The 72,089-nt window shown below is 44.5% G+C and overlaps 1 protein-coding gene across 2 annotated transcripts; it reads left to right on the top strand.

Annotated features, from left to right (window-relative positions):
* The first annotated feature begins 21,774 nt into the window (after nucleotides 1-21,774).
* LOC110486086 (EGF-containing fibulin-like extracellular matrix protein 1) lies at nucleotides 21,775-61,832 on the top strand. 2 transcript variants are annotated; one of them, XM_021557430.2, is made up of 9 exons: nucleotides 21,775-21,979; nucleotides 23,973-24,063; nucleotides 40,510-40,555; nucleotides 40,978-41,253; nucleotides 50,357-50,476; nucleotides 50,662-50,781; nucleotides 51,118-51,241; nucleotides 58,526-58,718; nucleotides 59,820-61,832. In XM_021557430.2, exons 2-9 carry the CDS (start codon nucleotides 23,983-23,985, stop codon nucleotides 59,979-59,981), a joined length of 1,122 nt encoding a protein of 373 aa, XP_021413105.1. In that variant the 5' UTR covers nucleotides 21,775-21,979; nucleotides 23,973-23,982; the 3' UTR covers nucleotides 59,982-61,832. The 2 variants fall into 2 exon arrangements, with proteins under 2 accessions (XP_021413105.1, XP_021413104.1); XM_021557429.2 differs by having other exon boundaries at nucleotides 21,777-21,991.
* The last annotated feature ends 10,257 nt before the right edge of the window (nucleotides 61,833-72,089 follow it).

Below are 72,089 nucleotides of genomic sequence, written 5' to 3'. Positions count from 1 at the left end.
TAAACGTAGCTGTTTGCCGCTCCTGCACCACAGTAAAGTCCAGTACAGTAGGTCCCTCGCTGGAACAAGCTTTTGGAGAGGCGCCCAGTCTCCAAGGCGTCAATAGAGATGACCTGCCGCCCCAGTGTCCTGCCTTCAAAATTGTCACTGGTGTTAGCACTTAACATGGGATAGTCCCCTACTGATGGTTTACAGATCTTGAACAAACTATCAACAAATTGTTTAACTATCCACTAACCATATCCATAACTCCAATTTTTTGTTTATTTTTTATTACAGATTTCAAATTTGCATTTGCAACATTGATACATATATACACTGCTCAAAAAAATAAAGGGAACACTAAAATAACACAACCTAGATCTGAAAGAAGGAAATATTCTTATTAAATACTTTTTTCTTTACCTAGTTGAATGTGCTGACAACAAACCGACTTGCCAAAACAATAGTCGCTGAAAAATAGTTTTAATGACTCCAACCTAAGTGTATGTGAACTTCCGACTTCAACTGTATCTGTCTTATCCTAACTAAGATTTATGTACAGTATACCTCTGCAATAATTTTGGTGAAAACTAGACATGTCAATCATGGGGTGGATGAACACCACTTACACATCATGTGTACCTCACACAAATATCATTAACTCGAGCCAGGCAGAAATGGCTGGTAAGTGCAACCGCTGTTTCTGTCTCAGGAGCCCATGTTGGAGCCTATGGGAGATTCTCTATTGTTTTTTTCAACTCCTCAGTCCTCTCCTCGCCTCCTTTTGAAAAAAGTAAAAGGTAACCGATGAGTGAAGGGGAGGAAAGGAAATGTGGAAACAAATGCACTTGTATGAAATGAGACCATCCTTCCTTGCAATAGTTGAATGTGCTGACAACAAAATCACACAAAAACTATCAATGGAAATCAAATTTGGAGGTCTGGATTTGGAGTCACACTCAAAATTAAAGTGGAAAACCACACTACAGGCTGATCCAACTTTGATTTAATGTCCTTAAAACAAGTCAAAATGAGGCTCAGTAAGTGTGTGGCCTCCACATGCCTCTATGACCTCCCTACAACACCTGGGAATGCTCCTGATGAGGTGGCGGATGGTCTCCTGAGGGATCTCCTCCCAGACCTCACAAGGGGTCTGAGGATCTCATCTCGGTACCTAATGGCAGTCAGGCTACCTCTGGCGAGCACATGGAGGGCTGTGCGGCCCCCCAAAGAAATGCCACTCTACACCATGACTGACCCACCGCCAAACCGGTCATGCTGGAGGATGTTGCAGGCAGCAGAACGTTCTCCACGGCGTCTCCAGACTCCGTCACGTGCTCAGTGTGAACCTGCTTTCATCTGTGAAGAGCACAGGGCGCCAGTGGCGAATTTGCCAATCTTGGTGTTCTCTGGCAAATGCCAAACGTCCTGCACGGTGTTGGGCTGTAAGCACAACCCCACCTGTGGACGTCGGGCCCTCATACCACCCTCATGGAGTCTGTTTCTGACCATTTGAGCAGACACATGCACATTTGTGGCCTGCTCGAGGTCATTTTGCAGGGCTTTGGCAGTGCTCCTCCTTGCACAAAGGTGGAGGTAGCGGTCCTGCTGCTAGGTTGTTGCCCTCCTACGGCCTCCTCCACGTCTCCTGATGTACTGGCCTGTCTCCTGGTAGCGCCTCCATGCTCTGGACACTACGCTGACAGACACAGCAAACCTTCTTGCCACAGCTCGCATTGATGTTCCATCCTGGATGATGGAACTACCTGAGCCACTTGTGTGGGTTGTGGACTCCGTCTCATGCTACCACTACAGTGAAAGCACCACCAGCATTCAAAAGTGACCAAAACATCAGCCAGGAAGCATAGGAACTGAGAAGTGGTCTGTGGTCTCCACCTGCAGAACCACTCCTTTATTGGGGGTGTCTTGCTAATTGCCTATAATTTCCACCTGTTGTCTATTCCATTTGCACAACAGCATGTGAACTTTATTGTCAATCAGTGTTGCTTCTTAAGTGGACAGTTTGATTTCACAGAAGTGTGATTGACTTGGAGTTACATTGTGTTGTTTAAGTGTTCCCTTTATTTTTTTCGCCCCTGCCTACCCCAGTCCCAACCTCCCTTTCCATCCCAGGGAAATAAATAAATAAATATATATAAAATACTATTAATATAAGGCCTCATAACTCCAATTCTATACCTAACTCTAACCGTAATGCTAAATCTAACCCTAAACGTAACGCTAAATCTAACCCTAAACGTAACGCTAAATCTAACCCTAACTGTAACGCTAAATCTAACCCTAACTGTAACGCTAAATCTAACCCTAACCGTAACGCTAAAGTTAACCCTAACCGTAACGCTAAATCTAACCCTAACCGTAACGCTAAATCTAACCCTAACCGTAATGCTAAATCTAACCCTAACCGTAATGCTAAATCTAACCCTAACTGTAACACTAAATCTAACCCTAACACTGGCAGGTGGTGGCATATCAATAAAGCTGCAGTTGATAGTTTGAGACATTATAGAGCAACTATGGGGGCTATCCAATTAAGTGGGGTGTCTCTTTTTCTCTATAATGGGTGTCCATTTCCTCTCATAATCTTGTTTTAAACATGTACTAACTCCCTCATTTGCCCACTTGCAGTTGGTTCTTTTTGAGCCAGAGTGGAACCCCGGTTTCCATGACTGAATGCAGAGCTTTCTGATGTTGATGATACTGCATCAGGAACTGATTGGATGATGTCGATGGGCCATCAGTTCTTGATGCATTGCCTTCAGCATTGAAAGAAACACCACACCGTGTGTTGCTCTTTTAAACTATGATTTTCTAGTTTTTTCCATGTGTGTTGTACAGTAATTACTTTTTAAAAAATGTAATCATTTAAAATACTGTAATTGAGCATCATGAACCTTTATGAAGGCTTATTCACATTTATAAATGTTTACAAATAAATGTGTAATTGTTTTTAAATCGATTATTAATGCTTATTCATGATCATTATTATAAAGTGTTACCAATGTTTTGTTAAGGCAAATATTAGGACAGCAGGTACTTTGAGATATTTAAGGAATAGAATAAATCTGTCGTTGTACCTTTGGTTAGAATTTGTGTTAGAGAATGCTTGTTATGAATGGTTTGACATATATAAGCGATTGTATTTTTTAAATAAATCCATAATTGATTTTCTGGTAAATGTGTGGTGTGCAATGCAGAATGATTACGCTATTAAAGGATGTTTTAGAAGTGTAGTACGCTGTACCTCAAGTAAATTTCCTCATGGCTATTCAGACCACAGGAGGCTGCTGAGGGGAGGACGGCTCATGATAATGGCCGGAACAGAGCAAATGGAATGGCATCAAACACATGGAAATCATGTGTGTTTGTGTAACATTTATTTAACTAGGCAAGTCAGTTTCTTATTTACAAAGGCGGCCTATACCAGCCAAACCCAGACAATGCTTGGCCAATTATGCGCCACCCTATGGGACTACCAATCACCGCTGGTTGTGATACAGCTTGAATTCAAACCAGGGTGTCTGTAGTGACGCCTCTAGCATTGAGATGCTGTGCCTTAGACCGCTGTGCCACTCAGGAACCCAAGTTGTATTTCATACCATTCCACTAATTCTGCTCCAGGCATTGCCACAAGCTGTCCTTCCCAATTAAGGTGCCACCAATCTCCTGTGATTCAGATGTGTTAGTTCAGATGAAAATTGCTGCAAACATGACAATCGACTTCAAGACAGAATTGAGAACTGTAAATACCATAATCAATGACAAGGGCGCCACCTGCCAGTCACAATATGAAAGTATCTATATTTTCATATGGTGAGATTTTTAAACAAAGACAGGAATCGACACACTCCATCAATACCATCTATGGAGTAAGTGCATTACATTTTCACAGGCAAATACTGTCTGCTTTCTGTATATCGAACATTCCATGAGAGCAACTACTTTTTAAAACATTATGTGAAGCTATCCATAAATTATTCACAATAATAGGTCCTTCATTTTGGATTAGGGTAAAGGTAAAACAGTTGATCTCTTATAGTCACAAGGCCTCCAAGTAAAGCTCACAATGCATTGACACCAGATTGTCACGAACCTCGCCGAGGATGGTGCCTCTTCCTGTTCGGCCGGTGCTCGGCGGTCGTCGTCGCCGGCCTATTAGCTGCCATCGATTCCCTTTCCGTTTGTTTTGGGTTATTGGTTAATTGGGTACACCTGTTTTGTATTAGGATTTGTTTGTAGGGTATTTAGGGGCACTAGGCCCGCTGGGTATTTGTGCGGGCTTGTTTTTGTTACTCTGTGTTTTGATGGTGTGATTTTTTCTTGTATTTATTCTCCGGACTGTTTAGTCCTGTTGTTTTGGACTGGCAACTTATTTTACGCCCTGTGTGTTGGCGTGACTGTTTTTGTTGCGCTGGGGAATAAATCTGAAAAAATGACTGAACCCTGCTCTCTGCGCCTGATTCCAACCACCACACCTAGTAGATCGTAACAGAAGCCCGCAACTATGAAATGGAGTCAGCAGGAGCAGCGACCACTCCTCTCCCCACTATGGAGGAGCGCGTTCATCACCACACAGCTGTCCTCCATCGGATTGGTACCGCGATGGACCAGATGATGGAGAGGATGGAACGATGGGAGACGAGTGGTCTCCCGACGTCTACCCCAGCTCCCCCACTGCCGATACCACCTACTCCACCTACGTCGTCCTCTGGGTCCGGCGCACTACGTCTCTCCCCCCCGAGGGAGTACGATGGAGCGGCTGCTGGGTGCCAGGGATTTTTGCTCCAGCTGGAGCTCTACCTGGCTACCGTGCGTCCGGCTCCCTCGGGTGAGGAGAGTGTGAGCCTCCTCGTCTCCTGTTTAACGGGCAGGGCCCTGGATTGGGCTAACACAGTCTGGAACAGTCCAGACTCGGCTCGGGACAACTACCTGGAGTTCACCCGCCATTTCCGAGCAGTGTTCTATCATCCACCAGAGGGTAAAGCGGCGGGTGAGCGACTGTTCCACCTCAGACAGGAGACGAGGAGCGCGCAGGACTTCGCGTTGGAGTTTAGGACCCTAGCTGCTGGTGCTGGGTGGAATGACAGGGCCCTGATGGACCATTACCGGTGTAGTCTCCAGGAGGACGTCCGCCGGGAGCTGGCTTGCAGGGACACAACTCTCTCCCTGGATGAACTAATAGACATGTCTATTCGATTGGACAACCTGCTAGCTGCCCGCGGGCGTTCAGAAGGGGTCCTGTTAATTCCACCTTCCAGCTCTCCCACTCCCACTCCGATGGAGTTGGGAGGAGCTGCATCTAGGGGGATCAGAGGGGGCTCCTCCTGCTCCTATTGTGGACGGAGAGGACACACTTCGGACCGGTGTTGGAGGAGTCCCTCTGGGAGTCGAGATGGTCGGCAGAACGCTCCTCGGCCACCCCAGGTGAGTAAGCACCAAACTCACCCAGAGCTCCCTGTTGGTCACATGTTTTTGTTAATTTTTTTCCCTGCATTTTTCCCCTCTCTTCAGCATAAGGCGCTAGTCGATTCAGGCGCAGCTGTGAGTTTTATGGATCGTGGACTCGCCCGTAAATTGGGTATTCCGTTAGTGCAGATAGACCCACCTGTCCCCGTGCACTCCTTAGATAGCCGACCGCTAGGGTCAGGGCTGGTCAGGGAGGCCACGATTCCGCTGGACATGGTAACGCAGGGGAATCATAGGGAGAGGATCAGTTTCTACCTTATTGATTCACCTGGGTTTCCGGTGGTGTTGGGGGTTCCCTGGCTGGCTATTCACAATCCCCTTATTTCCTGGAAACAGGGGGCTCTTAATATAAGGGGTGGTCAGACGAGTGTTCAGAGAGGTGTATAGGAGTTTCCATCGGTGCCACGACGGTGGAGAGTCCAGACCAGGTTTCCACCGTGCGCATTCCCCCAGAATATGCCGATTTGGCTATCGCTTTTAGTAAGAAGAAGGCGACCAAATTACCACCCCATCGACGGTGGGATTGCGTGATAAACCTCCTGGAGAACGCTGCACTTCCCCGGAGTCATGTGTACCCACTGTCACAGGAGGAGACGCTGGCTATGGAAACATATGTCACGGAAGCTCTGAGACAGGGGTACATTCGGCCCTCCATGTCACCCGTCTCCTCAAGTTTTTTTTTTGTGAGGAAAAAGGAGGGAGGTCTGCGTCCGTGCATTGATTATCGAGGTCTCAATTCGATCAGTGGGTTTTAGTTATCCGCTACCTCTCATCGCTACGGCGGTGGAATCATTCCACGGAGCGCGTTTCTTCACAAAACTGGACCTCAGGAGTGCGTATAATCTGGTGCGTATTCGGGGAGGAGACGAGTGGAAAACAGCGTTTAGTACCACATCAGGCCACTATGAGTACGGGCGTGAGTAGCGGGCGTTGAGGGTTGAACCTGCGCCTGCACAGTGTCCGACTGGTAGAAGTTACGTACCGCTTGGTGTCCGTGATAAGTTGATTCGGTGGGCTCACACACTACCGTCTGCGGGTCATCCGGGGATCGATATGACAGTGCGGGGTCTTAGAGGGAAATACTGGTGGCCCACCTTAGCTAGGGATGTGAGGCTCTATGTATCTTCCTGTTCGGTATGCGCCCAGAGTAAGGCTCCTAGGCACCTTCCTAGAGGGAAGTTACAGCCCCTCCCGGTTCCACAACGGCCATGGTCCCATCTCTCGGTAGATTTCCTTACTGATCTTCCCCCATCTCAGGGGAACACTACCGTTTTGGTCGTTGTGGATCGGTTCTCTAAGTCCTGCCGTCTCCTCCCATTGCCTGGTCTCCCTACGGCCCTACAGACTGCAGAGGCTCTTTTTACCCACGTCTTCCGGCACTATGGGGTCCCAGAGGATATCGTCTCCGATCAGGGTCCCCAGTTCACATCTCGGGTTTGGAAGGCATTTATGGAGCGTCTGGGGATCTCGGTCAGCCTTACCTCTGGTTATCAACCCGAAAGTAATGGGCAGGTGGAGAGAGTAAACCAGGAAGTGGGCAGGTTTCTGAGGTCGTATTGCCAGGACCGGCCAGGAGAATGGGCGAGGTACGTCCCGTGGGCAGAGTTAGCCCAGAATTCTCTTCGGCATTCGTCCACGAATATGTCGCCATTCGAATGTGTACTGGGCTACCAGCCGGTCCTGGCTCCATGGCATCAGAGTCAGACCGAGGCTCCTGCGGTGGAGGAGTGGGTACAGCGCTCTAGAGAGACCTGGCGGGCAGTCCAGGATTCTCTCAGGCAGGCCAGTGAACGGCAGAAGATAGACGCTGACCGCCACCGCAGTGAGGCCCCGGTGTTTGCACCAGGGGACAGGGTCTGGCTCTCGACCCGAAACCTGCCCCTCCGCCTGCCCTGCCGGAAGCTGGGGCCGCAGTGTGTGGGGCCATTTAAAGTCCTGAGGAGGATAAACGAGGTGTGTTATAGATTGCAACTTCCCTCTTATTATCGTATTAACCCCTCGTTTCATGTGTCTCTCCTCAGGCCGGTGGTAGCTGGTCCCCTACAAGACGGTGAGGTACCGGAGGTCCCTCCACCCCCTCTGGACATCGAGGGGTCCCCGGCGTACACAGTACGAGCTATTCTGGACTCGAGACACCGGGTGAGGGGCCTGCAGTACCTCGTGGACTGGGAGGGGTACGGTCCGGAGGAGAGGTGCTGGGTACCGGGGAGGGACATTTTAGATCCTTCCCTCTTGAGGGATTTCCATCGCCTCCACCCGGATCGCCCTGCGCCTCGTCCTCCGGGTCGTCCTCGAGGCCGGGGTCGGCGCGCTGCAGGGGCCGCGCGTCAGGGGGGGGGGTACTGTCACGAACCTCGCCGAGGATGGTGCCTCTTCCTGTTCGGGCGGTGCTCGGCGGTCGTCGTCGCCGGCCTATTAGCTGCCATCGATTCCCTTTCCGTTTGTTTTGGGTTATTGGTTAATTGGGTACACCTGTTTTGTATTAGGATTTGTTTGTAGGGTATTTAGGGGCACTAGGCCCGCTGGGTATTTGTGCGGGCTTGTTTTTGTTACTCTGTGTTTTGATGGTGTGATTTTTTCTTGTATTTATTCTCCGGACTGTTTAGTCCTGTTGTTTTGGACTGGCAACTTATTTTACGCCCTGTGTGTTGGCGTGACTGTTTTTGTTGCGCTGGGGAATAAATCTGAAGAAACGACTGAACCCTGCTCTCTGCGCCTGATTCCAACCACCACACCTAGTAGATCGTAACACAGATACTAGCTTTATCACTGAATGGGTGTTACTATCCTCACAAACGATGCTGAATCAAACCATAACCCAGAATATAGGGGCTGAGTGAATGTGGTCTGGCATTTGTGGAGGAGGGTCATTGTGTCAGAGATGCTGTAGAAGGACAGAGTCCCTGCACTGTGGCTCAGGTACACTCCTGCACCAGAGGAGCGAGGAACATTAATATGAGTGCATTCTCCATTATTGTGGAAGAAACATGTGTAGAGCGGAGGGGAGCAGTATATCATCCAGGACTGATCATTCATCCCATGCTGATCATCTACTTTCCTGATCTCTTCATTTGACACTGCTATATGAGCGGATTGCCCACTCTACTCTACCTCCCAGTAGACGCAGGCACCAGACAGACCCCCTCCACACAGCACCTGAAAGTGGTTGAAGTCTGACTGGATGGTACGAATGGGAAGATTCATGGCCACTTTTTTTGTACCCTGCAGACAGACACAAATTGATTTACTGTATAGGGAGACAATGTCAGCTGGCAAGAGTCTAAGAGAAGGAGAAATAAAGAGATTGAAAATGAATGCGTGTGCGTGCCTCAATTTACTCACATTCAAAAAACTCCTCTCTGGTCTTGGGCTCAACAGGGCGTTTCCATCTGAACTTCAGTCACTATGGTGACAGACCGACTCATCTTATAATGCACATGGTTGAAGAATTGTCTCAAATTAAATAAAGCTGGCCAGAATATGATTGCGTGTATGGTCATTTTTGCACTTTGCACAATTATTTTGTCCTATGAAAATCCTCATCATCCTACACACCAAACCCCATAAATGACCAAGCGAAAAAACAGGTTTTTAGAAATTTTTGCAAATGTACAATTTCTTTTAAACAGAAATACATATTCACATAAGTATTCAGACCCTTTGCTATGAGACTCAAAATTTGCGCTCAGGTGCATCCTGTTTCCATTGATCATCATTGTGATGTTTCTACAACATGGTTGGAGTCCACCTGTTGTAAATTCAGTTGATTGGACATGATTTTGAAAGGCACACCTGTTTATTTAAGGTCTCACAGTTGATAGTGCATGTCAGAGCAAAGCCAAGCCATGAGGTCGAAGGAATTTGTCGGTAGAGCTCCGGGACAGGATTGTGTCAAGGCACAGATCTGGGGAAGGGTACCAAAAAATGTCAGCAGCATTGAAGGTCCCCAAGGACACAGTGACCTCCATCAATCTTAAATGGAAGACGTTTGGAACCACCGAGACTTCCTAGAGCTGGCCGTCCAGCCAAACTGAGCAATCGGGGGAGAAGGGCCTTGGACAAGGAGGAGACCAAGAACCCGATGGTTACTCTGACAGAGTTCCAGAGTTTCTCTGTGGAGATGGGAGAACCTTCCAGAAGGACAACAATCTCTGCCACACTCCACCAATCAGGCCTTTATGGTAGAGTGGCCAGACAGAATCCACTACTCAGTAAAAGGCACATGACAGCCCTCTTGGAGTTTGCCAAATGGAACCTTAAGGACTCTCAGATTTATGAGAAACACATCATTCAAACAGTTTTAGAAACTTCAGAGTGTTTTCTGTCCAAATATACTAATAATATGCATATATTAGCAACTGAGACTGAGTAGCAGGCAGTTTACTCTGGGCACCTTATTCATCCAAGCTACTCAATACTGCCCCCAGCCATAAGAAGTTAAGGACTCTCAGATTTATGAGAAACAAGAGTCTGATGGTCTGATGAAACCAAGATTGAACTCTTTGACCTGAATGCCAAGCTTCACGTCTGGAGGAAACCTGGCACCATCCCTACGGTGAAGCATGATGGTGGCAGCATCATTCTGTGGGGAAGATGTTCAGCTGTAGGGACTGGGAGACTAGTCGGGATCGAGGGAAAGATGAACGGAGCAAAGTACAGAGAGACCCTTGATGAAAACCTGCTTCAGAGCGCTCAGGACCTCAGACTGGGGCGAAGATTCACCTTCTAACAGGGCAACGCAGGAGTGTCCCAGCCAGAGCCCGGACTTGAACTAGATCGAACATCTCTGGAAAGACCTGAAAATAGCTGTGCAGCGACGCTCCCCATCCAACCTGACAGAGCTAGAGAGAATCTGCAGAGAAGTATAGGAGAAACTCTCCAAATACAGGTGTGCCAAGCTTGTAGTGTTCATACCCAAGAGGACTCAAGGCTGTAATTGCTGCAAAGATGGTTCAACAAAGTACTGAGTAAAGGTTATGAATAGTTATGTAACTGTGACATAAATTTTAAAAATGTTAATACATTTACAAAAGATTCTAAAAACCTGTTTTTATTGTATTGTGTGGGTAATTGTGTGTAGATTGATGAGGGGAAAAAATATGTTATGGTTGTAACGTAACAAAATGGGGTCTGAGGTCTTTCCTAATGCACTGTAGATATACCTTGATCATCATGTCATTTTGAAGAATTATCAATAGTGGTGCCCACCACAAGAAATGTCCAACTACTCCATTTTGTACATATGAAATGAACGACATCTATACTTTCTTATACCATGGCATTGTTGAATACTCATTTCTGATTGGCTTGAAGGGCATTCTAGAGCGTGCATTATTTAAGCAATAAGGCACGAGAGGGTGTGGTATATTGCCAAAATGCCACAGCTAGGTGCTGTTCTTATGTACGACGCAACGCGGAGTGCCTGGATACAGCCCTTAGCTGTGGTATATTGGTCATATACCACAGCCCCCCGAGGTGCTTTATTGCTATTATAAACTGGTCATCAACGTAATTAGAGCAGTAACTAGAAATGTTTTGTCATACCCATGGTATACGGTCTGATATACCATGGCAGTCAGCCAATCAGCATTCAAGGCTCAAACCACCCAGTTTATAATCCCTTTATAAACTGGGAATAAAGCACCCCAGGGTGCTTTATTGCCAGGAGCAACCTCCAATACAACCTCCAATACATAATTTACAAACAAAGCATGTGTTTAGTGAGTCCACCAGATCAGAGGCTGTAGGGATGACCAGGGATGTTCTTTTGATAAGTGTGTGAAAAATACTGTTTTATTGTCCTGCTAAGCATTAAAAAAAGTCAACGTATTTTTTCTTAAGTACTTTACACCACTGATGACTCCCAACCAAATGTATTGTGCTTGAGCAATTTTGTCAAAGACAATGGATATATGTTGCACCAACATGCTAACCAGACAGCACACCCCTGTGCATCTGCGTGCACCATCGCGCACATGTTGATTTTGTCACCCACACCAGACATGATCAGGACACGCAGGTTGAAATATCAAAACAAACTCAGAACCAATTATATTAATTTGGGGACAGGTCGAAAAGCATTAAACATTTATGGCAATTTAGCTAGCTAGCTTTCTGTTCCTAGATAACTTGTCCTGGGATATAAATATTGGGTCGTTTTTTAACCTGAAATGCTAAATGGTATATGCTCCTAAAAACCAATGAGGAGATGGGAGTGGGAGGATTTGCAGTGCGTCGAGCATTACAAATAGAACCAAGTTCTATTTTAGTGCCTGGCTACGCAGATGCTCATTGCGAGCAGTATGGGTGCAATGATTGAATAACGTGTATGTGTACATTTATCTTGCAATGCTCGCGCATGCGACCCGAGCAGTGTGGTCAGCATTTAAAAGTTGTGCAAAGTTGGTAGAATCATATTCGAAATGATTCACAGCTGTAATGGCTGCCAAAGGTGCTTCTGCCAAGTATTAACTCTGGGGTGTGAAGGCATATGCAATCAAGACATCTTAATTTTTAAAATATTTGTACATTTTTAATTTAGTCATTTTCTTTCACTTTGAAAATGTGGAGTAGGTTTTTTAGATCTGTGCGGTGGAATCCTGTCACAAGTCCGACCGAGGGTGTTTCCCTTTCCCGGGCAGGTGGCGCTCGGCGGCGGTCGTCGTCACCGGCCTATTAGCTGCCACTGATTGTTTTTCCTTCCCCTCCTTGTATGTTGAGTGGTAGCACCTGTGGATGTTTAATTAGTTTGTCTTTATTAGACAGCCGGCCCGCCTGGTTGTTGTGCGGGATTATTTCTATGTAACCTTTGGCTCTGTGGTATAGGCACGTGTTAGTGTCCGGTCGGGATTGTTTCCCATTGTACATTTTGATTCCCTGTGTTTTGGGAACGTAACTTTTTTGTGAGCACCCTGTGGTGCATTGGTGCGATTAAAAGACGCGCAGCATTGAACTCTCTGTCTCCTGCATTTGACTCCACACCCACGACACCCGGAGCATTACAAATCCAGTTTAATCCTTTCTTAAATTAAATGTTAAGGCAGCAAAATCAGAAGACTGCAGGGGATGTGTAGACTTTCACTAGGGCGACAGGTAGCCTAGTGGTTAAGAGAGTTGGGCCAACTAAGAGAGTTGAGCCGACTAGGTGAAAAATCAATTGATATGCACTTGAGCAAGGGACTTAACCATAGATGCTCATGTAAGTCGTTTTGGAAAAGAGCGTCTGCTAAATGACTAAAATGTAAAAATGTTTGTCCTGTAGCTGATCTTTCCGTTTCTTCCAAAAAAATGTATGGATAGGAGATGGAGATGTATGGATAGACAGGCCTCAGATCCAGTAGAGAGTATTTTGGGGGACATTTATGGATGTCACCTGGAGGAAATGGATTTGATCTTATGAGTTTGAGAGCTGCTCCATGTCAGCATCTCTCCTCCTCAGGTCAGCAAACTCCTGCTCCAGTTCCTCTTTCAACTCAACTCACTTCAGACCTTTCCTGGGCTCTGATCAGCTCCTTCACAGCACCTTCTCTCAATGGAGTGCATGAGCTCAGTGAAAATCCTCTCACTGTCTTCCACTGCTGCCAGTACAGAGTGCTGTAAGGACACACACAGAGGAGGGGGTCCATTTATACCAGCCCATTCACTCAGCTCTTACCTGGATCCCAGACAGCTTGGAAATGCAAATATGTAAATTATTTACATAGATGACACCAACACTTAGCTTCACAGAGTCCACAGCCTGTCTCACATCCTGCATCTCCCTCTGTCTCTCCTGGATTGTCTGTTGGGATTTCGGATGTTTCTCCCCCAACTCTTTGCATATAAATTAATCCCGAATGTGAAATGCCTTATATTCTAGTGTTTGTTAAGTTTGAAATACGTTATGCCCTAGGGGCCTCCCGGGTGGCGCAGTGGGGCCTCGACCGGGAGGCCCATGGGGCGGTGCACAATTGGCCCAGTGTCGTCCGGGTTAGGGGAGGGCTTGGCCGGCAGTGATATCCTTAACTCATCGCGCACTAGCGACTCCTATGGCAGGCCGTGCGCAGTGCACACAGACCAGGTCGCCAGGTGTACAGTGTTTCCTCCGACACATTGGTGCAGCTGGCTTCCGGGTTGGATGTGCATTGTGTCAAGAAGCAATGCGGCTTGGTTGGGTTGTGTTTTGTATGGGAGTTGCAGCGATGAGACAAGACTGTAACTACTACCAATTGGATACCACGAAATTGGGGAGAAAAAAAAGGGGCAAAAAAATAAAAAAATAAATAAATATGTTAGGCCCTACATGAACTCAATGTGAGGATTGGCAACAACAACTCCTCCACGCTAACTCTTAACTCAGGGGCCCCCCAGGGGTGTGTCCTCAGTCCACTGTTGTACTTCCTGTTCACCCACGACTGTGTGGTGGTGTCATGACAACAACCTCTCCTTCACTGCCAGCAAAACAAAGGAGTTGATTGTTGACTTCAGGAAGCAGAGGATGTGGCCCAGTCCACATCAATGGAACTGCAGTAGAAAGAGTCACAAGTTTCAAGTTCCTCAGCGTTCACATCCCAGAGGACTTGTCATGGACCAACAACCCAACCACTCTTGTCAAGAGGGCGCAACAGTGTCTCTACTTCTTAAGGCGTCTGAAGAAATGTGGCATGCTGCGCCGGGTCTTCTCCAATTACTACCGCTGCACCATTGAGAACGTCCTGACAGGTTGCATCATGGCCTGGAATGGGCATTGCTCCTTCCACGGCAGCCATGAGCTGTTCTCACCCTTACCGTCAGGCAGACGTATCAAAGCATGAGGTCTGATACCAACAGGCTCAAAGACAGTTTCTATCTACAAGCCATCAGACTGCTGAACACTTGAACTGGACTGACCACCTGCTTCTGATTCTCCGCACCTTAGCACACATGCACTCACTCATGCACACACCCACACACACACACACACACACACACACACACACACACACACACACACACACACACACACACACACACACACACACACACACACACACACACACACACACACACACACACACACACACACACACACATGTAAATATTGGACTATAAATTGTGCCTTCCTGTATTATACTTTTTCTATTCTAATGAGCCATTTACTTTATGTTTGTATTCTTATCTTTTATTATTTATTGTTGTGGCATTGTCGAGAAGGAACCTGCAAGTAAGCATTTCATTGGACGATGTATACCATGAGTATCCCGTACATACGACTAATAAGAAAACTACATACGACTAATAATAAAACTTGAAACAATGTGTCACGACTTCAACCGAAGGTTGCTCCTCTCCCTGTTCGGGCGGCACTCGGCGGTCGTCGACACCGTTCTACTAGCTGCCACTGACTCCTTTTTCTTTTCTGTTGGTTTTGTCTTGATGTTTTCACCTGTACCTTATTTGTTGTTAATTGGGGGCTATTTAAACTTCCAGGGCCCGCCTGCTTTTGTGTGGGCTTATTCCTCTCTATCAATGGTATTTTTGTTTTGCTTATACGTATTTTTCCTGTTCGTTATTTTCCCTGTTTATTGGTCATTGTGCCTGTATGTTGGCTAGACCCAGCTGAATAAATACGTCTACATTGGAAGCTTTGCTCTCTACGCCTGACTCTGTGTACCTATGTGAGAATGCTGTTCATCGACTACAGCTCGGCATTCAACACCATAGTACCCTCCAAGCTCGTCATCAAGCTCGAGACCCTGGGTCTCGACCCCGCCCTGTGCAACTGGGTACTGGACTTCCTGACGGGCCGCCCCCAGGTGGTGAGGGTAGGCAACAACATCTCCTCCCCGCTGATCCTCAACACTGGGGCCCCACAAGGGTGCGTTCTGAGCCCTCTCCTGTACTCCCTGTTCACCCACGACTGCGTGGCCACGCACGCCTCCAACTCAATCATCAAGTTTGCGGACGACACAACAGTGGTAGGCTTGATTACCAACAACGATGAGACGGCCTACAGGGAGGAGGTGAGGGCCCTCGGAGTGTGGTGTCAGGAAAATAACCTCACACTCAACGTCAACAAAACTAAGGAGATGATTGTGGACTTCAGGAAACAGCAGAGGGAACACCCCCCTATCCACATCGATGGAACAGTAGTGGAGAGGGTAGCAAGTTTTAAGTTCCTCGGCATACACATCACAGACAAACTGAATTGGTCCACTCACACAGACAGCATCGTGAAGAAGGCGCAGCAGCGCCTCTTCAACCTCAGGAGGCTGAAGAAATTCGGCTTGTCACCAAAAGCACTCACAAACTTCTACAGATGCACAATCGAGAGCATCCTGGCGGGCTGTATCACCGCCTGGTATGGCAACTGCACCGCCCTCACCTGTAAGGCTCTCCAGAGGGTAGTGAGGTCTGCACAACGCATCACCGGGGGCAAACTACCTGCCCTCCAGGACACCTACACCACCCGATGTCACAGGAAGGCCATAAAGATCATCAAGGACATCAACCACCCGAGCCACTGCCTGTTCACCCCGCTATCATCCAGAAGGCGAGGTCAGTACAGGTGCATCAAAGCTGGGACCGAGAGACTGAAAAACAGCTTCTATCTCAAGGCCATCAGACTGTTAAACAGCCACCACTAACACTGACACTGACTCAACTCCAGCCACTTTAATAATGGGAATTGATGGGAAATGACGTAAATATATCACTAGCCACTTTAAACAATGCTACCTTATATAAATGTTACTTACCCCACATTATTCATCTCATATGCATACGTATATACTGTACTCTATATCATCGACGGTATCCTTATGTAATACATGTATCACTAGCCACTTTATACTATACTATGCCACTTTGTTTACATACTCATCTCATTTGTACATACTGTACTCGATACCATCTACTGTATCTTGCCTATGCTGCTCTGTACCATCACTCATTCATATATCCTTATGTACATATTCTTTATCCCCTTACACTGTGTACAAGACAGTAGTTTTGGAATTGTTAGTTAGATTACTTGTTATTACTGCATTGTCGGAACTAGAAGCACAAGCATTTCGCTACACTCGCACTAACATCTGCTAACCATGTGTATGTGACAAATAAAATTAGATTTAGATTTGAGATTTTGACTCCACACCCACCACTCCTAGCTTTCGTGACACAATGAGATTAAATGTATTCCTAAAAGTCAACTGAAGTTTATCCTGACAACAGTTAATGATTGACACTATATATTGTACCTTGATATTTTCTGGTCATTGACTGTTTTTTTTTTGCTCATCCAGTTACAGTATATCACCTCAGCAAAAACACTTCCGTTTAATTATGAATATACACTATATATTATACATCATTCTATGTTTAAATGCAAATAGGTGATATAAAACAGTGGAGTTTCCATCCTTACCTGTTTCTCAGTCCTTTCTTCTGCAGTTGAGACTGTATAATGGCCTTTATGTTCATCCATTGCACACAGCATTCAGACTGACCTACAGTGCCTTGCGAAAGTATTCGGCCCCCTTGAACTTTGCGACCTTTTGCCACATTTCAGGCTTCAAACATAAAGATATAAAACTGTATTTTTTTGTGAAGAATCAACAACAAGTGGGACACAATCATGAAGTGGAACGACATTTATTGGATATTTCAAACTTTTTTAACAAATCAAAAACTGAAAAATTGGGCGTGCAAAATTATTCAGCCCCTTTACTTTCAGTGCAGCAAACTCTCTCCAGAAGTTCAGTGAGGATCTCTGAATGATCCAATGTTGACCTAAATGACTAATGATGATAAATACAATCCACCTGTGTGTAATCAAGTCTCCGTATAAATGCACCTGCACTGTGATAGTCTCAGAGGTCCGTTAAAAGCGCAGAGAGCATAATGAAGAACAATGAACACACCAGGCAGGTCCGAGATACTGTTGTGAAGAAGTTTAAAGCCGGATTTGGATACAAAAAGATTTCCCAAGCTTTAAACATCCCAAGGAGCACTGTGCAAGCGATAATATTGAAATGGAAGGAGTATCAGACCACTGCAAATCTACCAAGACCTGGCCGTCCCTCTAAACTTTCAGCTCATACAAGGAGAAGACTGATCAGAGATGCAGCCAAGAGGCCCATGATCACTCTGGATGAACTGCAGAGATCTACAGCTGAGGTGGGAGACTCTGTCCATAGGACAACAATCAGTCGTATATTGCACAAATCTGGCCTTTATGGAAGAGTGGCAAGAAGAAAGCCATTTCTTAAAGATATCCATAAAAAGTGTTGTTTAAAGCTTGCCACAAGCCACCTGGGAGACACACCAAACATGTGGAAGAAGGTGCTCTGGTCAGATGAAACCAAAATTGAACTTTTTGGCAACAATGCAAAACGTACAAAGTACGTTACAAAGTACAAAGTATTAACTTAAGGGGGCTGAATAATTTTGCACGCCCAATTTTTCAGTTTTTGATTTGTTAAAAAAGTTTGAAATATCCAATAAATGTTGTGTCCCACTTGTTGTTGATTCTTCACAAAAAAATGCAGTTTTATATCTTAATGTTTGAAGCCTGAAATGTGGCAAAAGGTCGCAAAGTTCAAGGGGGCCGAATACTTTCGCAAGGCACTGTAGGTCAGTCTGAATGCTCCATAAAGGTCCAGAAACCTTTATTCCATTATAAAATACTGTTCTGAACCTATTCTCTGCTATGATGACATGATGACATCAACAGTAATGCAGGTGTATGAGTGTAATGAGGTGTGTGGCTGTAATGTTTAGTGTTGGTAATTTGTTTATATTCACTAATAATTTGGTTGCAAATGCTATTGTGTAGGGCAGGATAGTAACTTTTGCAAGGAAATTATTTTAATGTGCCCGGTTGCACACACTTTTGCAAATGCAACTGGGTCCATGTAAATAATTGTTAGGCTACTCACTTTGAATATAACCGGGCACATTAAAATAATTTCCTTGCAAAAGTTACTATCCTGCCCTACACAATAGCATGCTACACCATAGAAACATAATTACAATTGTAATGCATAACTGCCATGGTAATTTGGAATGTTAAGTCAATGAGCATTTTGGGTAATGTAGTCACTCTAGTTTCCATAAATACTGGAAAAATTAACAAAAATACAAAAAACAGTGGTATAAAGCAGACTGTGGAATGGTCGCAGGCAATGCACTTCTTTAGAGCCTAAAATGAAGAGAATCAGTTCAAATGGTAGGTGCCTATCCTTCCACAAGTTTGTGGCATACAGGCGTGATCCACCATACCCTGGTAATTCGTATAGCCACGCTTGCGTTGCCCTCATGTAGGTGCTACCATACTAGCAAGCATGCTAGTTAGTGCTTGGTATCAACAGCCAATCCAGTAGGGGATGGGAAGTTCAGCTTTCCCCAACTTAGGTCCTGCCTTGTTCACGCACCTTCGCCCAACGGTCCTTCCCTCCCATTTCACTTCCTTCCATTAAAGATGAATGGCTTCATCGCCCCTATCCTGTTCAGTGCGGATCAGTGGATTTCGGCCGTTAGTCTGGGGTTATAGGCCTAGTGGTTATGTCTGTACAGTACATACAGTAGGACAGTCATGCAAGATGTTGTTACAGTGTCTGGTACTGGGGTTGCCATGCATGCCAGTCTCTCTTGGCTAAGAATTGAGGAGAGACTGACTGAATCACTTCTTTTTGTAAGAAACAACATTTTGAAAATCTCAAATAGTTTGCATAGTCAAACACACACACTTACACCACATGCCACCGGGGTTCTCTTCGCAGTCCCCAAATCTAGAACAAATTCAAGAAAGCGTACAGTATTATATAGAGCCATTATTGCATTGAACTCCGTTCCATTTCATATTGCTCAAATAAAGAGCGTAGTTGGTTTCAAAAAACAGAAAGCAACACCTCACGGCACAACGCCTCTCCCCTATTTGACCTAGATAGTTTGTGTGTATGTATTAATATGTAGGCTACATGTGCCTTTAAAAATGTTTAATGTGGTCCGTACTGGAGCTGTTCTTGTTTATTAATGTGTTATACTATGTAATGTTTCATGTTTTCTGTGGACCCCAAGAAGACAAGCTGCTACTTTTGCAACAACTAATGGTGATCCTAATAAAATACCAAATACACCCACATTCTCTAATGTTCAGTTGATGTTATGATTAAAATTGTACAGTTAGATGCAACCACAGATGTCAGAGCTATCTTTCAAACCTAATAATTGGAGACTATGGCTTTATTGTCCCTAACACCACCCTCTCTCTTTCTCGCTCTGTCTGGTGAGTCCCCGGTTCCATGGACTTGATGGATTTAGCCTTTTGAAGCTTACATAACCGTGCTGGATAATCGGGACACTTGGCTATGCTGAAAAGTACTCAGATAATGTTGCTCTTTTGACACAGTTTTTGTTTTTGTTACAGTTAGAGCAAGCACAACTATAATATACTTGTACACTTATCAACAATAAATATTTGTTTTTGACAGTGGTTTGTTACAAGCTTACAGGCTTTGGTTTTATCATTTATATTTCGAGGTTGGACATTAGCATGTGTCACCTCATTAGTCAGTATGTGTTACACCTTTGCTGGCTTGTCATCTCGTTAGTCAGAAGGTGTTCCACCTATGTTGGCACAGGTGATATTTAAGAGCGGCTGGCCCAGTGCTCCAGTTGGCTTGAGAGATGTGGAGGGTTAACACCTTTAGTTGGCGCTCCCTATTTTGATTTTTTAAAAACAATCCTTTATCTGATCTTCCCTGTTTTCCTTTTGCTCCACTCTTTAGTTTGCTTCCTGTCTTTAAGTTTGCCATGGGTTTTATTTTGTTTGCCTCTTCTTGGGCATTCAGTAGGCGCTCATGGTGGTTGTCTTTTAGGACCCAGTTGTTGTTGCTAGTCAACTTTCAGTGGACACCCCCATGAGTGTCTTTCAGAACCCCTCATAGAACTCCACCTTTTGTGTTTTGGTCATTGTCAGTGACTGTAAAGATACTGTACCTTAATAAAAATTACTCAAGTGAAAGTCACCCAGTAAAATACTACTTGAGTAATTTGGTTTTAAATATACTTAAGTATCAAAAGTAAATGTAATTTCTCAAATATATATAAGTATAAAAATTATAAACCATTTAAAATTCCTTACATTAAGCAAACCAGACAGCATCATTTTATTGTTATTTTTTTTACATTTACAGATAGCCAGGGCCACACTCCAACACTCGGAGATCATTTACAAATGAAGCACGTGTGTTTAGTGCACCTGCCAGATCAGAGTCAGTAAGGATGGCCAGGGATGTTGTCTTGATACGTGCGTGAATTGGACCATTTTCCTGTTCTGCTAACCATTCAAAATGTAAAGGGTACTTTTGGATGTCAGGGAAAATGTACGCAGTATAAAGTACATAATTTTCTTTAGGAATGTACAGTGAAAGTTGTCAAATCTAAAAAGTAAAGTACAGATACCACAAAAAACGACTTTAGTACTTTACAATATTTTTACTTAAGTACTTTACAGTGGTTTTTGAGACGTGGAGTCAACAAAAGCTGCAATCACTAGGTATTTTGTAGCAAATTAAATATATTTTATACATAAGCTCTTTTTTTTTTTTTTTACCAAAACTGACAACTGTGTTCATTTGCATGACAATTAATTGTGACCCAAAATTCCATAATTGTCCCATCTCTAGTTGGTTTCTCTGACCCTGGGGATATGTTAAGCCCCCCAACATTCTGTATTGTTCAGTTGAAGTTATAATTAAAAGTGTACAGTTTGCTATGACATCTGTGGTCATCTGTCCTTCAAACCTAACACTAGTCTTAGGCTTATAAATCAAGGGTTGCTTCATTAATTTAAATAAATGTAAATCTTACAGGCAGAGGCTGTCAGAGGAACTGTGATAACGGAAGAATCTCAATTGTCCCCTCTGACCTTCTCCAATGGGTTTTGAGAAGGAAGGGAGGAGAACGGACATCAGGAGTATCCAATTGAGATTGTCCCTGTGTTGTCAATGTTAGGATATAAATTGGATGTTCATCATTGATTAGTAATGACGATAAAATCCTGTCTGTCATCTGAACTAATTGAGATGGTAGTTGCCTGTCAAGATTAAAGTTACGATTTATAGAGCTCCTGTATGTCTGGTCTTAGACTTCATATAGTTTACGCTACACTCTCTGATCCCTCTAAACAGGGCTTAACAATTACATTGGAACAAAAACATTCTGGCCCTGACTGGCAGTGCCAAGTTGTCCTATTACATCTACCTGCCTCAATATTTTCACATCTCCGGTAGAGGGGGCGCAATGCTTTTTATTAGATACAGTAAAAATTACTTTGCAACGTTAAAGAGACAAAAACCTTTGACGCGGATGTAACCTGTAAAGATAGCACCACCTCCCGATCCTTTTGTTACCCTGTGATAGCCTGGTAATTTGTACATAAGTGTACTGATTTCAGGGAGAAGTTGCTTCTTCAGACTCACCATCACTTCTGACGGGACCCTCCGGAGGAAAATAATCAATTCAATATTGATACACTCCCAACTAAAAAGTAATTTTACAGGTAAATTGCAATCTTATCGAATGCAAATGAAACCGTACATTGCATAGCCTAACGTTACATTTTGCACTACTCCAAATTAGGTTGCATGTCATTATGATACTAATCTACATTTGATCTGTTGAATTGAATGCGCATTGTTCAGGAGACGTTAAATTATTTATTACAAATCCAATATATGATGTTTGTATATATTGCATCATTGTTATAATCGGAAATTGGTTTTGTTTATAATCGCTGCATCAGACATTCGCACCATGTCGGAATTGACCGTTTCTATTCTAGGCCAATTTATGTATTTGACAGGGACAATGCATTAATTAACATTTAATGTGCCAGATTTAGCCAGTTTGGTAGTTTTCATCTGTAGTCCCTGGGAAGATAGTTGGCTATCTAGCCTGTGGTTTATCTTGTAACTCAAACGTTACTACGTGGGGCGATTAGTGTTAAAATATGTTATGTTGATAACGCTAGATACGACACCAATAGGATATAATGATTTATTAAACTTTAAAGTACTTACATTATTAACAAGAGCTAAACGCGGAATGGGGATGTACTTTCAGAGAAAACATGAAACTGATAGGGTGATTCAGAAGGTAGCTGGAGGGAGATTTGAACCTTTGCCAATAAAAAAGTGAATGCAACCTGGTCTCAGAGCATTTCGTATCATTCAGTAAGTACATTTGTGACACTCCATTTAGTTATCTTATGGTATGTATTAATTTGTGGATGTCGCAAGGTTAGGGGAAGGATTAGCTCTAATGATAAGTTGTTGCCAATTAGCTAAAAACAAGTAGTAAGTAATTAGCAAAAATGCTAAAGTTGTCTTCGAGATTCAAACATGCAACCTCTTATGATTTTCCCTTAAGTAACATTCTGTCTCATGTAACCATACCAAACGGAACATATCATACTAAATTGGGTGTCCTGGATTTACTTTTACTGTGTTACATCTAGTCTATGAGACCTGGCTGTGCTCCCAATGGAGATGTTTGTACTTGCCTAACAATTACTTTCCTGATGTAATTATTTTTCTTAACAACATACCAACTGATGGTGCAATAAAGACACTTTACAATTGGTTTTCACTCTGCACGCATGCACACACACACACACACACACACACACACACACACACACACACACATACACACACACACACACACACACACACACAGCCAATTATTCTGTAGTCAAGTTCACTGTTGTAATTATGGAGGAGAATGGCAGAGTCATAGCTGTGTGATTTACTAGTGTCTGCATCCCAGCTGACCCACTATTTGGGACAATCTTAATACATACAGTACCTACTTTTTCAGACACTGGATACGCAATATCGATATGCCAGCATCAGCTCCTTGAGCATTAGGCATTGTGGTATTACTGTAAGTTTGCCACAGGTCATGCCCTGGAATTTGAACATGATTTTCCAAGCATTTCCTGTTTTCAATGAAGGGACATCGTGCAAAGGGGATGTTGCTCTATCCAGCTTAGGAAAATAGTTAAATAGTAATAGAATGTGCTGAATTCTTCATTAAGGAAGTTTTTCTATACAGGTCATAATGCCAATTTTCAAATAGTAATGGCAATTATAATGTATGCACCATATAATGTTATAATCAGCATATCTAGCCTGTGGTTTATCTTATATAATTTCATGATAATATAACATAAAACGGACAGAGCTATGAATTTGGTTTGTGAGAATCATGTCCATGCTGACACAGATCTCAACTTAGTGCCTTCCTCAGCATGTGTTAGAAAACTGGAGTGAGTGAGTACTGGCCATGGGAATGTCACAGGAAGGTTGTGGACTACCATTTGGGAAACATAAAGAAAACTTGACCAAATTAGATGTATTCTGCAAACATTTTGCCATTGTATACAGACATTTCTGGAACATTCTGAGACTCAACATGTTCACAAGGACACTTACTTGAAAAACACATTTTCTCACTCAATCTTTTTCTCAATGTCGCAGGGACGTCACAATGCTACGGATTTACTTGTGCTTGAGTGTTGTTGTCAACGTGGCCGTCTCGCAGGAAGCTGAGGAACCCATCTCATACACGGCAAGTGCCACTCTCACAACCTCCACATGCATACACTGCAGTGCATGCTGCAACAAAAAAAATAGCACTAAAAGACGCAGCTCCTTACCGAAAAAACAGGCTTCTGTTCAACAGTTGTGGCAACTCTTTGGTAAATTTTTGTGCCAAGCTCAAATTTTCAGTTTTGTGGCAAACTGGCGTCAAATTTGCAGTGACTTGTGAACTTCTGGAAAACAATTCTAGAAAGCTTGTAGCGAACATCTATTGTTTCCTGCAACATATGAATATACCAATTAGTTCAGATTTTTGGTTACTTTCTGTATTAACAACATTTAATGCAGTGTTGGGGAGTAGTGAACTACATGTACACTGAACAAAACTATAAACGCAACATGTAGCAATTTCAACAATTTTACTGAGCTACAGTTCATATAAGGAAATCAGTCAGTTGAAATCAATTCATTAGGCCCTAATCGATGGATTTCACATGACTGGGACTACAGATATGATTATGTTGGTCATACACACCTTAAAAAAAGGTAGGGGCGTGGATCAGAAAACCCGTCAGCATCTGGTGTGACCACCATTTGCCTCATGTAGTGCGACACATCTCCTTAGCATAGAGTTGATCAGGGTGTTGATTGTGGCCTGTTGAATGTCCTTCCACTCTACTTCAATGGCTGTGCAAAGTTGCTGGATGTTGGCGGGAACTGGAACACGCTGTCATACACATCGATCCAGAGCCACTCCGACATCGATCGTCCTAATATTAATGTATTTCTTCATTCCATTCTTTTACTTTTAGATTTGTGTATTGTTGTGAATTGTTAGATACTACTGCACTGTTGGAGCTAGGAACACAAGCACAAACACCCTCAATAACATCTGCTAAATATGTGTATGTGACCAATAGATTTGATTTGAGAGCATCCCAAACATGCTCATTGGGTGGGTGACATCTCTGGTGAGTGTGCAGGCCATGGAAGAACTGGGCCATTTTCAACTTTCAAGAATTGTGTACAGATCCTTGCAATATCACTCTGAAACATGAGGTATGAATGGCACAACAAAGGGCCTCAGGATCTCATCACAGTATCTCTGTGCATTCAAATTGCCATCGATAAAATGCAATTGTGTTTGTTGTCCATAGCTTATTCCTGCCCATACCATAACCCCACTGCCACCATGGGGCATTCTGTTCACAATGTTGACATCAGCAAACTGCTCGCCCATATGACGCCATCTGCCTGGTACAGTTGATTCAGCCGTGAAGAGCACACTTCTCCAGCATGCCAGTGACCATCGAAGGTGAGCATTTGCCCACTGAAGTTGGTTATGACACCGAACTGCAGTCAGGTCAAGACCCTGGTGAGGACGAGGAGCAGGAAGATGAGCTTCCCTGAGACGGATTCTGACAGTTTGTGCAGAAATTCTTCTGTTGTGCAAACCGACAGTTTCTTCAGCTGTCTAGGTGGCTGGTCTCAGACGATCCCGCAGGTTAAGAAGTCGGATGTGGAGTTCCTGGGCTGGTGTGGTTACACGTGGTCTGCGATTGTGATGCCAATTGGATAAACTGCCAAATTCTCTAAAACGGCTTATGGTAGAGAAATTAACATTCAATTTTCTGGCAATAGCTCTGGTGGACATTCCTGCAGTCAGCATGCCAATTGCATGCTCCCTCAAAACAACATCTGTGGCATTGTGTTGTGTGGAAAAACTGCACATTTTAGTGGCCTTTATTGTCCTCAGCACTGTGTAATGATCATGCTTAATCAGCTTCTTGATATGCCACGCGTGTCAGGTGGATTAATTATCTTGCAAAGGAGAAATGCTTACTAACAGGGATGTAAAGAAATTTGTGAACAATTTGAGAGAAATACATTTTTGTGCACATGGAACATTTCTGGGATATTTTATTTCAGCTCATGAAACATGGGACCAAGATGTTACATTTATATTTTTGTTCAGCATATTTCAACTAGTAATTTAACTACATTTTCCAGTAGCTTGGTGGTAGTTGAGATATGTTCAAATCTAGGTAGTTAACAACTTTTTTTTGATGTTTTTTTATTTTTATTTTACCCCTTTTTCTCCCCAATTTCGTGGTATCCAATTGTTGTAGTAGCTACTATCTTGTCTCATTGCTACAACTCCCGTACGGGCTCGGGAGAGACGAAGGCTGAATGTCATGCGTCCTCCGATACACCGATACACCAGCCGTACTGCTTCTTAACACAGTGCGCATCCAACCCGGAAGCCAGCCGCACCAATGTGTCGGAGGCTACACCTGGCAACCTTGGCTAGCGCGCACTGCGCCCGGCCCGCCACAGGAGACAAGGAGATCCCTACCAACCAATCCCTCCCTAACCCGGACGACGCTGTACTGCTGTGCGTCGCCCCACAGACCGGGAGGGTCGCGGCTGGTTACGACAGAGCCTGGGCGCGAACCCAGGGACTCTGATGGCACAGCTGGCGCTGCAGTACAGCGCCCTTAACCACTGCGCCACCCGGGAGGCCTCAACAACCTTTTTACCAGGTAGTGGTGCAGCTAACTACTGGAACTACACAGTACTTTGTTTGCAAAAATGTTATAAATTATGGGTGAAGTAGGCAATCATTTACTTTATTTTTCAGGCATGAAACCTGCCCAATTCTCACTTAAAACATGGTCTATTAAACACAAAAACTTTCTGTTAAGATATGACCACAACGTGATCTGTTCTTGCAATTTGTGGTCTATGACATTTCAGATATACATGATCATTTTTTCACGAGGTAGTTTAAATGCAGTGAACTACCTTTTCAAAGTAACTTTAGGTAGCCCTTTACACTCGTACTTGTATACGGGTTGGAAATGGCAGATTTGGACACTGACAAGAGTGTAAATTTGAACACAGTGGCTGTACAGTAACGTTTTCAATGTTACTGTACAGCCACAGATGGCGCCGATAGAGATGGCAGCTTCGCTTCCAGTCCGGGAAGAACTATTGCAAGAACTATTGGGAAGAACTATTGGATATCAGAGAGACATCAACTTACCAGCACAACCAGCACTACGACCAGGAATACAATTTTCCCAAAGCGGATTCTTTGTCTGTGTCACAAACTTCAAAATGAGCTGACCAAGGCGCAGCGTGCATTGAGTTCCACATCTTTTTAATACAAAGTGAAACAAAACTTACAATGACCGTGAAGTCGTAGTGCCCACACACACTAACACAAACAATATCCCACAAATCCCACGAAAAATAGCTACTTAAATATGATCCCCAATTAGAGACAACGATTACCAGCTGCCTCTAATTGGGAATCATACAAAACACCAACATAGAAAATATAAACTAGAACACAACATAAAAATATTAAACTAGAATACCCCTAGTCACGCCCTGACCTACTACACCATAGAGAAACAAGGGCTCTCTATGGTTAGGGCGCGACAGTCTGCACCTCCCAGGGCATTTGAACTGATTCCAGAGGCTGACCCAAAACAATGCTGCCAGAGGAGAGGGCGCCGGAGCGGTCTTCTAGTGAGGCTTCGGATGTGCGCACACCTCCCACTGCTTCCGAGTATATTACTCGCTAATGTCCAGTCCCTAGTTAACAAAGTTGACGAAATCAGGGTAAGCGTTGCTTTCCAAAGAGATATCTAGGATTGTAACATACTCTGTTTCACGGAAACATGGCTAGCTGGGGACATGCCGTCGGAGTCCATACAGCCAACGGGATTTTCAGTGCATCACGCTGACAGGAATAAACATCTCTGGTAAGAAGAAGGGCCGGGGTGTATGTTTCATGATTAATTACTTATGGTGTAATTCTAACAACATACAGGAACTCAAGTCCTTTTATTCACCTGACCTAGAATTCCTCACAATCAAATGCCGACCGTATTATCTCCCAAGAGAACTATCCTCGGTTATCCGTCACAGCCGTGTATATCCCCCCGCAAGCGGATACCAAGACGGCCATCGAGGAAGTTCACTGGACTTTATGCAAACTGGAAACCATATATCCTGAGGCTGCATTTATTGTAGCTGTGGATTTTAACAAAGCTAATTTGAGAAAAAGGCTACCTAAATTCTATCAGCATATCGATTGCTGTACACTAGTGAGTAACACATACGAAAATTGCTACTCTAACTTCTGCGATGCATACAAGGCCCTCCCCCGCCCTCTTTTTGGCAAATCTGACCATGACTCCATCTTGTTGCTCCCCTCCTATAGGCAGAAACTAAAACAGGAAGTGCCCGTGCTTAGTTCTATCCAACCCTGGTCTGCCCAATCGAATTCCAAGCTTCAAGATTGCTTTGATCACGTGGACTGGGATATGTTCCCGGGTAGCCTCAGATAATAACATTGACGTACAGTGGAGAAAAAAAGTATTTAGTCAGCCACCAATTGTGCAAGTTCTCCCACTTAAAAAGATGAGAGAGGCCTGTAATGTTCATAATAGGTACACTTCAACTATGACAGACAAAATGAGAAAATAAATCCAGAAAATCACATTGTAGGATTTTTAATGAATTTATTTGCAAATTATCGTGGAAAATAAGTATTTGGTCACCTACAAACAAGCAAGAATTCTGTCTCTCACAGACCTGTAACTTCTTCTTTAAGAGGCTCCTCTGTCCTCCACTCGTTACCTGTATTAATGGCACCTCTCTGAACTTGTTATCAGTATAAAATACACCTGTCCACAACCTCAAACAGTCACACTCCAAACTCCACTATGGCCAAGACCAAAGAGCTGTCAAAGGACACCAGAAACAAAATTGTAGACCTGCAATAGGTAAGCAGCTTGGTTTGAAGAAATCAACTGTGGGAGCAATTATTAGGAAATGGAAGACATACAAGACCACTGATAATCTCCCTCGATCTGGGGCTCCACGCAAGATCTCACCCCGTGGGGTCAAAATGATCACAAGAACGGTGAGCAAAAATCCCAGAACAACACGGGGGACCTAGTGAATGACCTGCAGAGAGCTGGGACCAAAGTAACAAAGCCTACCATCAGTAGCACACTACGCCGCCAGGGACTCAAATCCTGCAGTGCCAGACGTGTCCCCCTGCTTAAGCCAGTACATATCCAGGCCCGTCTGAAGTTTGCTAGAGAGCATTTGGATGATCCAGAAGAAGATTGGTAAAAAATCAACTCGTCGTGTTTGGAGGACAAAGAATGCTGAGTTGCATCCAAAGAACACCATACCTACTGTGAAGCATGGGGGTGGAAACATCATGCTTTGGGGCTGTTTTTCTGCAAAGGGACCAGGACGACTGATCCGTGTAAAGGAAAGAATGAATGGGGCCATGTATCGTGAGATTTTGAGTGAAAACCTCCTTCCATCAGCAAGGGCATTGAAGATGAAACGTGGCTGGGTCTTTCAGCATGACAATGATCCCAAACACACCGCCCGGGCAACGAAGGAGTGGCTTCGTAGGAAGATTTGCAAGGTCCTGGAGTGGCCTAGCCAGTCTCCAGATCTCAACCCCATAGAAAATCTTTGGAGGGAATTGAAAGTCCGTGTTGCCCAGCAACAGCCCCAAAACATCACTGCTTTAGAGGAGATCTGCATGGAGGAATGGGCCAAAATACCAGCAACAGTGTGTGAAAACCTTGTGACTTACAGAAAACATTTGACCTCTGTCTTTGCCAACAAAGGGTATATAACAAAGTATTGAGATAAACTTTTGTTATTGACCAAATACTTATTTTCCACCATAATTTGCTAATAAATTCATAAAAAATCCTACAATGTGATTTTCTGGATTTTTTTTCCTCATTTTGTCTGTCATAGTTGAAGTGTACCTATGATGAAAATTACAGGCCTCTCTCATCTTTTTAAGTGGGAGAACTTGCACAATTGGTGGCTGACTAAATACTTTTTTGCCCCACTGTATATGCTGACTCGGTGAGTGAGTTTATAAGGAAGTGTATAGGAGATGTTTTTCCCACTGTGACTGCGAATTGATGGCGCCATTCGCGCAAAACTGAGAGCACGTACCACCGCATTTAATCATGGCGAGGTGACTGGAAATATGGCCAAATAGTTATTCCCTCCGTAAGGCAATCAAACAAGCAAACTGCCAATATAGAGACAAAGTGGAGTCGCAATTCTGGGACAGAGAGATAGAAGCTGTTTTTCAATCTCAAGCCATCAGATTGTTAAACAGCCACCACTAGCACAGAGGCGGTTGCCTACTTACAGACTTGATATCATTGGCCACTTTAATAAATGGAACACTAGTCACTTTAAAAATGCCACTTTAAGAATGTTTACATATCTCGCATTGCTCATCTCATATGTATATAATGCATACTGTATTCATTACTATCTATTCTTTACTATCCATTGCATCTTCCCGCTCTGTCACTGCTCATCCATATATTTTATACTTATATATTCTTATCCCATTCCTTCACTAGATTGTGTTATTAGGTTTTGTTGTGGAATTTGTTAGATATTAGGGTTGTTGTGGAATTGCTAGATATTACCTGTTAGATACTGCTGTACTGTTGGATCTAGAAGCATAAGCATTTTACTACACTCGCAAAAACATCTAACAATAAAATTTGCTTTGATTTGAACATGCTATACATGACGTCAGATCTCAGGGTCTCCACTTCACAGCTCTGTATGGGTTTTGACTGACAGCCGTTCTGAACTTGGGCACCACGTGCCAGTGATGCGTAGGCTGACTCATAACCCGCAGTCCCCACAGTTATACTGCGGGGAAGGCAGGTTTAGGGTCATGCAATATGGTGTGGATGAAGGGCGGGTGGGGGGCAGGTTAAATAAAGAGAACATAATAGCCTACTGTAGCCTACTGTTCAGATGGAATAAATTAAATCTGACTGTAGGTCTATAATCTTAATATTAATTCCTGCAGAATGAAGCATTTCTTCCAGTAAAATGATACACCAACTGTATGCAAAATTTTGACTCAGGAACTGGAGTGGATAAATATTATTATTTCTTTCAGCATCTTGAGAGAATGTTAATGTGCAGTTAGATTCAGGCTGTATCACAACCAGCCGTGATTGGGAGTCCCATAGGACCGGCTCACAATTGGCCCAGCGTCATCCGGGTTTGGCCGGTGTAGGCCGCCATTGTAAATAAGAATTTGTTCTTAACTGACTTGCCTAGTTAAATTAAGGTAAGGGGCCTCCCGAGTGGCGCACGGGTCTAAGGCTGTGCCACTAGAGCCGGCTGCGACCGGGAGGCCCATGGGGCGGCGCACAATTGACCCAGTGTCGTCCGGGTTAGGGGAGGGTTTGGCCGGCAGGGATATCCTTGTCTCATCGCACACTAGCGACTCCTGTGGTGGGCCGGACGCAGTGCACGCTGACCAGGTCGCCAGGTGTAAGGTGTTTCCTCTGACATATTGGTACGGCTTGCTTCCGGGTTGGATGGACAATGTGTCAAGAAGCAGTGCAGCTTGGTTGGGTTGTGTTTTGGAGACACATGGTTCTCGACCTTCGCCTCTCCTGAGTCCGTACGGGTGTTGCAGCGATGAGACAAGGCTGTAACTCCTACCAATTGGATACCATGAAATTTGGGACAAAAATGGGGTGTTAATACAAAAAACAACTATAAAAAATAAAAATAAATTAAATGTGAAAAAAAGATACTGTCTGTAGAGATGCTATCTTTATCAGCATCCTTAAAGCTAATAGTATTTCAACCACATAAAATATGCATCCGAACTGAAATCTAATATGTTGGGTCGTTTTCACAGCTTTCTCTTTCCTTTCCTTGCAACCGTTCAAACTGATGAAATTTGGACATTTTACACAGAAAATATTTTTAATTTTATTTGGGGGGGGGGTTATTGCATTTTTTCACCGGTCCCTTAACATGTTTGCTCCATTAAAGAAGCATAGATGACAGAGAACTTAACCAATGTCAACTAGATTGAAGCATTCATTCTATAGATATATGGCATTCTTCTGGCGAGCAAGGGTTTATTTAGTCACATAATGACAGAAGAGAAGCTGTATGTATCTATAGATATGTTGACTAACAAATAGCCTACAAAAATGTTGGAAATTATAAGCAGAAACATACAGTGCCTTGCGAAAGTATTCGGCCCCCTTGAACTTTGCGACCTTTTGCCACATTTCAGGCTTCAAACATAAAGATATACAACTGTATTGTTTTGTGAAGAATCAACAACAAGTGGGACACAATCATGAAGTGGAACGACATTTATTGGATATTTCAAACTTTTTTAACAAATCAAAAACTGAAAAATTGGGCGTGCAAAATTATTTAGCCCCTTTACTTTCAGTGCAGCAAACTCTCTCCAGAAGTTCAGTGAGGATCTCTGAATGATCCAATGTTGACCTAAATGACTAATGATGATAAATACAATCCACCTGTGTGTAATCAAGTCTCCGTATAAATGCACCTGCACTGTGATAGTCTCAGAGGTCCGTTAAAAGCGCAGAGAGCATCATGAAGAACAAGGAACACACCAGGCAGGTTCGAGATACTGTTGTGAAGAAGTTTAAAGCCGGATTTGGATACAAAAATATTTCCCAAGCTTTAAACATCCCAAGGAGCACTGTGCAAGCGATAATATTGAAATGGAAGGAGTATCAGACCACTGCAAATCTACCAAGACCTGGCCGTCCCTCTAAACTTTCAGCTCATACAAGGAGAAGACTGATCAGAGATGCAGCCAAGAGGCCCATGATCACTCTGGATGAACTGCAGAGATCTACAGCTGAGGTGGGAGACTCTGTCCATAGAACAACAATCAGTCGTATATTGCACAAATCTGGCCTTTATGGAAGAGTGGCAAGAAGAAAGCCATTTCTTAAAGATATCCATAAAAAGTGTTGGTTAAAGTTTGTAACAAGTCACCTGGGAGACACACCAAACATGTGGAAGAAGGTGCTCTGGTCAGATGAAACCAAAATTGAACTTTTTGGCAACAATGCAAAACGTTATGTTTGGCGTAAAAGCAACACAGCTGAACACACCATCCCCACTGTCAAACATGGTGGTGGCAGCATCATGGTTTGGGCCTGCTTTTCTTCAGCAGGGACAGGGAAGATGGTTAAAATTGATGGGAAGATGGATGGAGCCAAATACAGGACCATTCTGGAAGAAAACCTGATGTAGTCTGCAAAAGACCTGAGACTGGGACGGAGATTTGTCTTCCAACAAGACAATGATCCAAAACATAAAGCAAAATCTACAATGGAATGGTTCAAAATTAAACATATCCAGGTGTTAGAATGGCCAAGTCAAAGTCCAGACCTGAATCCAATCGAGAATCTGTGGAAAGAACTGTAAACTGCTGTTCACAAATGCTCTCCATCCAACCTCACTGAGCTCGAGCTGTTTTGCAAGGAGGAATGGGAAAAAATGTCAGTCTCTCGATGTGCAAAACTGATAGAGACATACCCCAAGCGACTTACAGCTGTAATCGCAGCAAAAGGTGGCGCTACAAAGTATTAACTTAAGGGGGCTGAATAATTTTGCACGCCCAAGTTTTCAGTTTTTGATTTGTTAAAAAAGTTTGAAATATCCAATAAATGTCGTTCCACTTCATGATTGTGTCCCACTTGTTGTTGATTCTTCACAAAAAAATACAGTTTTATATCTTTATGTTTGAAGCCTGAAATGTCGCAAAAGGTCGCAAAGTTCAAGGGGGCCGAATACTTTCGCAAGGCACTGTATCTTAATCATACAAAAAAAAAGCATGCACCTCCTGTCAAAAAAATCTTTCTACCGTCTCTGGCTGTGGCCTACAGCAAAAACATTTCTATATTACGGGTTAGGGTCGGTTCCGGGCCTCCAGATTTTCACTTTATCACTTATAGTCGGGCGGTTGTGGATGGGTTATTGGTAATTGCGAGCGTGTGTGGGTGAACGAACAGCTGACCTGCTCACCCCCACCACGCGCGACAAGAAGTTCCCAAACTTTGTTCTCAGGACTCCAAGGGGTGCACGTTTTGTTTTTTGGCCTAGCACTACACAGCCTAATCAAAAAAGGATCTAATGAACAAGCTTTTATCATTTTAATCAGCTGTGTAGTGTTAGGGCAAAAGCCAAAATGTGCACCTGGGGACCGAGTTTGGGAAATGCTGTGCAAGGGCATTGTGGACAGGGATGGCAGATGTGGGTGTAAGCATCTGCCTCTGATACCCAAAGGTTGAAAGTTCAAATCCAATGATAGAAAGTTATTTTTGTTTTAAGCCTAACCAAAACGTTACCTTTTTCCTTAAACATTCAGAGTTAATGCCTAACCTTAAGATTTCAGAGTTAATGCCTAAACTTAACCTTAAAAACATCCAAATGTGACGTTTGCAACAACTTCGAAACTTGACATTTGAACAACATGGATGAACGTCTAATTCTCAGATATAGTTAAGTAAACTATGTTTGTTAAAGGTAGTTGAACATCTTCCAGTGTGAAGTAATTGGTAGCTTGGAAAACTACATTTTCAGAGTAGCTTCCTCAACACTGATTAAATGTCTTATCTACATAAAACAAATCACACAACTTTTAGTTTAGCTTCTCTGTGAGCAGCAAGTTCATTTAAACATACTTAATGTACTAAATATACTAAACTACATACAGTGCCTTGCGAAAGTATTCGGCCCCCTTGAACTTTGCGACCTTTTGCCACATTTCAGGCTTCAAACATAAAGATATAAAACTGTATTTTTTTTGTGAAGAATCAACAACAAGTGGGACACAATCATGAAGTGGAACGACATTTATTGGATATTTCAAACTTTTTTAACAAATCAAAAACTGAAAAATTGGGCGTGCAAAATTATTCAGCCCCCTTAAGTTAATACTTTGTAGCGCCACCTTTTGCTGCGATTACAGCTGTAAGTCGCTTGGGGTATGTCTCTATCAGTTTTGCACATCGAGAGACTGAAATTTTTCCCATTCCTCCTTGCAAAACAGCTCGAGCTCAGTGAGGTTGGATGGAGAGCATTTGTGAACAGCAGTTTTCAGTTCTTTCCACAGATTCTCGATTGGATTCAGGTCTGGACTTTGACTTGGCCATTCTAACACCTGGATATGTTTATTTTTGAACCATTCCATTGTAGATTTTGCTTTATGTTTTGGATCATTGTCTTGTTGGAAGACAAATCTCCGTCCCAGTCTCAGGTCTTTTGCAGACTCCATCAGGTTTTCTTCCAGAATGGTCCTGTATTTGGCTCCATCCATCTTCCCATCAATTTTAACCATCTTCCATGTCCCTGCTGAAGAAAAGCAGGCCCAAACCATGATGCTGCCACCACCATGTTTGACAGTGGGGATGGTGTGTTCAGGGTGATGAGCTGTGTTGCTTTTACGCCAAACATAACGTTTTGCATTGTTGCCAAAAAGTTCAATTTTGGTTTCATCTGACCAGAGCACCTTCTTCCACATGTTTGGTGTGTCTCCCAGGTGGCTTGTGGCAAACTTTAAATGACACTTTTTATGGATATCTTTAAGAAATGGCTTTCTTCTTGCCACTCTTCCATAAAGGCCAGATTTGTGCAATATACGACTGATTGTTGTCCTATGGACAGTCTCCCACCTCAGCTGTAGATCTCTGCAGTTCATCCAGAGTGATCATAGGCCTCTTGGCTGCATCTCTGATCAGTCTTCTTGTATGAGCTGAAAGTTTAGAGGGACGGCCAGGTCTTGGTAGATTTGCAGTGGTCTGATACTCCTTCCATTTCAATATTATCGCTTGCACAGTGCTCCTTGGGATGTTTAAAGCTTGGGGAATATTTTTGTATCCAAATCCGGCTTTAAACTTCTTCACAACAGTATCTCGGACCTGCCTGGTGTGTTCCTTGTTCTTCATGATGCTCTCTGCGCTTTTAGTGGACCTCTGAGACTATCACAGTGCAGGTGCATTTATACGGAGACTTGATTACACACAGGTGGATTGTATTTATCATCATTAGTCATTTACGTCAACATTGGATCATTCAGAGATCCTCACTGAACTTCTGGAGAGAGTTTGCTGCACTGAAAGTAAAGGGGCTGAATAATTTTGCACGCCCAATTTTTCAGTTTTTGATTTGTTAAAAAAGTTTGAAATATCCAATAAATGTCGTTCCACTTCATGATTGTGTCCCACATGTTGTTGATTCTTCACAAAAAAATACAGTTTTATATCTTTATGTTTGAAGCCTGAAATGTGGCAAAAGGTCGCAAAGTTCAAGGGGGCCGAATACTTTCGCAAGGCACTGTATATTAAATGTATTAATAACAGATACAAAAATAAATCCAATACAACTTGAAATGATTATCAGCTTGCTAAGGAAAAAATTAGCAAAGACCGAATATTTCCTACATCAAATCAAATGTATTTATATAGCCCTTCGTACATCAGCTGATATCTCAAAGTGCTGTACAGAAACCCAGCCTAAAACCCCAAACAGCAAGCAATGCAGGTGTAGAAGCAAGGTGGCTAGGAAAAACTCCCTAGAATGGCCAAAACCTAGGAAGAAACGCAGAGAGGAACCAGTCCTCTTCTGGCTGTGCCGGGTGGAGATTATAACAGAACATGGCCAAGATGTTCAAATGTTCATAAATGACCAGCATGGTCCAATAATAATAAGGCAGAACAGTTGAAACTGGAGCAGCAGCACGGCCAGGTGGACTGGGGACAGCAAGGAGTCATCATGTCAGGTAGTCCTGGGGCATAGTCCTAGGGCTCAGGTCCTCCGAGAGAGAGAAAGAGAGAATTAGAGAGAGCACACTTAAATTCACACAGGACACCGAATAGGACAGGAGAAGTACTCCAGATATAACAAACTGACCCTAGACAATGAGAGAAATGTGAACACTATGGGGATTTTAACCTTAGGATGTTTAACTAACAAATGTTCATGAAGTGATAACTGATAAGAAATTTGCTTTCAACCAATGGAAGTTAAAATAAAAATAAACCAATTTTTTTTTTAATTAAATAAAAATCAAACCCAGTTCAGAACTATTACCTTTGAGTGAACTTTGTTCTTCGTACAAGGCTTAATGACTGCATGCACTGACACAATCAGAAAACACAAACATTAAGATACTGAAAACAATTACTGTGGTCAGCTGTTAAAGTTGCCTTGATCTTGCTATGCTTCTTACTGAAACTGGCATGCTATATATTTTCAACAAGAAAACAATGATTCTACCTTGTGCAAATGCTATACAAAAAAAACTGGGACTAGCATAAACTGGGACTCAGGACTATTAAATCTAAATGTGTGGCCAACTGTTCCTAGAGAGCCACAGTATATGAGATATTTCTCCAGCCAAGCGACAACACAACTGATTCAAACTAATCAATCTGTGTTTCTGCTTGGTAACTGTTTGCTTCTAGAAAGAGAAGGAACAACACATGATCAAGATGAGCTAGCAGTTTAAAGAGCAGATTTTTGCAAAGATGAAATGTATAGCAGGCTACATTTATGAGAATACTACATGTATGAATTTGCTTACCTTATCAAGCTTGAAGATTACATTACACTCATTTATCACAGAAAAGTGTTATGAGTGAATGCACCACATGTAATTATGTGCGCTGAGAGTCGGGAAGCAAGTTCAGGGAGTGGGTAATTTAATCAATAAACAAAACATAATACAAAACAAGAAACATGAACAACGCACAGACATGATACTGAAACAGGAACAATGACACCTGGGGAAGGAACCAAAGGGTGTGACATATATAGGGCAGGTAATCAAGGAGGTGATTGAGTCCAGGTGAGTGTCATAATGAGCATAACGATGGTGACAGGTGTGCGGAGAGGGAGCACATGTGACAGTACTCCGACGCACGGCTCAAGAACGCAGGACTCCGACCAAGATGATGATCCCGGGGACCAAGATGATGATCCCGGGGATCAGGTGCGAACCAGTCACCACTGCGAAGGTGCTGGAACCTGTCGATCCAGCTGAGGCGCAGGAGCTTGGCAACCTAGAGTCCCGGAGAGAGAGCATACGTGACAGTACTCCCTCCCCGGCACGTTCAGCTTCAGCCGCAGGACTCCAAGTACAGGGATGATCCCAGGGATTAGGAGAGGACTGGTCGCCTCCGCTGAGGCGCAGAAACCTGATGAACCGGCTGAGGCGGGGGAGCCTGATGAGCCAGCTGAGACCTCCTCGGTTGCCCCGGTCGAGGCACGGGAGCCCGTCGAGGCACGGGAGCCCGTCGAGCCCGCTGAGGCATGGGAGCCCGTCGAGCCCGCTGAGGCATGGGAGCCCGTCGAGCCCGCTGAGGCAAGGGAGCCCGTCGAGCCCGCTGAGGCAAGGGAGCCCGTCGAGGCACGGGAGCCCGCCGAGGTACGGGAGCCCGCCGAGGCACGGGAGCCCGTCGAGCCCGCCGAGGCACGGGAGCCCGTCGGGCCCGCCGAGGCACGGGAGCCCGTCGGGCCCGCCGAGGCACGGGAAGCCGTCGAGCGCGTTGAGGCGGGGGAAGCCATCGAGCCCTTTGAGGCAGGGGAACCCGTCGAACCCACCGAGGCATGGGAATCTGACAAACCGGCTAAGGCCTCCCAGGTAGCTCCGGTTCTGACACCCGGACCCGACATCACCTCCAAAAAAATGTATCAATCCCTGATGCTTCACTTTGGTGAGGCGTCATTCTGTAACGATGTGCGCTGAGAGTCGGGAAGCAAGTTCAGGGAGTGAGTGAGTTACTCAATAAACAAAACATAATACAAAGCACAGTCATGAAACTGAAACAGGAACAATGACACCTGGGGAAGGAATCAAAGGGAGTGACATATATAGGGGAGGTAATCAAGAAGGTGATGGAGTCCAGGTGAGTGTCATAATCCACATAACGATGGTGACAGGTGTGCGCCATAACGAGCAGCCTGGTGATCTAGAGGCCGGACATGGAGCACATGTGACACCACAAACTTATTTGCAGGGTGTTGATGCATCCTCTTCCGACAGGACGGGTATGGGCAGGCCATCTTGGTATGGCCATCTTCAAAAGTTACGTTTTGCTCTGATCAAGTCAGTTCATATTGAGCTGGTCAAGTCAGCTCATATTGCTTGTTGCTACTTAAACTTAGCTGTTGTGCTAGCTAACATGGTACTGAACAGTGACGCTAGCATATTGACATTTGTTATTACAAGACAGCAAGTCTTTACCTAAAAATGTGTTTAGGCAAATCATTAGTTAGCTAGCTAGCTACCACATTAATTGTGTAAAAATGTGATAGCTACCTAGCTAAGCGCTAGCCACTAGCTGAGGACTAGCCAGTCTGTGGCACTGACAGTTTGCAACAACATGTGTTTCACTCTATCCCATAAAACTGCTAAACAGGCATCAATTAGCTAACATGATTTAAGTTTATTAGGATGTTTAATTAATAAATTAGACACTCACTGTACAACTTCGGTAGGTAGATCACTTGGTTTGCATTTCCAATAGATTTGTCTTCTCCCACCGACTGGTCATCAATGCTTACTGGTCTTGGAACTACTTCTGGTTTGCCACTAATAAATATTGTTGCCACAAGTTTGCCACATATTAAAATAGAATCTTGAGAGAATTGTTTGTCAGAAAAAAACTCAGGCGAACTGTTTGCCACTAGTGGCAATAAATATTATTGTTGCCTAAGGTTTGCTGCAGATTCACCACCAGTGGCCAACATTTGCAAAATTATGTCACACAATACTTAATTTGCAGCAAATTAGCCGCAAATTTATTTTTGTAATTGGCAGCACAAGCAAGAGCCAGTACTGAAGGACAATATACGTTTTTCAAAGTGGTATTTCATTCAAGTTAAGGATGGCGTCAATTACATTTTTTAATTCAGGAAATGAAAATCGTCATTGTAAGCAAATGGACAATTTGCATTTCATGAACTAAAATGTTAATTCACTTCCTGGATTGAAATGTGAGTTGACCCCAACCCTGACTCATGTACCAAGTGAACGTTAATGAAAATTAACAGAGGGCTTGGAATGGACACTGATGGGGTGGGATAGCATTGGCATGTCTCCAGTGGAGGATGTCTCCTTCTCGACAAATGACTGTAGTTGAAGTTGTTGTTGTTGGAGCTGATGAATTAGGGAGGTAATAACATGAGTCTGGACTCATGGAGACTGGAGACAACACATGCCCGTGCACACACAGTGGCAAGTCCCATGACTCAGAAGAGAGCAAGCGAGGAGAGCAGACATTCCACCCTGGATGGCGACAGACTAAACACATTGTTTTGGGGTGAATTAGGGAGACACAGGTGTTCTTCAGGCTGACTCCTTAATTGCTGTCTGCCTGATTTCCTCATATATAGGCTCAAAGTGGCATAACAAAGGAGCATAAGACTACATATTTAATGAGATGTAGACTGTAAAGCTTCAGAGATATGTGATACGTATTTTGTAGATCAATTAATCAATCGATTAATCAATCAATCCCTCAATCAATCAACAAACCAATCAATTGAGGACCAGATACTTATCCTCCCTTATTTCTATTCGCAGTGCACAGATGGCTATACATTTGACATGGAACGACAAGAATGCAAAGGTAAGAGGCGCTTATCAACACTTTGTCAAATGTCCTTGTACGTTTCTGACTTAATGAATAGATTGATTAGTAGATTAATTGAATAGCACTATAGAAGAGATACGATCAGTTCTAGCAGACACCGTACTGTACACATACCATACAGTATGTGTATACCAAGCATTTTGATGGTGGGGGTTTTCCTGGTACACTCATGCTGACTTGGTGGTGTTACACTCCGACCAGACCTGTGTTCAAATACTATTTGTTTTTTTCCAACCTGGAGTGACAGGTGGGTGGGATTAGCACTTTTGGGGCTATTCCACTGGTGTCATTGCGCCAGGCAAGCTCAATCAAGCGCAGCTTAAGTAGTTGAAAGAAAATAACCGTGGCTTACTATATGAACCCAGGTCTGTCTCTGAATGCAGTCCTCCCTTTTTCAGACATCAACGAGTGTACCACGGTGCCCGACGCCTGCAAGGGCGGCATGAGGTGCATCAACCATTTTGGAGGCTACTTCTGCCTGCCTCAGAATGCCCAGATCATCGTCAGTAATGGTGACGACGAGCCCACCGTGGCCCCTCTGGTGGAGGAACAGCGTCCTCTGGCACCCGCCCCTGCTCTGCCTGTCCGACGGGTCATCCAGAGCCCCTTCCAAAGCCAGGGCACCATGCAGTGTGCCACGGGGTTTGTGGTGGACGAGCTCAACTACTGCCGTGGTAAGAGTAAGCCCACGCAACTTAACTTGGGCGTGTTTATTAGGATTAGGGCACGCTATAGTAAAATACAAATACCCTGATTCGATATGGAAGTGTCCAGCATCATTTTAATCCTACATACAAAGATTCCATCACTCCCTGACGAATGTAATTTGAAGTATATAGGAATGGATCTGCCAAACAGTTTTTGATGAGAGGTTGATTCTTATAAGTGGACTGTAGTGCAGTGCAGTTATACAAACTCAGTACTAAGGCTACAGTACTCAGCATTGCAGGAGCCCCAATTTGAATGAGCAATCCCAGCAGGCAGATTTCCCTCTGGAGTACTACCGATGCTAGTTTATGAACAGATATTGAGGCAAAAGATAGCCATCACATATTGTCATTCAGTCAATTCAGGATTCATTCCAATTGGAATTCATTCAAATTGATTGCAGTCCCTTTTCAAGTTTAGAGCACTTTGTATGAAAACAGTTCTAGTGAAATTCCTTATTGGCACCGAAGATCTTACACTACATGTAGTCCTATTTTGTTAAGCCAATAACACCGTATATGAACAGTTTATGTGCTGTCTGCAGGTTATGAAGATGCATTGTGTTTGATCTGTAAAGTGGGGAACCACTTAACTTCCATTTACCCCTGCTCTCTTTCTTTGGATGATGGATTTGCAGCCGTCATTAAAGAATGTCCTCATTTGTCTCTGTGTGCATGTGCATGCGTGTGCATGCATGTGTGTGTGGGTGTGTGTGTGTGTACATGCGTGTGGGTGCGTCCTCCAATCTCCTGTTGGCAAACGGTGCAAGATTTTAGTCAAGTTGCAACATGCCAAATCCTGGCAGTAGAGGGAAACAATTGCTGTTACATAAACCATTGAATCAACATGGGGCGACAGCCAAGCCGAGCTCAGGGAAGGAAGGAGATGGTCGCCAACAACACATTCCTGAAACATATTTTTTTCTCATTTAATCATATTGTTTCTTTCATCAGAGGGACTGTCCTTAAGTTGGAGTTATTCACAAACTTAAGGCAGACAGATTAGTGGTATGTACTGTACAGTATTATACAGTGTCAGATACAAAATCAAAACGATGCAACATCTCCAAAGAAAATGGCTTTAGTCATTTGCATTGATACTTTTCCAGTTTGTCATCACAGTCAAAACATACACTGTTACCAAGAAAGGTTATTGCAGTGTCTTGTTCTTACAACTGGTAAACATTTGCCACATGCTGCCTGCGAGTCTGGTAACTAATGCTAATAAGACCGTGGCACTTAAACCATTAATAAAAGTTCCCAGGGCGGGATTTAACTCCAGCCTTAATTCTTTAATGTTTACAGATCTGGAAAGGTTTGAGCAGTGTAGTGGTATAGCTTCATCAAAATGCTTCCACCTTCCAGATAGGCAAACATTGAAGGGTTAGGGCCAAGAGGAAGGCATAGGGAGGGAATTAGCCGTGCTATTATTATGTTGCACTGCTGAAGAAAGCAGGGCTGTGTGCATTAGGACATACAGTAGCAAAAACGTTTTGCAATAGAAAACGAAAACAAGTATTTCTTATTGGGTAAGTTCAGATAGTACCTCTCCATTTCACTCTGTTTCCGAATGTTCTTTCCCACTACGTGCCTACTGAACACAGCCTAGGGATTCCTTTTCCAGGAAATGTGGGAATAAATAAACACTTTTGAATTGACCTCAGCATTTGATCTGTGGAGACAAACTTAAAATTAGTTCCTAAAAATGAGTGGCTGCTTCCAGTAAGATTGCTTTAGGTAACAATATTCCTAACTCAATTGTGACAATGTTACATGCAAGTTTATTTCTGACAAGTTAGCTCGTCTTCATCTTCATTTCCGTCCTGCACAGCTCAAAAGCCTGGAGAGGTCTGTGCCCCATTTGTGTTAGAAGTGGACTAGGTAAACCCTTAGGAACTGTAATCACTGATTTGTAACTGAAAATATCATGTGAAGGCAAGGTTTCCACCCTATTGCTTTCACCAATCCAACCTGGTCAGATTAGTGATTTGTAATTTCTCCCCAAGGAAGGAAGGACATATTTCTAAAGTATTGGAACAGAGCCTGAGTATTCTACTGTTCAATCATTACATTGACTGTAAGGTTGAATAGAAACTCATTATTGAAGCGCCAAAGAGGAGACAACCAGCAGACACTGACTAGAGCCATCCCACATCTCATCCACCTCAGACATGGACAGATAGGTCCACCAAAAAAGTAGTCACAACATCACTGCATGTGCTTACTTATGGGCTTTAGTCTTTAGCATTTGATTTGGTCTGTGGCATATTCTTTCAGAAGCTTAGTTCCCTTGTTTACTCTCTTTCGTCATTTCAAAGGAAGAGCTGTTGCCCTTCTCAAAACAGTAGTTTCTCATCCTGGATGTTTACATATTTGAAGTGGTGGGTGGGGGGGGGGGGGGGCTTCCCTCAGTAGTCCCCTTGCGATGAAGCATTTTGAACCTGACACCTTGACGGAATGAGAATATATAGGGGTGCTTGGCACAGCATTCTTGCAAAGACACAGGGATCTTTGTAAACCAAGCTTTTTGTATGAAATGTTCTGGGGGCGGGTGGGGGACAATATGTGCATGCACTCTGTAGTGCGGTCATATTTCAACGTTGTAGTTTTATCCAATTCTGGCAAGAAGTACTATATTTTAAGGTGTCATGTTCTTTGCACTCGTATTTCTGGCACAGTGTGTTAATTACACTTATGCTACATCAAACTCAAGTTTGATTTCAGGATTGGTTCACCTCTGTCAGCATGTCAACTTGTCACTGGTCTTAATTTCTAGGGAAAAAAGGTTGCAGGGTGACAGTATCGTCACTTTTTCCCCTCATATATGCTGAGTGGAGGCCAGCTTTGATCATTAGAGCTATTCACCTCCCAATCCCACCAGCCAAAAGCAGGGTCAGGCTTTGTTAACTGGAAGTGTGTGTGTGTGTGTGTGTGTGTGTGTGTGTGTGTGTGTGTGTGTGTGTGTGTGTGTGTGTGTGTGTGTGTGTGTGTGTGGTTGAAAGGGGAACTTGTTTCCACAGACTTCCAGCCTCCAGGATGACATAATTCTCACCTTGTGTCCATCACTGTCGTCACAAAATTAGTTACATCAGCAGGGTAAGAGTAGGCTGGTCTCAGATCTGTTTGTGCTGTCAATGACCATAGGATTTGGCAATAAATACAGCACAAACATATCTGGAATCAGGCTAGGGTATGAGAGGAACAGTGCGTTGAGCCTTTGAGCTTTCTGAACAGACTCAGTGTTCTCTCCCACACGTCTAACACCTCCAACTATTTATAAAGCCCTTTTTACATCAGCCAATGTCAAAAAGTGCTGTACAGAAACCCAGCCTAAAACCCCAAACAGCAAGCAATGCAGAAGTAGAAGCACGGTGGCTAGGAAAAACTCCCTAGAAAGGCCAGAAGCTAGGAAGGAACCTAGAGAGGAACCAGGCTCTGAGGGTTGGCCAGTCCTCTTTTGGCTGTGCTGATCTCCCCAGAAGAGGAGAGATCAGTGATTAAATCAATGGACAGATGAGACCAAGGCTGCTGAGGCACGGAAAGGGTTTCCCTGCTGGAGCGTGCCGGGGAAATTTGGTTTGGGCACATACGGAGCAGGTGTTGACGTAGCGGACGATGTGGTGCGCCAAGGTTGGCCACCAGTACTTAGCGGAGATGGATTAAATGGTGCGGGTGATACCTGGGTGTCCAGCGACAAGGGATGTGTACGCCCAGGTCAACAGCCAATCCCTTACCTCTTTGGGAATGTAGCTGTGCTCCGGAGGGCAGCTAGCAGGCGCGGGTTCCCTCTCCAGAGCCTGGCAGATGTCCACATCTACATCCCAAAGCACGAGGACAACGATTCGGATGGGCGGAGTGATATGTGCACTCAGGACAGGAACCTCTCCCGAATCGTGGAGACGGGACAGGGCATCGGTTTTGATGTTTTTTGAACCTGGGAGGTATGACAGGGTGAAATTGAATCTAGTGAAGAAAAGGGCCCACCTTACTTGGTGCGGGTTCAGCTGCCTCACTGTCCATATGTACTCCAGGTTCCAATGGTCGGTGAGGATGAGAAATGTGTTCTTGGAGACTGTTTTTTTTAAAAGTAGTATGCACATGTATACAACATTTTTGGGTTACCTTGGCGTTGTGACAGGACAGCCTCCACACCCACTTCTGAGATGTCCACCTCCACCACAAAGGGCAGCATAGGATCTCGGTGTTTCAGCAACGGGGCCAAGGTGAAACCCCCCTTCGGTCGGTGGAAGGCCTCATCGGCTGCAGGACTCCACACCAACTTGCGGGGGTCACCCTTGAGGAGAGAGGTGAGAGGAGAGGCGATGGAGCTGAAGTTCTTAATCAAGCGTCAGTAGAAGTTGGGAAACCCCAAAAAACGTTGTCCCTTTATGTTGGTTGGGACTGGCCCTGACCTTTCTGCCCGACCTTCCTTTCATCCATAACCACTCCTTGCGGGCTGATCCGGTATCCAAAGGAGACAGCGGCTTGATGGAACTGGTACTTCTCCGCTTTGACGTACAGGTTGTTCTACAGGATGCGTCCCAGGACTACCCGGACGTGGGCGTTGTGATCTTCCAAGTTGGCCGAGTAGATCAGGATGTCGTCAATTAACACGACCACCTGACGCCCAAGCATGTCCCCGAACACCTTGTTCACGAATGCCTAGAACACCGACGGAGCATTGGCTAATCCATAAACCATCACCAAGTACTCATAGTGCCCAGACATTGTGCTGCAGACCATTTTCCATTCATCCCCCTCCCGGATGTGGATCAGATTGTAGGCACGCCGCAGGTCCAGATTAGTAAAAAACAGGGCCCCGTGGAGCTGTTCGATGGCAGCCGGCACCAACAGGAGAGGGTAGAGGTACTTGGTGGTGATGGAATTGAGACCTCTGTAGTCGATGCACAGACCTAGACCTCCCTCTTTTCTTGGCCACGAAGAAGAAGCCTGCCGTCGCTGGGAAGTGGATGGGTGGATGAAACCCTGTAGAGAGCCTCCTGGATGTACTCCTCCAATAGCCTTGGTTTCAACCACCGACAGTGGGTAGACAGTGCACAGAGTCTGCTAGCAGGTCAATGGCACAGTCCCAGGGGCTACGAATAGGGAGAGAGGTAGCACAGGTCTTGGAGATATGTTGGCCTGGAGGGCAACCACAGGACTATCAACCAACATGGAATCACAGGGTAAAGGAAAGCAGGTCTTCCGACATCTGGGTGCCCAGGCGTTGATCTCCAACCTCGACCAGGAGATGGTGGGGTCGTGACGTTGGAGCCACGAGAGGCCGAGGATGACTTTGTGTACTGGTGCCTCGATGATGAGAAAGGGAAGGATTTCTCGGTGCAGGGGTCCCATGGTGATGATGAGTGGTGCTGTGATGTGATGTGTCTGATTGTCCCAGTTCCCAGTGGTTGACTATACAGTGCTTGAACCGGAAAAGGAGAGGAGAGGTGATGTTCAGGGAGGAGGCGAGGGCCTTGTCAAATCAAATCAAATGTTATTTGTCACATACACATGTTTGTGCTTCTAGTTCTGACCATACAGTAATATCTAACAAGTGATCTAACCTAACAATTTCACAACAACTACCTTATACACACAAGTGTAAAGGAATGAATAAGAATATGTACATAAAAATATATGAATGAGTGATGGCCGAACAGCATAGGCAAGATGCAGTAGATGGTATAGAGTACAGTATGAGGTCAGTAATGTAGGTTACGTAGACATTATATAAAGTGGCATTGTTTAAAGTGGTTAGTGATACATTTATTACATACATTTTTCCATTATTAAAGTGGCTAGAGTTGAGTCAGTATGTTGGCAGCAGCCACTCAATGTTAGTGATGGCTGTTTAACAGTCTGATGGCCTTGAGATAGAAGCTGTTTTTCAGTCTCTTGGTCCACGCTTTGATGCACCTGTACTGACCTCACCTTCTGGATGATAGCGGGGTGAACAGGCAGTGGCTCGGGGGGGTTGTTGTCCTTGATGATCTTTATGGCCTTCCTGTGACATTGGGTGGTGTAGGTGTTCTGGAGGGCAGGTAGTTTGCCCCCGGTGATGAGTTGTGCAGACCTCACTACCCTCTGGAGAGCCTTACGGTTGTGGGCGGAGCAGTTGCCGTACCAGGCGGTGATACAGCCCGACAGGATGCTCTCGATTGTTTATCTGTAAAAGTTTGTGAGTGTTTTGTGACAAGCCAAATTTCATCAGCCTCCTGAGGTTGAAGAGGCGCTGCTGCGCCTTCTTCACCCCGCTGTCTGTGTGGGTGGACCATTTCAGTTTGTCCGTGATGTGTACGCTGAGGAACTTAAAACTTTCCACCCTCTCCACTTACCGTCCCGTCGATGTGGATAGGGGGCTGCTCCCTCTGCTGTTTCCTGAAGTCCACGATCATCTCTTGTTTTGTTGACATGGGGGTGTGAGGTTATTTTCCTGACACCACACTCCGAGGGCCCTCGCCTCCTCCCTGTAGGCCGTCTCGTCGTTGTTGGTAATCAAGCCTACCACTGTAGTGTCGTCTGCAATGATATTCCCCATGGCACCGGAGTCCACTAGAGCTGTAAAGACAAAATGAGGGACAGCCAGCCAGTGAAATTGAAACCAGAACAGGTTTGGTGGAAAGTGATGACGATGGAATACTCACGCCTACCCCAGGAGACGGATGATCACGGTACTGTCCCTCTGCCCTTGTGGACCCCTGGTTGGGATCCACCGAAGCTGGTGCCCCTCCTGACCACAATAATGACAGAGCCCAAACTCTGCGTGGAGGTGTGTGGACCCTACATCCATGGGTTCAGGCTCTGTCTCAGGATGGCCAAATAAGGAAGGTAGGAGGCGATGGCGGTTTTGACTCTCCCGAAGAAGGTTATCCAGACGGATGGCCATCAGGATGACCGTATCCAAGGAGAGGTTGTCATATCGACACGCCAGCTCCTTCTGGAACTCTACGCACAGTCCTCTTATGAATAAGGTGCAGAGTACTGGCTCATTCCATCCGCTGGAGGCTGCCACAGTCCGGAAGGTGAGGGCGTACTCCGCAGCAGTCTGGGCACTCTGCCAGAGTTGGAGTAGGCGCTCACCTCCCTCTCTGCCCTCCGTTGGATGACCGAAGACCGCCCTGAACAGAGCCATGGACCTTTCATAGGAACCTTTCATAGGAACCCCTCACCTCTCTCCCAGACGACCGTAGCCCACTCCAACGCCCGTCCAGTCAACAAGGAAATGACTGTGGCAACCTTGGACCTCTCAGTGGTACGGGCTCCTGTCTAATGGGCGAAATAAAGGAGCACTGGAGTAGGAAGCCACGGCATTTAGACAAAGTTCCTTCATATTTGTACAGGCGGGACAATCGGGCATCGCTGACCTGGGTGGACTGCTGGATGGGCTGGGGACTGGCTCACTGGGACAGCTCGTGGTAGAGGGTCCTTCACTAGTTGGAGGTGATGCCCCTCGGATGATGTTGAGCCGTACCCAATTGCGCCAGTTGGTTGTGGGGTTGGTGGATTAGGTGTCCCTGTTCGCCGACTCTCTGTAGATGTCTGGATTTTCTGCTGTTTCCATTTGTTGAGGCACTATTCTGTAGCATATATGCAGGGAGTCAGGAAGCAAGTGCATTTGGTTAGTTTAAGAACGAAGACCATGAAGATATACAAAATAAGAATGGGAATGAAAAACTAAAACCTGTTACATGAGTTGACACTGGAGAGACGAAGCAGGTACGGGGAGTAACATTTAATAAATAACAGACACAGAACGAGACAGGAACAGCGTCAGCATACAGAAGACAATAACAATCGAAAGCTGCGGAGAAGCACCCCCGGTTCCATCGGCGGCGGAATCCACCCTGACGTCACCAACAAAACAAACAAAAAAAAAAAAGAAACTCATGGACCGGCTGGGCAAACAAGAACTGACGATCCAGCTGAGGCCCGACGTGGGATGGGCGCCATCCGAGCCAACCGGGGCCAAGAAACCTCTCGAGCCAGCAAGGGAGTGGAAGCCCGACGAGCTGGCTAGGCAACCCCGGTTCCATCGGTGGCGACCCAGAGCCGATGCCACCATACCAACCGGAACGCCAGTACTCCCCGATGCTTCGTATGTATGGCTGCTGCATTCTGTCACATGAGTTGACGCTGGAGAGACGAAGCAGGTACGGGGAGTAACATTTAATAAATAACGGACATAGAACGAGACAGGAACAGCGTCAGCATACAGAAAACAAAGACATAAACAATCAATGCAGCCACGGAGAACAGAGCTGGGGAACTGACAAATATAGGGGAAGAAATAAACAGGTGATAAATGAGTCCAGGTGGGTCCAATAACGCTGATGCGCGTGACGAGGGAAGGCAGGTGTGCGTGATGGATGGCAGGAGTGCGTGATGCAAGGCAATCTGGCGCCCTCAAGCGCCAGAGGGAGGGAAGAGCGGGAGCAGACGTGACAAAACCAATACAGCCTGAAGACTGAGGCTTCTGAGGGCTAGATAAAGGGGAAGTAATCAAGGTACTGATGAAGTCCAGGTGTGCATAATGATCAGGAGCAGGTGTGCGTAATGATGGTTGCCAGAAGTGCGTAATGTGGGTTGCCAGGACCAGTGGTTAGTAGACCGGCGACATTGAGCGCCGACGCGGGAGAGCGGGAGTAGGCGTGACAACTTTCCTGAGCATGTCTGTGTCAACCAAGGAGAATAAATCCATAGTGCCTTTGCATGGTAGGCACATATCATCAAACTTCTCATCAGGTCTTGCTTGGCTGATACCAAGCCTAATATTTTTTATCTTATCTCTCAACACATTTAGATGTGGAGAAAAGTTCAAATAAGTTTGCGGGGGTAGGATTTATCAGCCATCAATGGTCGAGAAGAGCAATCTCAAATTATTCTGGTTATTAGTGTTAGAAGTTTAAAAAATGAGCCCTTCTAGCATTTCTAATTGCCTTGTTATACAGTATGTGTCAAGTTGTTCTCTTAGAATATCATAATGGACCTGAAATTTTGACTTTTTCCACTTCCGCTCTGCCTTTCTGCAATTTTTCTTTTAATTTATTAGTCCCTCCTTGTCTTGCAGATGTGAACGAGTGTGAGGGGAGCAACCCCTGTCAGCACCAGTGCTACAACATCATGGGCTCCTTCATCTGCCAGTGTGAGCAGGGTTATGAGCTAGCCTCTAACCAAGCCTCCTGCCAAGGTACTGCAAGTCAATATTAGGAAGGTGTTCCTAATGTTTGGTAATCTCCGTGTATATTTATCAGTACCTTAATGTATACTGATACAATTTCACAATCCCCCCACTCACACCTAATATTTTCTTTCCTGAGAAGTTTCTGTCAGCCCTCTTTAAGGGTTGACTTCGTAATATTTATATATTCGTAGATATCGACGAATGCGCCTTCTCGAGTTACATGTGCCAGTGGCAGTGCGTGAATCAGCCTGGAGGATATGTCTGTGCCTGTCCCGAGGGATACCAGCTCCAAGGCAACCGAATGTGCCAAGGTAAATAGGCCTGTTTCAACTAGTATAATATCTAGCCCTCTCTTACACCAGCAGCAAGTCGTACATCATAATAATGAATCTCAATACCTGTTTACCTAAATCCCCAATGATAACTCATTGGCTTTAGGCCTAGATTTTTACTTGTATCTTGGTATAAAGTCAGTATTGACTTGATTAACAAACAGTACATGAGATAGAAATTATAGTTTCACATTTAGTTATAAGCTACGCATTGCTTGTTTACAAAGACCTCAAGACAGTTGCACTAAGCTCAATCTATTTTAAGCTATTTTCTTATTGAAATTACCATTGACTACATTTTCTCTCCATTAACAGACATAGATGAGTGTGAAACAGGAAACAACTGCCGCGAGGACGAGATGTGTTGGAACTACTTTGGCGGTTTCCGCTGCTACCCCAGGAACCCTTGCCATGAGCCCTATGTGAAGACAGGAGAGGGGTGAGTATATGGTCCGGTGAAATGCATGATGATAATCACATGATGAGTAACCTTGACTGGGACCTGAAGTCTTTGCGGGCTAACACAGTATTGTGGGGTGAAGGAGACCCAGGTTCAAATCCAGTTGGTTACATAGTATACATAGTATGGACCCTTAAATGACCACATAGAGTGTCTGCATGACCTTTATTTGCTGACAGGATGATGTTTTCGGCTGGGGATGCTTTCTACGCTCATACAGGTGTAATAAAGGCCTAGTGCACTAATTTGATTATTATTATTCATTTTTTATGAGTATTTTTTATTTTTTTGTGATTTATCAGGGGGTGCTGCAGCACCCTCAGCACCCTTACTTCCCTCGGCTATGGGTAGGCCTGATCACCGACAATGAGAGCCTATAGGGAGGAGGTCAAAGACCTGGCAGTGCGGTGTCAGGACAACAACCTCAATGTCTGCAAGACATAGGAACTGATCGTGGAAACAAATGGCTGAGCATGCCTCCATTCACATCGACGAGGCTGTTGTTGAGCGTGTCAAGAGCTTCAAGTTCCTCGGTGTCCACATCACTAAGGATCCACACACACCGACAGTCTTGAAGAGGGCACAACAATGCCTCTTCTTCCTCAGGAGGCTGAAAAGATTTTGGCATAGGCCCTCAGATCCTCAATGTTCTACAGCTGCACCATTGAGAGCATCTTGACTAGCAAATTTATTTATATAGCCCTTCGTACATCAGCTGATATCTCAAAGTGCTGTACAGAAACACAGCTTAAAACCCCAAACAGCAAGCAATGCAGGTGTAGAAGCAAGGTGGCTAGGAAAAACTCCCTAGAAAGGCCAAAACCTAGGAAGAAACGTAGAGAGGAACCAGGCTATGTGGGGTGGCCAGTCCTCTGTGCCGGGTGGAGATTATAACAGAACATGGCCAAGATGTTCAAATGTTCATAAATGACCAGCATGGTCGAATAATAATAAGGCAAAACAGTTGAAACTGGAGCAGCAGCATGGCCAGGTGGACTGGGGACAGCAAGGAGTCATCATGTCAGGTAGTCCTGGGGCATGGTCCTAGGGCTCAGGTCCTCCGAGAGAGAGAGAAAGAAAGAGAGAATTAGAGAAAGCACACTTAAATTCACACAGGACACCGAATAGGACAGGAGAAGTACTCCAGATATAACAAACTGACCCTAGCCCCCCGACACATAAACTACTTCAGCATAAATACTGGAGGCTGAGACAGGAGACACTGTGGCCCCATCCGAGGACACCCCCGGACAGGGCCAAACAGGAAGGATATAACCCCACCCACTTTGCCAAAGCACAGCCCCCACACCACTAGAGGCATATCTTCAACCACCAACTTACCATCCTGAGACAAGGCTGAGTATAGCCCACAAAGATCTCCGTCATGGCACAACCCAAGGGGGGGCGCCAACCCAGACAGGATGACCACATCAATGAATCAGCCCACTCAGGTGACGCACCCCTTCCAGGGACGGCATGAGAGAGCCCCAGTAAGCCAGTGACTCAGCCCCTGTAATAGGGTTAGAGGCAGAGAATCCCAGTGGAAAGAGGGGAACCGGCCAGGCAGAGACAGCAAGGGCGGTTCGTTGCTCCAGAGCCTTTCCGTTCACCCTCCCACTCCTGGGCCAGACTACACTCAATCATATGACCCACTGAAGAGATAAGTCTTCAGTAAAGACTTAAAGGTTGAGACCGAGTTTGCGTCTCTGACATGGGTAGGCAGACTGTTCCATAAAAATTGAGCTCTATAGGAGAAAGCCCTGCCTCCAGCTGTTTGCTTAGAAATTCTAGGGACAATTAGGAAGCCTGCGTCTTGTGACCGTAGCGTACGTGTAGGTATGTACGGCAGGACCAAATCAGAGAGATAGGTAGGAGCAAGCCCATGTAATGCTTTGTAGGTTAGCAGTAAAACCTTGAAATCATCCCTTGCTTTGACAGGAAGCCAGTGTAGGGAGGCTAGCACAATTTTTTGGTTCTAGTCAGGATTCTAGCAGCCGTATTTAGCACTAACTGAAGTTTATTTAGTGCTTTATCCGGGTAGCCGGAAAGTAGAGCATTGCAGTAGTCTAACCTATAAGTGTCAAAAGCATGGATTTATTTTTCTGCATCATTTTTGGACGGAAAGTTTCTGATTTTTGCAATGTTACGTAGATGGAAAAAAGCTGTCCTTGAAATGGTCTTGATATGTTCTTCAAATGAGAGATCAGGGTCCAGAGTAACGCCGAGGTCCTTCACAGTTTTATTTGAGACGACTGTACAACCATTAAGATTAATTGTCAGATTCAACAGAAGACCTCTTTGTTTCTTGGGACCTAGAACAAGCATCTCTGTTTTGTCCGAGTTTAAAAGTAGAAAGTTTGCAGCCATCCACTTCCTTATGTCTGAAACACATGCTTCTAGCAAGGGCAATTTTGGGGCTTCACCATGTTTCATTGAAATGTACAGCTGTGTGTCATCCGCATAGCAGTGAAAGTTAACATTATGTTTTCGAATGACATCCCCAAGAGGTAAATATATAGTGAAAACAATAGTGGTCCTAAAACGGAACCTTGAGGAACACCGAAATTTACAGTTGATTTGTCAGAGGACAAACCATTCACAGAGACAAACTGATATCTTTCCGACAGATAAGATCTAAACCAGGCCAGAACTTGTCTGTGTTGACCAATTTGGGTTTCCAATCTCTCCAAAAGAATGTGGTGATCGATGGTATCAAAAGCAGCACTAAGGTCTAGGAGCACGAGGACAGATGCAGAGCCTCGGTTCGATGCCATTAAAATGTAATTTACCACCTTCACAAGTGCAGTCTCAGTGCTATGATGGGGTCTAAAACCAGAATTTCGTATACATTGTTTGTCTTCAGGAAGGCAGTGAGTTGCTGCGCAACAGCCTTTTCTAAAATTTTTGAGAGGAATGGAAGATTCGATTTAGGCCGATAGTTTTTTCTATTTTCTGGGTCAAGGTTTGGCTTTTTCAAGAGAGGCTTTATTACTGCCACTTTTAGTGAGTTTGGTACACATCCGGTGGATAGAGTGCCGTTTATAATGTTCAACATAGGAGGGCCAAGCACAGGAAGCAGCTCTTTCAGTAGTTTAGTTGGAATAGGGTCCAGTATGCAGCTTGAAGGTTTAGAGGCCATGATTATTTTCATCATTGTGTCAAGAGATATAGTACTAAAACACCTGAGCGTCTCTCTTGATCCTAGGTCCTGGCAGAGTTGTGCAGACTCAGGACAACTGAGCTTTGAAGGAATACGCAGATTTAAAGAGGAGTCCGTAATTTGCTTTCTAATAATCATAATCTTTTCCTCAAAGAAGTTCATGAATTTATCACTGCTAAAGTCCTCTCTTGGGGAATGCTGCTTTTTAGTTAGCTTTGCGACAGTATCAAAAAGGAATTTCGGATTGTTCTTATTTTCCTTAATTAAGTTAGAAAAATAGGATGATCGAGCAGCAGTAAGGGCTCTTCGGTACTGCACGGTACTGTCTTTCCAAGCTAGTCGGAAGACTTCCAGTTTGGTGTGGCGCCATTTCCGTTCCAATTTTCTGGAAGCTTGCTTCAGAGCTCGGGTATTTTCTGTGTACCAGGAAGCTAGTTTCTTATGAGAAATGTTTTTAGTTTTTAGGGGTGCAACTGCATCTAGGGTATTGCGCAAGGTTAAATTGAGTTCCTCAGTTAGGTGGTTAACTGATTTTTGTCCTCTGGCGTCCTTGGGTAGACAGAGGGAATCTGGAAGGACATCAAGGAATCTTTGTGTTGTCTGTGAGTTTATAGCACAACTTTGGATGTTCTAGCTGCATCACTGCTTGGTATAGCAACTTCTTGGCATCTGACCGCATGGCGCTACAGAGGGTAATGCGTACAGCCCAGTACATCACTGGGGCCAAGCTCCATGCCATCCTGGACCTCTATACCAGGCGGTGTCAGAGGAAGTCCCATTTCTAGGGCCTATCTGCATTGACCCTTTTTGCACTAACTTTTTTGACTCATCACATACAGTGCCATCAGAAAGTATTCACACCCCTTGACTTTTTCCACATTTTGTTGTGTTAGAACCTGAATTTAAAATTGATTTAAATTGAGACTTTTGGATCAATGGCTTACACACAATACCCCATAATGTCAAAGTGGAATTGTTTTTCCAGATTTTTGCAAATGAATTACAAATAAAACTATTCAATGCCTTTGTTATGGCAAGCTTAAATACTGTATGTTCAGGAGTAAAAATGTGCAAGTCTCGTAGTAAGTTGCATGGACTCACTCTGTATGCAATAATAGTGTTTAACATGATTTTTGAATGAGTACCTCATCTCTGTATCCCACATATGCAACTGTCTGTATAAGGTCCCTTAGTCGGGCAGTGAATTTCAAACATAGATTCAACCACAAAGACCAGGGAGGTTTTCCTATTGGTAGATGGATTCAATTTAAATTAAAATGCAGACATTTAATATCCTTTTGTGCATGGTGAAGTTATTAATTACACTTTGGATGGTGTGTCAGTACACCCAGTCACTACAAAGATACAGGCGTGCTTCCTAACTCAGTTGCCGCCAAAGGTGCTTTTACAAAGTATTGACTCGGGGGTGTGAATACTTGTGTAAATGAGATATTTCTGTATTTCATTTTCAATAAATTTGCAAACATTTCTAAAAACATGTTTTCACTTTGTCATTATGGGGTATTTGGGTGTAGATGGGTGAGAGAGAAAAAAATATTTAATCAATTTTGAATTCAGGCTGTAAAACAACGAACTGTGGAATAAGTCAATGGGTATGAATACTTTCTGAAGGCCCTGTACACTGCTACTAATGTTTATTATTTATCCCGTTGCCTTGTCACATTATTCCTAGTTATATGTACATATCTAACTCAGTTACCTCGTACCCCAGCACATTGACTCGGTACTGGTACCTGTGTATATAGCCAAGTCATTGTGTGTTTATTATTACTTTTATTAACTTGTGTTATTACTTTTCTATTATTTCTCTATTTCCTTTCTCTGCATTGTTGGGAAGTAATCATTTCACTGTTACGCTACACCTGTTGTTTATGAAGCATGTGACAAATAACATTTGATTTGACTTTGAGGATTCCTTTCCCCGTGCACTAAACAACCTTACGTGTTACTTCACGCCAAAAAAACTTTACACACTTGCTGCTCCTCCCCTGCTCCCTCACTCAGCCTTTTATTCTCACTTGGCCCATACCTCCGAGGGATCAAACCATTCTCAAAAATTAGGAGGATATGATCGACATGACGTATAAACTAATTTAGGTTAAGGTTAAGATTACATAATTGCAAATATATGCAGGAGGCAGCCAGGCAGTGTAAGTGTTTTTTCCCCCTGCTTTTCAGTCAGTATCTAGGCTACAACATAAGTTACACACATTAGTGGGGAGTTACAGACAGCATGGACCACATGGATAAAAGTGTCAGCTAAAATGACCTCATAGCTAAAACAATGTGTGTTAAAGTGCTAAAATGACCATTTACACAAAACCACATCAATAAAAGTGCTAGCTAAAAAAAACACATACTGTAGACAAAGCCACAAGGACGAGATTGATAAAGTGTCTGCTAAAAGGACCACATACAGTGCCTTGCGAAAGTATTCGCCCCCCTTGAACTTTGCGACCTTTTGCCACATTTCAGGCTTCAAACATAAAGATATAAAACTGTATTTTTTTGTGAAGAATCAACAACAAGTGGGACACAATCATGAAGTGGAACGACATTTATTGGATATTTCAAACTTTTTTAACAAATCAAAAACTGAAAAATTGGGCGTGCAAAATTATTAGCGCCACCTTTTGCTGCGATTACAGCTGTAAGTCGCTTGGGGTATGTCTCTATCAGTTTTGCACATCGAGAGACTGAAATGTTTTCCCATTCCTCCTTGCAAAACAGCTCGAGCTCAGTGAGGTTGGATGGAGAGACTTTGTGAACAGCAGTTTTCAGTTCTTTCCACAGATTCTCGATTGGATTCAGGTCTGGACTTTGACTTGGCCATTCTAACACCTGGATATGTTTATTTTTGAACCATTCCATTGTAGATTTTGCTTTATGTTTTGGATCATTGTCTTGTTGGAAGACAAATCTCCGTCCCAGTCTCAGGTCTTTTGCAGACTCCATCAGGTTTTCTTTCAGAATGGTCCTGTATTTGGCTCCATCCATCTTCCCATCAATTTTAACCATCTTCCCTGTCCCTGCTGAAGAAAAGCAGGCCCAAACCATGATGCTGCCACCACCATGTTTGATAGTGGGGATGGTGTGTTCAGCTGTGTTGCTTTTACGCCAAACATAACGTTTTGCATTGTTGCCAAAAAGTTCAATTTTGGTTTAATCTGACCAGAGCACCTTCTTCCACATGTTTGGTGTGTCTCCCAGGTGGCTTGTGGCAAACTTTAAACTACACTTTTTATGGATATCTTTAAGAAATGGCTTTCTTCTTGCCACTCTTCCATAAAGGCCAGATTTGTGCAATATACGACTGATTGATGTCCTATGGACAGAGTCTCCCACCTGAGCTGTAGATCTCTGCAGTTCATCCCGAGTGATCATGGGCCTCTTGGCTGCATCTCTGATCAGTATTCTCCTTGTATGAGCTGAAAGTTTAGAGGGACGGCCAGGTCTTGGTAGATTTGCAGTGGTCTGATACTCCTTCCATTTCAATATTATCGCTTGCACAGTGCTCCTTGGGATGTTTAAAGCTTGGGAAATCTTTTTGTATCCAAATCCGGCTTTAAACTTCTTCACAACAGTATCTCGGATCTGCCTGGTGTGTTCCTTGTTCTTCATGATGCTCTCTGCGCTTTTGACGGACCTCTGAGACTATCACAGTGCAGGTGCATTTATACGGAGACTTGATTACACACAGGTGGATTGTATTTATCATCATTAGTCATTTAGGTCAACATTGGATAATTCAGAGATCCTCACTGAACTTCTTGAGAGAGTTTGCTGCACTGAAAGTAAAGGGGCTGAATAATTTTGCACGCCCAATTTTTCAGTTTTTGATTTGTTAAAAAAGTTTGAAATATCCAATAAATGTCGTTCCACTTCATGATTGTGTCTCACAAAAAAATACAGTTTTATATCTTTATGTTTGAAGCCTGAAATGTGGCAAAAGGTCGCAAAGTTCAAGGGGGCCGAATACTTTCACAAGGCACTGTAGCTAAAAACCACATAGGCCATATGTATAAAAGTATCTGCTAACATGACCACATCCAATGGTTCTCTCTGTCTCTGCATGTCTGTAGGCGTTGCAGCTGCCAGTCCCCCACAGTGTGCAGAGGCCTGCCGCCGTCCATCGTCTACAAGTACATGAGCATCTCGTCGGAGCGCTCCGTCCCAGCCGACATCTTCCAGATCCAGGCCACGAGCGTCTACCCTAACATGCTCAACACCTTCAGGGTCAAGTCTGGCAACGAGGGAGGGGAGTTCTTCCTCAGGGTGAGCCCAGAGATGTTTCAGTCACTCACCAGGCATTAACATTACCATCATGTCAGATGGTGTCAGCATTTGTCACTTGCTTTTCTACCTAAGTGGTAGCGTAATTGAATGATCTCTCATCTACTGTGTTATTTAAACACTTATTTGAGGTAGGGGGTGGTTTCAGATGTTCTAGTTGCCCTTTGCTATTTAGGGAATATCGTGTGAGACAGTCCCTTTAATTAAATCTTCTTTTGACTTCCCCTCATTGCGATCCCTTACCCTTAAATGGATAGCTCACACATATTTCCCACATACATCATTTATTATTGGATATCTAAAAAGTAGTTTGAAGCAAATAAAAAGTAGGTTCGATGCAAATATTCTAATATTTGCACCAAAAATTATACAAATTTTACCAGCAGTGGTGTGTTTCCATCAAACTGACTTCTTGCGACTAAAAAGCTGTGCGTAATGACGTAGTGCACATAAAAAGGTACTTAATTTACAGAATAAAAAACTGTTCAATAAGTTTCCATCCCACTTTTAACTTTGTCGATAGTTTTGGCACAAAAAGTCTGCAATAAACAGCAAATGTGCATTGTTCCAGCCAACAGCTGTACATAGTGCAGAGGATACATGATGAGATTATGGATAAGCGCAAGATCAGTTTTATTTGTCAATTGGCAGCCAAGCACCGATAATCATGTCACCAGCATACAAATTAAGACCCTCAATATTTATTGGAAAGGAGCATCAAGTTCACTGTGAACTTTCACCACTCTGTAAAATGTATCATTACTTATTTCATCTGTAGCCTAATAAACTGCATTTTTTTCCCCAAGTTGTAGTAGATGGACCATACAACATAGCACCGTGCGACTGCAAGTTTACTGTGACAAATGTGCAAAAAAGTGTTTACACTGCCATTTGCTATTTATCTATTTCACAGACAAAAAAATTATCCACCCTAGTCTAGCGTATTTTGATCTATCAACATTTTAGGAATGTTTATTGACAATTGCTTGTTTTTATCCAACAAGTGTAAAATAATGGTTGTGATAGAACCCTTGTTAGCATCCTCAGAACATGCTAACCTAAATAATCCCTTTAACCTACCAGCGCTCCAGTAACGTCAGTGCCATGCTGGTGATGACCAAGCCGCTGACCGGACCGCGAGAGCACGTGGTCGACCTGGAGATGGTCACCCACAACAATGCCCTCAACTACCGCTCCAGCTCTCTGCTCCGGCTCACCATCATCGTGGGACCCTATGCCTTCTAAGTTCCAGTTATAAATTGCTCTTAGGCACTGATCTTAGATCAGTTTACCTGTCCCCATATCTCATATTATCCATTAGTGGATAAAATGCAAAACTACTCAGCCCTCTTACTCCCTGCCAGACCCTCACAAGGCCTAACACTCTCTGTACTGCTTGGATCTAATAGAGATATCCACATACTCCATGCATGGGTTTCCCATTCCTGGTCCTTGTCCTGTTTTGGCCAGCTTTCATTCAAATTGATGGCTGTATAAATTGTGATTGAATGTATATTGTCTAATCTGCTGGTTGAGCACTGGACTGGGTGAAATTGTTTTGTTTTAGCTCAAAGTGTGTATTCCTTTCTTAGAGAAGGAACCATTGGATAATTGCAGTGAAAACCAACACACACACACAGAGCACATACTGTAGGAGCAGGAGGGTGAAATAGCCAGGCCACAAAATAGTTATTTTATGCTTCACTGGCTAACAATGACATTGTAAGAGCATAACGTGACTTAAATTGAACACAGGTCCTTCTTATTCATTGCAGAGTAATAGGAGTTCTCATTACATTGAAATCTTTGTGAAATCTCAACCATAGTCTAGTCAAGATGTGTTTTCCTGTAGAGAAATGCACAGTGTTTGAAATTACACTTGCCCTTTTTTATCTTTTACCATAGTTGCCAAGTGAGGTTCACAATCACATCGTATCCCCTTTAAAGATCACTGATTTTGTTTGTTTGGAGAGCTTTTCACTTATGTGGTTGAAAAGAAATGTACAGTAATGCAATGTGATGTCACTATAAATACCAATTGTCTTTGAAAAGAGACATATCTGTTTCAGTTTTCTTGAAGAGAGATAATCTCTTGGACGGACTTCGAGTTTCTGACCAAATTACATGAGATTTTAGTTCTGGGTTAACCGAGATTAGAAGAGAGACAAAGGTACCTAAAACAGTCAAGCTTATTGGTGAAGTGTGATTTATTGGGTTACAATTGTAGTGCGAGGACAGTGATGGAACCGTTTGCAATGTGTTGTAATCTAATGGCATCCTTAACGAATGGAAATGTATGATCACGTCAACCCCCATCGGAGAGTTGCTCGGCAACCTCTGCCCATTGGGAATAAAGCAATAACGCTTTTGGACGCAAAAATGATACTTTTCAGGAAATCATTGGCAGTGTTGTTTGGTCGTACAGGCAGGGGAATTGTTGCTTAACATGTCTGTATGTGTGCCAGAGTGCCTTTTGATCCTGCACAGCATTTCCAGTCAACGATCTGCAACAAACAGTTAGGTCATTTCATCACAGAGTGCCTTTCATAAGGAGTCATGGTATCACAATTTGAGATATCTCGGGTTTTTAAGTAGAGGATTTGACTCCATGAGATTTTTGGAAATAAATGTCATGCTTGACAATCAACAGGGAAGCTCAATTCAATCAAAAGTTTTCCACTTCCAATAACATGCCATTTCAACTGTGTATGTACTATATATAGGTAGGTAGTGTAATTACAGTATTGCATATCTCTATGGTTTTAACAGTCAATTTGAGCAAATGTCTGTTTGTAAAAAGTGTTAAGGAGGTAACAGTTGTAGACCTATCATAAATAACAATGTGTACCTACACTGTGGTTGCAATGTACCTGCCTATATAATATACCTATATAACTACCATGTAGATACATAGTTCTGGCAACAATATTATGTGGAACCACATGTGGCTACATATCAATATGAAAATTATTTCTTGGGGTGATAATAAAATGTAATTAAAGACTGAAAATTGCCAATAAAAATGTCTTATTTTATAGGCAGGAAGAACACTTGTAGCTCTAATATACTGCTCAAAAAATAAAGGCAACACTTAAACAACACAATGTAACTCCAAGTCAATCACACTTCTGTGAAATCAAACTGTCCACTTAGTAGGAAGCAACACTGATTGACAATACATTTCACATGCTAGACAACAGGTGGAAATTATAGGCAATTAGCAAGACACCCCCAATAAAGGGGTGGTTCTGCAGGTTGGGACCATAGACCACTTCTCAGTTCCTATGCTTCCTGGCTGATGTTTTGGTCACTTTTGAATGCTGGCGGTGCTTTCACTCTAGTGGTAGCATGAGACGGAGTCCACAACCCACACAAGTGGCTCAGGTAGTGCAGCTCATCCAGGATGGCACATCAATGCGAGCTGTGGCAAGAAGGTTTGCTGTGTCTGTCAGCGTAGTGTCCAGAGCATGGAGGCGCTACCAGGAGACAGGTCAGTACATCAGGAGACGTGGAGGAGGCCATAGGAAGGCAACAACCCAGCAGCAGGACCGCTACCTCCGCATTTGTGCAAGGAGGAGCAGGAGAAGCACTGCCAGAGCCCTGAAAAATGACCTCCAGCAGGCCACAAATGTGCATGTGTCTGCTCAAATGGTCAGAAACAGACTCCATGAGGGTGGTATGAGGGCCCTACATCCACAGGTGGGGGTTGTGCTTACAGCCCAACACCGTGCAGAACGTTTGGCATTTGCCAGAGAACACCAAGATTGGCAAATTTGCCACTGGCGCCCTGTGCTCTTCACAGATGAAAGCAGGTTCACACTGAGCACATGTGACAGACGTGACAGTCTGGAGACGCTGTGGAGAATGTTCTGCTGCCTGCAACATCCTCCAGCATGACCGGTTTGGCGGTGGGTCAGTCATGGTGTGGGGTGGCATTTCTTTGGGGGGCCGCACAGCCCTCCATGTGCTCGCCAAATGTAGCCTGACTGCCATTAGGTACCGAGATGAGATCCTCAGACCCCTTGTGAGACCATATGCTGGTGCGGTTGGCCCTGGGTTTCTCCTAATGCAAGACAATGCTAGACCTCATGTGGCTGGAGTGTGTCAGCAGTTCCTGCAAGAGGAAGGCATTGATGCTATGGACTGGCCCGTCCGTTCCCCAGACCTGAATCCAATTGAGCACATCTGGGACATCATGTCTCGCTCCATCCACAGACTGTCCAGGAGTTGGCGGACGCTTTAAATCAAATCAAATCAAATTGTATTTGTCACATACACATGGTTAGCAGATGTTAATGCGAGTGTAGCGAAATGCTTGTGCTTCTAGTTCCGACAATGCAGTAATAACCAACAAGTAATCTAACTAACAATTCCAAAACTACTGTCTTGTACACAGTGTGAGGGGATAAAGAATATGTACATAAGGATATATGAATGAGTGATGGTACAGAGCAGCATAGTCAAGATACAGTAGATGGTATCGAGTACAGTATATACATATGAGATGTATGTAAACAAAGTGGCATAGTTAAAGTGGCTAGTGATACATGTATTACATAAGGATACAGTTGATGATATAGAGTACAGTATATACGTATGCATATGAGATGAATAATGTAGGGTAAGTAACATTATATAAGGTAGCATTGTTTAAAGTGGCTAGTGATATATTTACATCATTTCCCATCAATTTCCATTATTAAAGTGGCTGGAGTGTCAGTGTCAGTGTGTTGGCAGCAGCCACTCAGTGATGGTGGTGGCTGTTTAACAGTCTGATGGCCTTGAGATAGAAGCTGTTTTTCAGTCTCTCGGTCCCAGCTTTGATGCACCTGTACTGACCTCGCCTTCTGGATGATAGCGGGGTGAACAGGAAGTGGCTCGGGTGGTTGATGTCCTTGATGATCTTTATGGCCTTCCTGTGACATCGGGTGGTATAGGTGTCCTGGAGGGCAGGTAGTTTGCCCCCGGTGATGCGTTGTGCAGACCTCACTACCCTCTGGAGAGCCTTACGGTTGAGGGCGGAGCAGTTGCCGTACCAGGCGGTGATACAGCCCGCCAGGATGCTCTCGATTGTGCATCTGTAGAAGTTTGTGAGTGCTTTTGGTGACAAGCCGAATTTCTTCAGCCTCCTGAGGTTGAAGAGGCGCTGCTGCGCCTTCTTCACAATGTTGTCGGTGTGAGTGGACCAATTCAGTTTGTCTGTGATGTGTATGCCGAGGAACTTAAAACTTCCTACCCTCTCCACTACTGTTCCATCGATGTGGATAGGGGGGGTGTTCCCTCTGCTGTTTCCTGAAGTCCACAATCATCTCCTTAGTTTTGTTGAGTGTGAGGTTATTTTCCTGACACCACACTCCGAGGGCCCTCACCTCCTCCCTGTAGGCCGTCTCGTCGTTGTTGGTAATCAAGCCTACCACTGTTGTGTCGTCCGCAAACTTGATGATTGAGTTGGAGGCGTGCGTGGCCACGCAGTCGTGGGTGAACAGGGAGTACAGGAGAGGGCTCAGAACGCACCCTTGTGGGGCCCCAGTGTTGAGGATCAGCGGGGAGGAGATGTTGTTGCCTACCCTCACCACCTGGGGGCGGCCCGTCAGGAAGTCCAGTACCCAGTTGCACAGGGCGGGGTCGAGACCCAGGGTCTCGAGCTTGATGACGAGCTTGGAGGGTACTATGGTGTTGAATGCCGAGCTGTAGTCAATGAACAGCATTCTCACATAGGTATTCCTCTTGTCCAGATGGGTTAGGGCAGTGTGCAGTGTGGTTGAGATTGCATCGTCTGTGGACCTATTTGGGCGGTAAGCAAATTGGAGTGGGTCTAGGGTGTCAGGTAGGGTGGAGGTGATATGGTCCTTGACTAGTCTCTCAAAGCACTTCATGATGACGGAAGTTCGTTTAGCTCAGTTACCTTAGCTTTCTTGGGAACAGGAACAATGGTGGCCCTCTTGAAGCATGTGGGAACAACAGACTGGGATAGGGATTGATTGAATATGTCCGTAAACACACCGGCCAGCTGGTCTGCGCATGCTCTGAGGGCGCGGCTGGGGATGCCGTCTGAGCCTGCAGCCTTGCGAGGGTTAACACGTTTAAATGTCTTACTCACCTCGGCTGCAGTGAAGGAGAGACCGCATGTTTTCGTTGCAGGCCGTGTCAGTGGCACTGTATTGTCCTTAAAGCGGGCAAAAAAGTTATTTAGTCTGCCTGGGAGCAGGACATCCTGGTCCGTGACTGGGCTGGATTTCTTCCTGTAGTCCGTGATTGACTGTAGACCCTGCCACATGCCTCTTGTGTCTGAGCCGTTGAATTGAGATTCTACTTTGTCTCTGTACTGACGCTTAGCTTGTTTGATAGCCTTGCGGAGGGAATAGCTGCACTGTTTGTATTCGGTCATGTTACCAGACACCTTGCCCTGATTAAAAGCAGTGGTTCGCGCTTTCAGTTTCACGCGAATGCTGCCATCAATCCACGGTTTCTGGTTAGGGAATGTTTTAATCGTTGCTATGGGAACGACATCTTCAACGCACGTTCTAATGAACTCGCACACCGAATCAGCGTATTCGTCAATGTTGTTGTCTGACGCAATACGAAACATGTCCCAGTCCACGTGATGGAAGCAGTCTTGGAGTGTGGAGTCAGCTTGGTCGGACCAGCGTTGGACAGACCTCAGCGTGGGAGCTTCTTGTTTTAGTTTCTGTCTGTAGGCAGGGATCAACAAAATGGAGTCGTGGTCAGCTTTTCCGAAAGGGGGGCAGGGCAGGGCCTTGTATGCGTCACGGAAGTTAGAGTAACAATGATCCAAGGTCTTTCGACCCCTGGTTGCGCAATCGATGTGCTGATAAAATTTAGGGAGTCTTGTTTTCAGATTAGTCTTGTTAAAATCCCCAGCTACAATGAATGCAGCCTCCGGATAAATGTTTTCCAGTTTGCAAAGAGTCAAATAAAGTTCATTCAGAGCCATCGATGTGTCTGCTTGGGGGGGGATATATACGGCTGTGATTATAATCGAAGAGAATTCTCTTGGTAGATAATGCAGTCTACATTTGATTGTGAGGAATTCTAAATCAGGTGAACAGAAGGATGTGAGTTCCTGTATGTTTCTTTCATCACACCATGTCACGTTAGTCATAAGGCATACGTCCCCGCCCCTCTTCTTACCAGAAAGATGTTTGTTTCTGTCTGCGCGATGCATGGAGAAACCCGTTGGCTGCACCGCCTCGGATAGCGTCTCTCCAGTGAGCCACGTTTCCGTGAAGCAAAGAACGTTACAGTCTCTGATGTCCCTCTGGAATGCTATCCTTGCTCGGATTTCATCAACCTTGTTGTCAAGAGACTGAACATTGGCAAGAAGAATGCTAGGGAGTGGTGCACGGTGTGCCCGTCTCCGGAGTCTGACCAGAAGACCGCCTTGTTTCCCTTTTTTTCGGAGTCGTTTTTTTGGGTCGCTGCATGGGATCCACTCCGTTGTCCTGTTTGTAAGGCAGAACACAGGATCCGCGTCGCGAAAAACATATTCTTGGTTGTACTGATGGTGAGTTGACGCTGATCTTATATTCAGTAGTTCTTCTCGACTGTATGTAATGAAACCTAAGATGACCTGGGGTACTAATGTAAGAAATAACACGTAAAAAAACAAAAAACTGCATAGTTTCCTAGGAACGCGAAGCGAGGCGGCCATCTCTGTCGGGGCCGGAAGCTCAGGTCTGGGAGGAGATCCCTCAGGAGACCATCCGCCACCTCATCAGGAGCATGCCCAGGCGTTGTAAGGAGGTCATGCAGGCACGTGGAGGCCACACACACTACTGAGCCTCATTTTGACTTGTTTTAAGGACATTAAATCAAAGTTGGATCAGCCTGTAGTGTGGTTTTCCACTTTAATTTTGAGTGTGACTCCAAATCCAGACTTCCATGGGTTGATACATTTTTGTGTGATTTTGTTGTCAGCACATTCAACTATGTAAAGAAAAAAGTATTTAATAAGAATATTTCATTCATTCAGATCTAGGATATGTTATTTTAGTGTTCCCTTTATTTTTTGAGCAGTGTATATAAAACATTCTTGCGAGTTAAGATACACTACCGTTCTAAAGTTTTGGGTCACTTAGAAATGTCCTTGTTTTTGACAGAATGCCCATTAAAATAACATCAAATTGATCAGAAATACAGTGTAGACATTGTTAATGTTGTAAATGACTATTGGAGCTGGAAACGGCTCTTTAATGGAATATCTACATAGGCGTACAGAGGCCCATTATCAGCAACCATCACTCCTGTGTTCCAATGGCACGTTGTGTTAGCTAATCCTATCAGGTTTCTAGGTAAGATCCAGATGCAGACTGTTTCGAAGTAACAATGTTAATTACAACAACAGGGGCAAAGGTACAGGACGGCAGGCAGGCTCAGGGTCAGGTCAGGCAGAGGTGGGGCAAAGGTACAGGATGGCAGGCAGGGTCAGGGGCAGGCAGAGTGGTCAAGTGAGTGGGTACAGGGTCAGGACAGGCAAGGGTCAAAAACCAGGAGGACGAGAAAAGAGAGACTGGGAAAAATCAGAAGCTGACACAAAAACGCTGGTTGGCTTGACAAACAAGACGAACTGGCAACAGACAAACAGAGAACACAGGTATAAATGCACAGGGGATAAAGGGGAATATGGGCGATACCTGGAGGGGGATGGAGACAATCACAAAGACAGGTGAAACAGATCAGGGTGTGACAGTACCCCCCCCCCCCTCACCCTCTAGGGGCGCCTCCTGCCGTCCTACCTGGGCGCATACCTGGTTGACCGGGGTGCAGGCGGTAGAAGTTGGCGATGAGGGCTAGGTCCAGGATGTCTCTAGCGGGGACCCAGCACCTCTTCTCCGGGCCATAACCCTCCCAGTCAAACAGGTACTGGAAACCCATGCCCCATGGTCGAACCCTCAGGAGGCGTCTCACCGTGTACGCCAGATGGCCATCGACGACATGGGGACAAGGGGTGGGCCTAGAAATAGGAGACAAAGGGCTGTGAGACACGGGCTTAATTATAGACACATGGAATGTAGGATGAATACGAATGGTACGTGGCAACAGAAGGTGGACAGCAGAGGGGTTAATGATCTTGGAGATGGGGAAAGGGCCGATATACCGGGGGCACAGTTTGCGAGACTCCACCCGGAGGTGCAGATCCCGGGTGGATAGCCATACCTTCTGCCCGAGACAATACCGGGGAGCCAGGGTCCGATGGCGAACCGCTTGTCGTCGATACCTGGAGATGGTCTTGAGGGCCGACCGGGCTCTCCTCTAGGTACGACGACAGCGGCGGACAAACATCTGGGCAGAAAGTATGCCAAACCCCTCTTCCTGCTCAGGGAAGAGCGGGGGCTGAAAGCCCAGGGAACACTCAAATGGAGATAGGCCCATGGCAGAGCAGGGAAGGGTGTTGCGGGCGTATTCGACCCACACAAGCTGCTGGCTCCAGGTGGTGGGGTTGGCAGAGACCAGGCAGCGCAGGGTAGTTTTGAGGTCCTGGTTGGCTCGCTCCGACTGGCCATTGGACTGGGGGTGGAACCTGGAGGACAGGCTGGCCGACAACCCAATGAGGGTGCAGAACGCCTTCCAGAACTGGGACGAGAACTGAAGACCCTGGTCGGAGAGCATGTCCACGGGCAGTCCATGAGCTGGGCCGTCTCTTTGGCAGATGGTAGTTTGGGGAGAGGACGATGGGAGAAGAAGGTGCAGGGATGTAGCTTGAGGTCAAGGGCAGAACGCTGGGACAGGACAGCCCCCACTCCGACATCTGAAGCATCAGCCTCCACCACCAGCTGACGAGATGGGTCAGGATCAACCAGAATGGGAGCTGTGGTGAAGCGATGTTTGAGGTCCCGGAACGCCCGGTCAGCAGCTGGAGACCACGTGAACGGAGCCTTGGGTGAGGTGAGTACTGACAGGGGGGAAGCCAGGGTGCTGTAACCCCAGATAAGCCCGGATAAAGTTCCGATAGAAGTTGGCGAACCCCAGGTAACGTTGCAGCTGCACCTTGGATGTAGGCTGAGGCCAATCCATCACTGCTCTCACCTTCCGAGGATCCATCTGGACACTCCCAGCAGAGATGATGTAACCCAGAAAAAGGATGGTGGTGTGATAGAACTCGCACTTCTCCGCCTTCACAAACAGCTGATTCTCCAGAAGGCGTCGAAGGACCTGCCGGACGTGGCACATGTGTTCTTGAGGGGAGCGGGAGAAGACGAGGATGTCAATGTAGATGAAGACGAACCGGTTCAACATGTCGCAGATGACATCATTCACCAGAACCTGAAACACAGCAGAGCGTTGGTGAGGCCAAAGGGCATCACCAGATACTCGTAGAGGCCACTGGCTGTGTTGAAGGTGGTCCTCCACTCGTCCCCCTCTCATATCCACGCCAGGTGGTAGGCATTCTGTAAATCCAGCTTGGAAAACACAGTGGCCCCCTGGAGCGGCTCGAAGGTAGAGAAGATGAGCGAAGGGTCTTGTCCTTTTTCTTCACGAAGAACCCTGCGCCGGCGGGAGAGGAAGAGGGACGGATAAATCCAGCAGCTAAGGAGCCTAAAGAAGGCCATTGTTATTGCTTCTTTAATCAGAACAATAGTTTTCAGCTGTCCAAACATAATTGCAAAAGTTTTTTTTTATGATCAATTAACCTTTTAAAGTTATAAACTTGGATTAGCAAACACAACATGCCATTGGAACACAGGAGTGATGCTTGCTGATTATGGGCCTCTGTAGACCTATGTAGAGATCCATTAAAAATCACCGTTTCCAGCTATAACAGTCATTTACAACTTTAACCATGTCTACGCGGTATTTCTGATCAATTTGCTGTTATTTTAATGGTGTAACAATGTGCGCTGAGAGTCGGGAAGCAAGTTAAGGGAGTGTTTTATAAAATAAACGCAACATGAAACTAAATAAGAAACACGAACAACGCACAGACTCAACACTGGAACAGAAACAATAACGCCTGGGGAAGGAACCAAAGGGAGTGACATGTATAGGGAAGGTAATCAGGGAGGTGATGGAGTCCAGGTGAGTCTGATGACACGCAGGCGCGCGTAACGATGGTGACAGGTGTGAGCCATAACGAGCAGCCAGGTGACCTCGAAGCCAGAGAGAGAGCAGACAAAAATGTGCTTTTCTTTCAAGAACAAGGACATTTCTAACTGACCCCAAACTTTTGAGCGGTAGTGTATTTCCACCAAGCACAAGTTTGTCACGGCTTTTGAGAATATTTGCTTCTTAAAAAAAGAGATACATTTTACTTTGTCTTCGTCAGGTTCTGTTATGTATTCAAAATCAAGAAGGAAAAGATAGTTTTTTATTATTGTCAGATTACAAATGGACAACAACAATAATCCATAACTGGGGTGGCAGGTAGCCTAGTGGTTACAGCGTTAGCCTAGTAACCTAAAGGTTGCATGATCGAATCCTCGAGCTGGCAAGGTAAAAATATGTTGTTCTGCCCCTGAATGAGGCAGTTAACCCACTGTTCCTAGGCTGTCATTGAAAATAAGAATTTGTTCTTAACTGACTTGCCTATTTAAATAAATAAATATCTGTGAGTCATACAATAGCCTTAATTTACTATGACATTTCTATCTGCATCACCCACTAAACTGCTCTCCTGTTTTCTCTTGGACTAGAGCAGGGGTGTCAAAGTCAAATGGACGGAGGGCCAAATAAAAAAATCAGCTACAAGACGAGGGCCGGACTGTTCGAATGTTCATTGAAAAATTTTTAAATGACGCATATAGTCTAGTGAACCTAATTGAACCTACTGAAAACCTAACAAATATATTACAATATGATCAGATAAATAAAGCAATATTTTCTTATGGCTCTGTCAGTAATCTTTAATTTTCAACAGACACAAAAGACAAATTTCCTTTATATAAATATCCCCATAACATGAACATTAAATGAAAGAAACCGGTATTCAAGGCACCATCAGTAGACTATATTTTCTATTTTAGCAAAAGTGGGCTAAATTTACTTCAAAGAAAAAACAATAATAGCAATTTTCTATCATCCACTCAACTGAAATATTTTTAAAATATAATTGGATTGAAATACAAAAAAATAAAGTGCAAAAATCTATTAATCAAAAACAACACTTTGTTTAAGGAGAAGTAACATGCAGTGAAAACAAATATTAAATTTTAACTTTTAAACTTGAACTGAGTAAAAACTCTAAATATGTGATTGCACAGTAATGTTCACTTGTTTGAGGTTGAGGGTGATACTTGGTGGTGTCCCATCTTTTCCACAAGTTCATCAATGTTCGGGGTAAGGCTCTGAGCTGAAGAAATCCTCAGAATTGAGTGGAGGTGTTCAGCAGTAAGTCGACTTCTGTGTGATGTTTTGTTCAGGTTCATCAAAGAAAACAGTTGTTCACACAGGTATGTGCTGCCAAACATAGACAACGTTTGAGCAGCCTGGATGCGCAGCTGGGGCATTGTGCCGGGGAGGAAACGGGCGAACTCCGCAGCACCCACTGCCGCATATTTTGCCCTCAGTGCATCATTGCATTGGAGGTCAATCAACTCCATTTGGAGGTTTGGTGGTGAGCTTTCCACGTCAACAGCAAATGGGTTACCGAGCAGTTCCAACCTGCTTTTTTGTGCTTCAAAGTCAGCAAATCGGCGTCGAAAGTCAGCGGCAAGCATACCTATTTTATCAGCCAACTGTGTGCTCGGGAACGCACTGGTAGAGAGCTTCTCTTTCATGGTCTGGCAGCTGGGAAAGTGGCTCAAATTTTCTTTCCGCATCTGCGTCTCCCACAGAGTCAGTTTGGTTTTAAATGCCTTCACTGTACTGTACATATCAGAGATGACACGATCCCGACCCTGCAGCTGCAAGTTTATTGCATTCAGATGACTCGTAATGTCACACAGAAAAGCCATTTCACACAGAAACATTTCGTCTCGGAGTTGTGTTGTGTCTTTCCCTTTGCTGTCCAAGAACAGACAAATCTCCTCACGAAGCTCGAAACATCTTTGAAGCACCTTTCCCTGGCTTAGCCATCGCACCTCTGTGTGATAAGGCAAATCACCATGCTCCGTTTCTAACTCCGTCAGAAATGCCTTGAACTGGCGGTGATTCAAACCTTTGGCTCTGATAAAGTTAACTGTGCGCGTGATGATGCTCATTACATGCTCCATTTTCAAGGCTTTACCGCACAACGCTTCCTGGTGTATGATACAATGATAAGCTGTCAGCTCACCTGTCGCGTTTTCCTCTTGCATCTTTTCCCGTATCTTCGCCACCAGTCCGCTCCTGTGTCCACACATCGCAGGTGCTCCGTCGGTTGTCAAACCCACGAGTTTTTCCCAAGGCAGCTCCATC

The sequence above is a fragment of the Oncorhynchus mykiss genome, chromosome 13 (genome assembly GCF_013265735.2).
Source record: "Oncorhynchus mykiss isolate Arlee chromosome 13, USDA_OmykA_1.1, whole genome shotgun sequence".
Classification (NCBI taxonomy): Eukaryota; Metazoa; Chordata; class Actinopteri; order Salmoniformes; family Salmonidae; genus Oncorhynchus; species Oncorhynchus mykiss.
The sequence above is the reverse complement of the archived record's forward strand: the minus strand, read 5'-3'. Positions and strand labels throughout refer to the sequence as shown.

Bases quoted from the DNA above. Each gene is read 5' to 3' on its own strand.
- LOC110486086 (XM_021557430.2), top strand. From the start codon at position 23,983: ATGCTACGGATTTACTTGTGCTTGAGTGTTGTTGTCAACGTGGCCGTC. The intron at 24,064-40,509 runs GCAAGTGCCACT...TTCTATTCGCAG, and splicing joins AGGAACCCATCTCATACACG to TGCACAGATGGCTATACATT. The intron at 40,556-40,977 runs GTAAGAGGCGCT...TCCCTTTTTCAG, and splicing joins GGAACGACAAGAATGCAAAG to ACATCAACGAGTGTACCACG.